General features: G+C 36.3%; 3 protein-coding genes and 1 long non-coding RNA gene across 9 annotated transcripts in view; 2 read left to right on the top strand and 2 right to left on the bottom strand.

The window, feature by feature from the left end:
• Positions 1–1,576, bottom strand: part of LOC140164242 (P2X purinoceptor 4-like) — a 194,108-nt gene extending 192,532 nt beyond the window's left edge. For all 3 annotated transcript variants that reach the window (XM_072187506.1, XM_072187507.1, XM_072187508.1), the window contains exon 1: positions 1,114–1,576. In XM_072187506.1, coding sequence (XP_072043607.1) covers positions 1,114–1,280 — 167 coding nt within the window. In that variant the 5' untranslated portion in view covers positions 1,281–1,576. The remainder of the gene's footprint in view (positions 1–1,113) is intronic.
• Positions 1,577–5,942: 4,366 nt separating this feature from the next.
• LOC140164574 (uncharacterized) lies at positions 5,943–6,314 on the top strand. Its single transcript, XM_072187880.1, has one exon. The coding sequence runs from the start codon at positions 5,943–5,945 to the stop codon at positions 6,312–6,314; it is 372 nt and encodes a 123-aa protein (XP_072043981.1).
• An 11,895-nt stretch (positions 6,315–18,209) lies between these two features.
• On the bottom strand, positions 18,210–52,881 carry LOC140164241 (P2X purinoceptor 4-like). Of its 4 annotated transcripts, none has more exons than XM_072187502.1 (13): positions 52,703–52,881; positions 40,655–40,814; positions 39,378–39,555; positions 38,608–38,679; positions 37,102–37,177; positions 35,490–35,595; positions 33,735–33,821; positions 32,771–32,957; positions 29,612–29,742; positions 28,264–28,420; positions 27,175–27,285; positions 21,423–21,455; positions 18,210–19,060 (listed from the first exon to the last, which is right to left on the bottom strand). In XM_072187502.1, the coding sequence occupies exons 2-13, from the start codon at positions 40,786–40,788 to the stop codon at positions 18,965–18,967; spliced, it is 1,368 nt and encodes a 455-aa protein (XP_072043603.1). In that variant the 5' UTR covers positions 40,789–40,814; positions 52,703–52,881; the 3' UTR covers positions 18,210–18,964. The 4 variants fall into 4 exon arrangements, with proteins under 4 accessions (XP_072043603.1, XP_072043606.1, XP_072043605.1 ...); XM_072187505.1 differs by lacking the exon at positions 21,423–21,455 and adding an exon at positions 24,334–24,400 and having other exon boundaries at positions 18,211–19,060; XM_072187504.1 differs by having other exon boundaries at positions 18,212–19,060; positions 32,816–32,957.
• A 7,987-nt stretch (positions 52,882–60,868) lies between these two features.
• On the top strand, positions 60,869–64,769 carry LOC140163901 (uncharacterized). Its single transcript, XR_011860428.1, has 3 exons — positions 60,869–61,044; positions 62,487–62,586; positions 63,972–64,769. It is a non-coding gene; the product is annotated as an uncharacterized lncRNA (long non-coding RNA).
• Positions 64,770–72,089: the final 7,320 nt, after the last annotated feature.

The following is a 72,089-nucleotide window of genomic DNA, read 5'->3' as shown; positions in this document are numbered from 1 at the left end:
TTGTCACTTTTTTGTGTTATAATGAAATGATTGAAATAATTAAGAATGAAACAAGTCTTTTCCAAAAACATAACCTGAAAATAGTCAAGAAATTAGTCTTTTTGGCCCTTATTTCCAAAAAATTTGCTAAATATTAAAGTTTGACTTTTATTACAAGTTAGGACTAACTAAAGGATTAGGATTTAGCTATGCTTCATTTGGCAAAAACAGGATAATATTTTTAATCCAAACTTGAAAATTAGTGCTGTATTTTTCTGTAATAGGGAGTAGGACTGTCATTTCGTAAGTACCAAAATCGACGGAACCGGTTATGTTTTTATATCGGAGTTATGTTTTTATATAAGAGTTGTTGAACGCGATGATTTAATGAAGGTGTTACCAAAATGCATACCCTGCCCTGCCAACCAATCACAGAAGGTTTTTTTTATCAGGGGTGTAAACGCGATGCATTAAAAAGTTAAAGAATGAAGAATTACTAAAATTCGACACGTTGTCAAACAGTTTGATGAATTATAGTAACACAGTGATATGGATATGGTGTTGCATATTCGGTGGAAGTTAGAAGGTGATAAAAATCATTACTTTAATGTTTGATTTCGTCAGTTAATGTTTGCTTTAAGACGTCAGTAAGGTGATAGAAATCATTATTGGAATAATGGTATTTGATTTCAGTTTTTTTTTGAATAACTTAAATATTAAAGATATTCAAGCGTGTTGCTAAAATGATATATAATTCATTTAAAGATATTTGATGACTTTTATCGTGGAAAATCGGCATCAATTGTGTCACGCTGCATACTAGTATATCACATACCAAGTAATGATACATTGGGATATCAAATCAACCAATAGTTTTATCATTTGCTACTGAAAGTTATCCAATAAGTGAGTCCTCATTAGAATTATGCCAAGATGATTCATGTTACATTCAATAACATACATATACCAAAGTCTGCAGTTAAATGAAGTGGCTAAATATATCCAAAAGAGCAAAATTAGCAAATTGATTTTTGCTTAAAACTATAAAATTTCATTGCATTGACGAAAAATGAAACAAAAAATCGTAGAATATAGAAGAAAATGGAAAAGAATTAATAAATATGGAAGACTTACCCTACAACATAGACGATGATTCCAATTTGAATAACACGATTGATTAATCCAACTTTTTTACTTTTTATTTGCACCATCTTAGGCGTATCATAATCAAAGAAAGTATCCGAGGCTATGCCTATTAATGAACCTATTCGCGATCCCATGGTTGTTCGTCCTGTTGGCATCCTTTGCAATTATATCCTTCAAAAAAATTAATGCTAGGCTTCCAGCATCGGCATCACACACATAAATACATAGAAAATATACACACAAGATCCTTCCTGGTGAGAAAGTTCATCAGCTACATTGATTACCAAGTTTGGTGTTTCGTTTCGTTATACAATCCGTTTTCAAGATATTTTTCCAGTGTTATTTGCTTTAATAGGATGCGCTTACTTTTCCTCCGTTAGTTGACTACTTCAGCGCACTTGGGACTGGTTTTCCTTTTTTCTTCCAAGCAATGAGCGTGCTCATGATAATGAGTGCTACTTAAGTTAGTGAAGATTAAGTCGTGTTATTTGACACGGAGCTGGGGACACCACCTGTGGCGAGGTAAAGAGAAGCTATTATAAACGGAAACGAGGCCCGTTGGGGAGTGTTGAGTCGTGTCCCCGGAATTGAAAGCAACCGAATACGAATAGGGAGTTAGAGCCTGGTCGCCTGGAATAAATGGATGATATGAATTACTGGTAGACGTGGTGTCATGCATTCACGCCCTCTATCGATTATTCTTTCTGTCTGATCCATGACTAGCATTTTGTTCGTCAAAGTGAATTGCTCTGTATGCTCTAGCACTATGCTTATGTTGTTATTTTATTATATTTTGTGCTTTCATGTATTTGAATAGTGAAATAAAAGTGAAATTTACTGTCGTTTTTTTTTAAATACCATTTAAATGTATTAAGGAGTCGGTTTTGTGGGCCCTGAGCACATCAGACACACCAAATTGCATTCTGAATACGAGAAATGTCCTTCTGATATCAAATAATTTTGATATTTTGAAATTCGCGATATAATACAAATGTTATGATGTAAGTAAGTATATGTAGCTGGGAGGAAATGCCGTCCATCATATGGAAAATGTTGACATTTCACATTGAAGATATACATGTTCACCAAACATTATTTGATATCAGAAGGATATTCCTCGTATTCAGAATGCAATTTGGTGTGTCTGATGTGTTCTCAGGTCCCACAAAAATACTGTGCAAACGTCGCTATCCGAAACCTTAAGGCAAAACAAATGCATAATAGAAGCTAATAGAGGAGAACCTCATTTCACATATTTAAGAAAACAGACTTTTAAGTTATAACACTTCTTTTTTTACTTAAGTATCCAGTGATAAATTTCGAAAGGTTTTGTTTTATAATATATATACCGTAAAGAAAATAATGTATGTACTTGGTATAAATCAAGAGGCTGCCAGCCAAAAGGGTGTCTAGGTTTTAAGCGTCGCAAGAAGTGATCCATCTCATTGGCAATCGCTCGTCGCTGGTGAGTGAGCTGTGAAGACCCCATATCATGTAATGAATCATCTGCTTGGCATAATACTGCCTGCTGTAGAAGCGCCCTCCTCAATCGTAATTTTTGTTAGTCAAATGAATGGCGGGCGCCAACAGCTACAACAAGCAGAGGATAAGAATTGGTGCGCTTAAAACCATTCTCCGTTTGGTGATAAAAAAATGAGAAAATTCGATCAAAAGCGTGAATGTTGCCATAAAAATGGAACAGAATGCGCGGGGTACAAAATTAACAACATGCCAGAAAAGACCTTTAAATATATTATTTGTCCATTTGAAACATCTTTCCTACGAAATTGAACACTTTTGGCTATATCAATGGTTGAGAACCAGAAAGCCTTAACTCACAATGGTTTTCATTGTGAGTTAATGCTTTCTGGTTCTCAACCTTCAATATGGTCTCTCTACTGGATCAATCGACGTAAAAACTAACTAAACAACCTACCTTAACACCTTAAAATAACCAAACAAATTGACCCAAATTATAGAATATATAAACAACCAACTAAATCCAACTGACAAACCAATCGGGACCTAAAAACTATTCAAACCACATATACACGTTAAATAACCCTACAAAGTATATAAACAACCAACCAAATCCAATTGACCAACCATTGGACCTAAAAAGTAACCCAGGAACAGTAACCAAACAATCTACCGAACACCTTAAAAGAATCCAAATACCCCAGGAAGGAATACATAATGTTAACAGCAAACCAAACTTCCAACTGATCAACCAATAACCTTAAAAACTAACCAAACAACATACCAAACACTAAAAAATAATCCAACAAAGTATAAATTATATAAACAAGAAACAACCAACTAAATCCAACTGACCAACCAATCGACCTAAAAACTAGGCAAACAACCTACCGATTACCTTAAAATATCACACCAAAAGAATTCATTTATACATTATCATTAAGGGCTGGGATGTCGACGTTTTCACGTATTTTTTGTGGGTCATGAGAGCACATCAGACATATAGATTTTTGGATATTCGTAATATAATACACATTTTATGGGGCAAATGATTAAAAATTTATATTTTTGAAATTTAACAGTCTTCGAAGTAAATTGTGTAAATCTGATAAAATGTACTTAAAGTGTATGCAGTTGGAATGAAAAGCCGCCGATCAACTGAAAATCTTGACCTTTCGTATTGAAGATATAGATTTTTCCCTTTTTGGGAAAGAAATGTATATCTTCAATATGAAATGTCAAAATGTTCAATTTACGCTATGCCATTGTCGAATTTTGAGACATCAAAAATGTGTTATTAATAATAAAGAACGCATTCAGTTGAACTCGAAATTATATAGATGTTTATCACACGTATTCAATAAATAGTCATAAAACGATTTATATTAGTCACAATACAAGTACACATATGTTATCGAAGGTAACATAAATTATCTCGGTATAATTTGTGACATGTGGTTTTGTTACATTTATTAGGCCTTAAATAGCCCTCTCATTGGCACCCTTGATTGAAAAACATTGTTCCTTAGCCTAATTTGCATGTCAATGTACTTCTGCTTTGTGTTCGTTCAACCCTGGGCAGTCACCATCTCACCTCAGAGGAGTCAAGAAGTGAAAAAGTTTACCATATAAAGTATCTGGCCAGGGGTTGTTGCCGCATGTATAAAATAAAGAACACAAAACAGATGTTAACGTAGAATGCTGTGTGCTGTTTTCATCCGTTACATGTTGGCGTAGTTGGCAGGATACATGCAGTGAGTGCACATTAACCCCTGGCTAGTAAGAATACTGCTTGTGGATCCTAGGTGAGAATAAAGTATACCATTTGTGAACATCTTTTGAGAGTTGAAGATCATTGTTATTATTAAATAAAGAAATCATGGCCGAAGTTACAGATCTACAAAAACAACTTGAATAACTGAAACTTAGACTCAGTGAGGAAGAGAAGAAAAGTGAAGAAGCGAAACAAGAGACGGATGAGGCGAAGAAGGAGATGAAGAAGGTAATGGAGGAGGCAAAGAAAACATCCGCACCACCAGAATACGTGTCCCGTGGTCGGCGTCTGGATATTTTCAAGGATAAACCAGCAAAGGCTGGTGATATCACTATCCAGGATTGGTTTGTTCATGTCAGAGGTCATCTGGCTCTGCGGTCCCGAACACCAAAGGAGTCAGCTGCCTTCATAAAGGATTATCTCCTGCGACAGGAGATGGGGAATAACTTCATCACGAAGTCTGCAGAGAACCGCAAATGGGCTCATATCCTTGCACTATACGATGAAGATGATGCATCGGTTAACCAGATGAAAGCTCAAGTAAGAATAGCTGGAGACAAACCAGTCCGAATACCGGCTAGTACCAACAATAAAACCACAGAAAGCTTTTGATGCCATTATCCAGGAGCATCAAACCCACACGCTTCAGAATGGACTCATGTTAACCCCAGTCTTTACCAATGTAACACCAGATGGGATAGTGTCTGCACAGCTGGTTAACTTCAGCAATGGTGACATTTTTGTGCAACCCAGGACACCAATAGGAAGTCTGTATTCAGCAGAAGCAGAACCACAGGTCTTCCTCCATCAAGTCAGCCAAAACGAAGTAGTAGTGGACTCCCAGCCTCCATCAAATACGTCATCTTCAAAGAGCCTAATAGCAAACCTCATTGAGAGGATGACAGTAGCAGAAGTAGTGACTTCGAGTCCAGAGAACCTGAAGGATCTGGAAGATCTTCTGGAAAAGCATTATGATTAGGACGGACGACTTTGATATTGGTTATTGTACTAAGATTCAGCACAAGATCACCCTTACTGATGACTATCCTGTGATAGTTCCCCACCGACGAATTCCACCACATCAATAGGATGAATTGCGAAATTACCTTCAGAAGTCCATTCAAAAGGGCATCTCCCAGCCTTCATCAATTCCTTATGCTTCTGCAGTTGTGCTGGTGCACAAACGTGATTGAAAGCTTCGACTCTGTGTTGATTACAGAGCTATCAACAAGTAAAGTGTCCATGACGCTTATCCTTTGCCCCAAATTGAAGAAGCATTGGATGCACTTAACGGCACACAATACTTCTGCAGCCTTGACTTAGCACATGGGTTCCACCAAATACATGTAGCACCTGAAGACAGAGAGAAGGCCGCATTCAGAGCAGGGACTGGAGGGTTGTATGAATTCATCAGAATGCCATTGGGCTTATGCAATGCTCCTGCGACCTTCATGAGAGTGATGGATCTTGCATTTGGAGATCAGAACTTCCAGAGAGTCCTCATCTATCTGGATGACATACTCGTTTTGGGTCAACTTTCAAAGAGACTCTGGAAAGACTGAATATGGTATTGACAAGGCTAGGAGAATTCAACCTGAAGGTGAAGCCAGAAAAATGTAACCTCTTTCAGAAACAGTTGCGGTTCTTGGGACATCTAGTGTCAGGAGGCGGCATCTTACCAGATCCGGAGAAGATTCGTGCAGTTGAAGAATGGAAGATTCCAACTACTGAGACAGAACTTCGTGGATTTTTAGGTCTGTGTGGATATTACCGACGATTTGTCCCAGGATATGCAAAAGTAGCTGCACCGTTACACTACTTGCTTGGTGGACCTTCAAAGAAAAAGAAGAACAAGCACTCCAACATTGAGCCGAAACCTCCAGTATCAGAAGCCTGGAATGAAGATTGCACTAAGGCAGTACATGAAATCAAATGAAGACTCACCATTGCTCCAGTTCTTGGGTACCCGAACTTAAAGCGACCATTTGTTCTTGAAACTGATGCTAGCTTCTACGGGCTTGGTGCAGTTCTCTCTCGGAAGCAAGAAGATGGCAGACAAGTCGTCATAGCATATGGTAGCAGAGGCTTACGACCAAATGAGAAGAACATGGAGAATTATAGCAGAATGAAACTAGAATTATGCGCACTTCGTTGGGCAGTGACACAGAAATTTCGGGACTATCTCATCGGGTCAGAGTTTGTGGTGTTCACCGATAACAACCCACTTTAATAGTTATATTCGAACTACTGCAAAACTTGGAGCAAAAGAGATGAAATGGCAGGCCGAACTTGCTCAGTTTACAATAAAATACAAGCCTGGCAAGAATAATGGTAATGTGGATGCTCTGAGTAGGAAGACAGATCATGGAGCAGAAGTCCAGCGGCTAGAAGAGCACTCCACCATCACAGGAAAACAGGAAGTGAAGTTTGGTGGAATTACTACTGTGATGCCGGAGACACTTTGCTCCAGGATAGAAGAAGTCTTCAGGCTGGAAGAAATTCAGAACTGTCCCGCAAATCCAGGTAATTCCATCTCTACAAATATCAGACCGTGCAAGCCTGCAGAAGTCAGACCCCATAATTAGAAGGATGATGTATTATTGGAAACAGTGGAAACCAACTGCGAGGCAGATGAGAAAAGAAAAGAAGGACGTAAGAAATCTTCTTCGTCAGTGGCATAAGCTTTCATGTGAAGATGAGGTGCTATATCGTAACATCACGTTGGCTGGAAGACCAGTAAACAGCTTCTACTTCCCAAGGTCTTGAAAGATAGAGTCTTAAAAGCCCTGCATGATGAGGTTGGTCACCAAAGCATAGAGAAGACCACAGCTCTCACTTTCCAGCGTTGCTACTGGCCAAACATGGTGCAAGATATTGCCACCTATTGCAACACTTGTCAGAGATGCCTGCTGGCAAAGGCTGGAAAGAAGTTGCACCCAACCATGGGCTCTTTTACATCCAAAAGGCCTCTAGAAGTAGTAGCCATCGACTTCACTGTCCTAGAGCCAGGAACCAATAATGTAGAGAATGTGTTGGTGATGACTGATGTATTTACCAAATTTATACAGGCCATCCCAACAAAAGACCAAAAGGCGACTTTTGTAGCCAAAGCTCTTGTCGATTATGTACGTTATGGTATACCCAAGCGGATACACAGCGACCAAGGCCGTAATTTTGAAAGTCAGCTTATCAAGGAGTTGTGTGGCATCTATGGCATTCAGAAGAGCAGGACCACACCCTACCACCCAGAAGGTAATGCCCAGTGCGAGCAATTTAACAGAACCATGCATGATCGTCTGCGGACCTTACCCCCAGAGCAGAAGAGGAGATGGCCAGAACACCTGCCAGAGTTGGTGTATGCCTATAACTGTACACCACACTCATCAACTGGGTATGCCCCATACTATCTGTTCTTCGGAAGAGATCCTGTTCTTCCGATTGATCATCTCCTAGGTGTTGAAGAATCTGATGAAATCACAGAAGACTGGACATCAGAGCACCATAGACACCTGAAGATCGCCTTTGACACAGCCAGAGATATAACAGAAAAAGAGGCACTGAGACAAAGGGAGCGTATGAATCAGAAGGCTGAGGACACAGGTCTGCCCATTGGCACCAGAGTTTTTCTCAAGAACAGAGTCCTTGGCAGGAATAAGATTCAAGATGCTTGGGATGGTAATCCTCACAATGTCGTTGCCAAACCAAACCCGCATGGCAATGTCTATGTATTGGAACCACTGGATGGTGATGGACCACAGAAGACATTGCATCGTCGTGATATTTTGGATGGACGAGGACTGACTGTAGATATAACCCTCATCCCCAAAAGGATCAGCCTGCAGAAATCAAGATGTCCATGCCAAGGCCAACCGACTCTGAAGAGGTCTCTGATGACGAAACTTGGGAAGTTCAGGTGTGTGCTCTGGACAAAGCAGGGGATCACACCAACACCAACACTACCGCAACAACTAGCCTCCATCCTCCATCATTAGCCACGGAGACAACCAGTTCAACCTCCATCGCAACCACCTCTGCTGCTTCGACAACCAATGCCACAGACTCTTCGACAACCAATTCCACTGATGACCCCAATTCGAAAACCAATGCCACAGACTCTTCGACAACCAATTCCACTGATGACCCCAATTCGAAAACCAATGCCACAGACTCTTCGACAACCAATTCCACTGATGACCCCAATTCGAAAACCAATGCCACAGACTCTTCGACAACCAATTCCACTGATGACCCCAATTCGAAAACCAATGCCACAGACTCTTCGACAACCAATTCCACTGATGACCCCAATTCGAAAACCAATGCCACAGACTCTTCGACAACCAATTCCACTGATGACCCCAATTCGAAAACCAATGCCACAGACTCTTCGACAACCAATTCCACTGATGACCCCAATTCGAAAACCAATGCCACAGACTCTTCGACAACCAATTCCACTGATGACCCCAATTCGAAAACCAATGCCACAGACTCTTCGACAACCAATTCCACTGATGACCCCAATTCGAAAACCAATGCCACAGACTCTTCGACAACCAATTCCACTGATGACCCCAATTCGAAAACCAATGCCACAGACTCTTCGACAACCAATTCCACTGATGACCCCAATTCGAAAACCAATGCCACAGACTCTTCGACAACCAATTCCACTGATGACCCCAATTCGAAAACCAATGCAACAGACTCTTCGACAACCAATTCCACTGATGACCCAAATTCGAAAACCAATGCCAATGCTAATGACACCACTTCGACAACCATTGCCATAGACCCTACGAAAACCAATGCTAATGACACCACTTCGAAAACCAATTCCACTGATGAACCCACTTCGACAACCAATTCCACTGACGACCCCTCTACGAAAACCAATGCTGGCCCCAAACCCCTTCAACTACCAATTTCTGTGATGATTCCCCTACACAGCCCGATTCCAGTGACGATTTCACCCCGACACCTGAGGCGTCTAGTTCAACTTCCCCAGAGCCCCCTATTCCCCCCACCAAGACGTTCAAGAAGAATACAAGGAAGAGAACCAATTGCAGAAGAGGTTCTTGCAAATGTGAGCAGATCCAACTTTATTGCGGATGCAGATGTTGTCTGTCTCATCATCACTCATTGTAATAATTAAAGATATAAAGGTAAACAGGGATGAGATGCTGATTGTCGAGGACGCCAACATTAAGCAGGGGAGTGTGTGGCATGTGGTTAGGTCACATTTATTAGGCCTTACATCACCCCCTCATTGGCACCCTTGGTTAGAAAACTTTGTTCCTTAGCCGAATTTGCATGTCAATGTACTTCTGCTTTGTGTTCGTTCAACCTGGGCAGTCACCATCTCACCTCAGAGGAGTCAAGATGACCAGGGGTTGTTGCCACATGTATGAAATAAAGAACACAAAACAGATGTTAACGTAGAATGCTGTGTGCTGGTTTCATCCGCTACAAATTATAATGAGGACTCACTTATTTGATAATTCTGATTTGAGATCTATCGGTTTTGCCGCGGAAGCCCAAGTAGAAAATAGACTATGATGATCATTGGATTTTGAGCAGGCACATTGCCCGAGAATTTTGTCCCCAACATTCACATTATTTTTGTCAAATTTATCAACTGTGAACTAGCTATGATCATACACGGCATCTATTTGTTATCAATCCAATCTAACCGCAAGGACAGTTTAACTTTCACGCCAACACAAAAAGTCGCAAATTCCAGAGATAAGTATCTACGCTATAGCTCTGAAATCCAGGTATATTCCCGGGACCGTCAGAAATCGATAAATGGCGCGTATTCTGAGGTTTTAAAAATCATCACAAGATCTGGACTACCAATCACAAGCCAGATCCAGTTTCTGGAATACCTTTTCCATTGACGCCTTAACCCTCTATCAAGTGATACCAAAATAATTACAAATATACACCACATAATGCCGCCATTGCTTCATGTGAGCCTACCATAGTTCTGGCTATGTACAAAATTAATTTTTCGGTTAAAATTTTACGAACACACGAAATGACAATTTCAACCACTACTGCGTAAAAAGTTGATATAGTTGAAATAATTTTATAAGAGCAAATTCAAAAACAGAGATTTTAATGTAAAAACCTATGGTGGGCCTCACCAACCCCTCTCTTATGGTCATTTTTGATGGCCAAACCTATACTACCCCCGGGTAAAGTGCTGGTGTAAAACGTTTGTCACTAAAATGAGCGTAAAGGATGGATCTACGATTACCTCAAGTTGTTTGGGCGTGCGTGAAGACGCGTTTTTGCTATGCCGGATGAACCCCTGAATTACTAGTAAACATTTCAAAAAATCAATGAAAGTAGTCCACTTAGGGAGATAGCAAACAGATGGAGTACGTTCACAGAAAAGATCACATGTGGTAAATAATTATAACAATTGTACACAAATTAATTTTTGTCGATTTGAAAAATTTAAAACACTGTGAATAGCGGAATCCTATTTGCTACCCACCCAAATGTCTCTCTTTTTTATATGTGACCGTCCACCACGAATGAGCCGTAAATGTCCTCAATTGTATTCTGAGTTACAGTGTAAAATGGGCATGAAGGTCATATTCATAGGTATTTCAATTTGGTGCTACGTGTATCTCATTAAATGAGGTACACGTAGCACCAAATTGAGGTACCTATGAATACGACCTTCATGCCCATTTTACACTGTAACTCAGAATACAATTGAGGACATTTACGGCTCATTCGTGGTGGACGGTCACATATATCACTTTTACCTTGGTCCAAAATAATCACGTTCTCCAAAAATGATGCTTTCAGAAAAGGTTGCACTTTTTCAAAATCCTATACATAGGTCTTATGTATAAAAATGTTCTCGATATCAACGTGATCAATGTTTTGATTGATTTAATTGTTTGCTTGTTTTCTTTAATTTTATGTGCCCGATAACTCAGTCACCCGTGCAATCATCGTTCAGTATAAAACGATGACTCATCGACATGAATATGGACATGAATGGGGTTTTCTTAGGAAGTTTTAATTCAGAAAGCATTCCAAAATGAGGAGAAAATAAGGGTTGTAGTGTTATGCTTAGTTCTTTCGTTGGCGGCAAAGAGCTACTAAATTATATTTGTAAACGGGTCAAATGTATGCGTTGAGAACTCATTTCTCTTTCTGTAGTGATTTTAACATTTTGACACAACTGCTGATTAAAAACTTAAAAAAAAAACCCATTCATGTCAAAATTCATTACAGAATCCTCATTCATGTCACAATTCATTTCAACGAATCATTGGTTTTGTACTGAATGTGTGACTGAGGGATCAGACACCAAAAGTTATAGAAAAAATTCAATTAATTCAATCATAATCGAGAACGTTTTTGACATTACATGTTAAAACTTTTTCTGAAAGCATCGTTTTTTTTTTTGTGATTTATTTTTGACCAAAGAAATTGATTTCGGGAATGAAAAATCCACAGATTTTTGAATCTGTCAAATTATGCAAAAAAAAAGTTTGTAATTTTAGGGGGGGGGGTATTTCTTTTGAACCCTGTAGCTAGAGTGTGCTGCACGATGGGTATAAAAACATTGTATATTTGGAAATCCAATTGTTACAGGTTACAAATTTGACATGTTCTAGCTCTAATCAGACCATGTTCTCCATCACCAATTCCATCATGGAGAACTTTTGTCAAATATGGTACACTTGATTTTTTCTTTCAAATTATACTTTTTCTACTTGCACAGGGGCTCACACGTGCACATGGACAAAACTATCCGAACAACATTTCGAGGACTTAGAACCAGAACCACCTATGTCCATTTGTTTTCTCAATTACGTGTTATTCATTTCGGTAACAAATGGACGGTTAATTCTGCCCTCCATAAGAAAATGTAAGTGACTTTGGGGTATATGCATGCATGGTCACTTGCATTTAGCCTATTATGGAGGGCATAATTAACCGCCCATTTGTTGCCGAAATGAGTAACATGTAATTGAGAAAACAGGTGGTTCTGGCTCGATTTGTAACTCGACAAATGAACTTTTCGTTCCGGAAGTGTTTCGATTGACTTTAAATCTGGATTGCCGTGATTCATTATGTCAAATCAAGCAGTAACAGATTGGATATTTACCAGGTGTTGGGGAGCGTGGGGGGCTGGTACCCTAATTCCCCCAAACAAGTACCTCTGAAAAAAGTCATTGTTTCAGCCAAAACAGGGTAAAATGCCAAAGCTTCAAATTAAAAAGAATAATTAACAAAGGGACCGCTAAAAGTTCATTTTAGGAAAATGAAGTCCACTTTTGCATGCAAGCAATTTTTTTTTATGGAAAAAGGTCCATTCAGGAAATTTAATCCCTCAACAGGCCTGTTAATTTGTCACGTACAGCTTCCAAGTCAAACAGAAACACCAAGATTTAATTGTTTGAAAGAATATTTTATTTTCAAAATTTCTCTTATCAAGATTATATATTTCTCAAATTTACAAGAATGAATCATAAATATTTCAGTAATTTAAACAATTATTTCTAGAAATCATCTATACCCAGCAATCATAAAACGTCTTCAGGAACATTTCCAAAAGAGAAAAGGTTGTCAAAAAAACGTTAAATGCTAGCTATAAAATGTTTAAATAACATTTAAAAGCAATTCTAAAATTTGCTGAAAAACATAATGTTAATTCAATGGTGACAAACACATTGACAATAACATTTTCAAATTTTAAAAACGTTTTTGTAGTTTGAAGACGTTTTCATGATCTTTATTATGGGCCGACTTTTAAATGTTATTAAAACGTATTGACCCCCCAAAACAAAGTAAAATACAAAACAAACATTTTAATCACATGTTTTTTGCTAGGTGTGACACCGAATAATACAATAGGAACAGCCACAGTCTACAAAATTACATTATTGATGTCCATAATGATGCTATTTGATCAAAAAGCCAATTATGATTGATGGCTGTTCCTACGGGAACAGATCATTATTCCGAAGGACTGTTATTCCGAAGGGTCATTATTCCAAAGGTAAATTACTCCAAAGGGTCATTACTCCAAATTTACAACAAGGTTTGTTATTACTCAGAAGGCTCATTACTCCTAAGGTTATTATTCCAAAATTCAGAATAACAACCCTTCAGAGTAAATTCCTAGTGATATACAAGCTGTATCAAAATGATTGGTACCCATCAGTACTGATAGTTATTGAAAAGCCTGTTTCTTCCCAATCCAATGTAGGATCTTCTTGAAATGACCATTATTTACATTTATATAACTGTTTATCACATTAATCAACAAATTCTGTGAATCTTACGTTGCATTGTGATGTGGCAGTGATGTTCATATTGTTGAAATTTGATGGGTACCAATCATTTTGATACAGCCTGATTACAGCTATAATCAAGCTACTTAATTGTTTTTTCAAAACACATTTCTATCTTTTTACAGATCAAAATCCAGATCCCTGTCTCTCTGTATAAAAATGTATACTATACAAGGAATGTAAACTGAGAAGTATAAAGGAAATTTCACAATATGGCTTCATTGACATTTTGAAACATATAAACTGCATTTTCTAAGCTGTATCGCAACAGCAACCCAAAACTATCCATACTACACAATAATAGGCATGCTCATACTAATTCATCTAATAAATCGTAGCACACTATCTATCAAATATTCTACAAATCTTATATCAAATTATAAAGTAACATTATATTTTAGTACTGCATTAAGTCATTGCACAATTTATACTTACAAAAAATTTTTATCTAAAATTACAAGGCACAGGGTTTTGGCCAATATTTATTTGTTCATTGGGCTATTCCACTTGAAATCCACACTACCTGTATGGGAAACATGACTTTAATCTCTCACACAAGGGCAGTGGCGTAGCGAGGGAGGGGGTGCCCTGGATGCCACTTCAGGGGGAGGGGTGTGGGGAGCCTAATTGGCCAATTCAGCATCGATTTTACGCCCCTTCAAGCGACAAAAGTCAAATTTTTTGCACGCTTCGCACACGTTTGAGCACAAATAGTCATTTTAAAAATCAAAGCAATTCTCGCTATTCACAATAAGAGCGCCGCCAGCGGTTGCGATGTAATCGTGATGTATCATGGGAAAAGGTTAGACATCAAGTCCATGCATATCTGAATATTACCATGCTATTACATAGGAACACGTGACAATATTTTTAGTTTGTCAATATAATGGTATTACACGCAAATCGATAGAGAAAAAATTAATTGTGCACATTTCAAATCACATTATTAAGTATTATTGAGTATCGATTCGCGTAACACCTTTATTTTGACAAACTAAAAAATATTGTCACGTGTTCCTATGTAATAGCATGGTAATATTCGTATTATGGACTTGATGTCGACCTTTTCCCATGATACATCATGTGTCAGAATTGGGATGGGGGCGCCCAAACCCCAAGCTATGCCACTGCACAAGGGGTATAGATTCAAATGAAGTCACCCATTGAGGTAGCCCAATGTTTGAAATTCACACTCCCTGTGTGGAAGATTAAGGTCATGTCTTCCATAGGGGGAGTATGGATACCAACTGGAATAGCCCATTTAATTGTGACCAGTCATATCAAAAGTGTGCATTTTATGGCAAACGACTTTTCAAGATAAGGATGGAATTATGCATGAAAAAATAAAGCACATTTCAAAGAAACCATGACTTATTTTCACTTATAAAATCTGATTTCCTGGATCAATTTTGACAACATATGTCTAAAAATAAAGCTGATTAAATTCTACTTAACATGAAAGTTGAATCTCAAATTGATTGTTTTCCTCTAAAGTTTACCCATTTGAAAAGACTGGACACATTTTACAACTTAGTACCTATACCATAATTTTGATCCCATCACATAAAAGCATATACTGTATTCGTTCCAATAAGCGCCCAGAGCGCTTAACAAAGTCATTTTGGGTGGGTGCTTATTTTTTACATGGTTTACCTAATTTTTTCCTAAGGCTGAGTTTGATAGAAGTATACTATTCAGGTATACGGTGCACAGTTTGCAGGTGCACATGTACAGCTTAAATCGAGCAAGGTAATTTCATAGTACCGGGTCACATAAGAGGGCACTATTTGAAAAGGTGTATACCTGCGTACCTTTCTAGTAGCTTTTCTGATGCAGAAAATGTATTGCAAGTTTACACAGGACTTCTAATCTCCCAGCTATTTCACAGTATCAACGTCTCACTTCAACATGAATAAAGAATATAAATTTGTACAAAGGTCTGCGGTTGCAGGTGAAATCAAACACATCCAGCTAATAATAAATACCTGTTGTTTGGATTGTAATTGTCTGGAGACACATTTCACCTGTCCTCTATGGAACCCTCAGTGCTTTAGTAACAAACAAAAAGGTTTTATAAAGGCCTAAATCATGGTTCTGACAAACACTTTGTAAGAATCCAAAATGATTAAAGGGTTCTTTCAGAGTTCTTGTCTTGTGAGCTCTATATTGAGGACAAAAAATGTTCTTAGCCTTCATTTCTGAGTACATGTATAAGTTAATATGTTGACTAATGTTGAATACATGATTTTAAGATATCATACATATTGTAGTAATAAACAAGACATGATTCTTTTAGATTTCAGTTTGTCCAGTAAATATACAAGAAAAATCATCCTGAAGTAGTGTAACATTGTATGATTTTGTTCATTGCATGATTTCATTGTAATAACATCTGTAAAATACCAAACTACAATAAGCAATTCATGATTTGTATTGTAACTTTTGAGCATATAAAACAGGCACTTAATTAACATTATTTTTTCTATACACATGTTACAAAGCATATTAACAAATGAAAATATTAAAAAAGAAGCAACAATGAAGGAAATAAACTTTGGCACACTCTGACTACCCATGTTGCACTAGACAACAAATCGGTAGGCCTACACAATGAAAATGGGAGAAATGCATTATGGGAAGTGTAAGATATCTTCTCTGGGATGACAATATCAAAACAAGAAATATCAATATTCATTATTTTCAGATCATGTTCCCAGATCTGATCTTTATGTGACCTGATCCAGTCCACTCAGGCTAAAGTTATATTTTTTCAAAATTGAGTTATTATCAGGTTATAAGAAGTAACAAATGTCCTTTCTGTCTGTCCAAACCCCATGTTTATAACCGATTTGGTTGCAAAATTACCACATTTTACAAGTTCATAATCTACCTGTGACATACTCTAACTCTAACTCTAACCTATTTCTGGCTATATCTCAGTTTCGTACAGGGTGTATCAAAATGATTGGTACCGAAGACTTTACATTTTTTGCTGAATTTTTTTACTATTTTTTTTGCCAGTTTGGGGTTAATTGTTTAAATATTTGTAATTATAGTAGTTTTATCTTCTCTAGAAATTTTAGATCATAAAGATAGCACATTCTATTCAGAAATTACATGATTCTAAAGGAAAGTAGGTGTTTTTACTCTTTTCATCGTAACGCTGCATGGATCAGTTAGCGCACCATTGTCAAAGCTCTATTTTACTGCAAATACCCTCTGAGGATGATATGTTGAAAATCATGGAAATGTTTAATATTTTCCTTGCCTATTTCTTCATTCATAATATATATAAATGTTATAATCAATATTTATTGCTTGAGAATAATATTATTTATTGGCAGAATGGCTATAGACTGTACACAGTGTAGGTTAGTTTAGACCTGGTAAAAGTTATTGGAATGGCTCCACAGTATTCCACACTTCAGTGTGCATTCATAGTTAAGAAACACTGGTCGACACGAAGCTATGGAGAAGTGCAGAGAAGATTTAGGAGACAGTTTCTAAGAGCAAGGTGTATCCCATGCAAACGTGCTATAACTTGCAATGCTTCAAAATTTGATATGGGCAGTTACAGGATGGACCCATCCCAGGTGTTAAGTTCTTTTAAGATAGAGCTTCACCTCACACTGCCAGAGTCGTAAGGCAGGGACTTCAGGAACTATCTTTCTAAAAGCATGTGTAAAGCAATTTTATGTTATGTATACTGAGGTGAGATATTGAAAGCTATTGAAGAGTATGTATGCAATAAATGGTTCAAGCAGAGAACATATTCATCTTGTGTTGTGTAAGTCAAACCATGATTACGTCGATCTTCGTTTAAATGACAATAGCTCCCAGATGCATCAGCCTATCAACTTCAGATTAATAGATCAATAAGTTAACATATGCCCCTTTCTATTTATAGTACAAAAACTATATTAATTAGCAATTTCATATTTTTGATATATTTTTGAAAATGTCACATAGCCCGGTACCAATCATTTTGATACACCCTGTATTTGCTGACATTAGCCTGAGTGGACTTAATTGGGTCACATATAAAATACAAAATATTGATTTGACATTGCATTATTGCTGGTCTCTTTAACCTCATCTATATGAGACAAACGTTCAAAAAATTCCATTTTTTAACATATATCTCAATTGCTAATGAATGTATTTTAGTAAAAGGAATTGTTACTCCAAATAAAACTTTAGTAGGCAACTTTGTGACCACTAGATAGCTGCTCTCTACTGCATTTCTCTAACTTGGTACAGGTTATATAAACTTCTATAAGGGACAGGCATGTATGAATCAATGCCATACCACAAGTTTCCTCAACTTTTTTTATGCACATTAACAATGGTCACCAATTACCCATGCAAATAATAGGTTGGAAACTGCATGCATCTGAATCTGTATAACATTCAAACATGTATATACTTTAGTGTACCTCAATTTTGATAGTGACGGCAGTGCTTTTTTTGATGCACGCTGCAAGCATGATAACACACCAGTCCACATGCATGATTCTAAACTGCATTCTGCAATATATGCATCTATACATTTTTTGAGGTGAACCAAAGTTTAGTGGAGACAGACACACAGGGTGAAGTATGCGCAATCAGATGTATGTCAGTGGCTTCGGAAAATGTTCATGATGGGGGAGGGGCTGACAAAAACATTTTGGCCCAAAATAGGTCAACAAAATTTCTGGTATCTGATCACAGCTTTTTTACTTCACCTGGAATTATTAGCAAGGCTGAAGGGTATTCGAGCCGCTGCATCCATTTTATTGGGGAAGGGGGAGCAAACTCCCACTAGACCCCAGTTCTGAAGCCTTTGTAAGTTTTGTTGCATGTTGGGGACAAATGCTGATCAATATTTGGAGTAGTTATGCACAGAATATCCCTGCATGCCCCCTTTTCATAATCAAGATCTCATGACTGTACGGAAATAGAGAAACCCAATATTTTACAGAGCAAAACTTATTGCTTATATTATTGGTGTAGATTATTCTTGCCTCAGTTCCAGTTGCAATTAAGGGAGTGGTCATTATTTACACCAAGGGGGAACAGGGATTTTGGGGTGGATTGCAAAATCCAAAATTTTTGGCAGAAAAGAGGGGGGAAATGTGAAATCTTAAAATGAACAAATTCATAAAATAAGGGGGAACACAGAATTTTTATATTTTGAATTTTTCGTCAAAAATAAAAACAACAAACATTGAAATCACCCATTTTCCCCCGATGTAAATTGTGACCAGCCCCTAAATCAGGCATCTGATTGGTGATGACTTTCTTGTTGATGTTCTTGTACTGTGCTTGGTACTTGTTTACTTGCCCCTCTGTCTGAATGTCCACCAAACTCCTATAAAACACACAGAAGAAACAGACAAAGATTAGGAAACAAAGTTTATTCATCAGGTATGGTGATGGACACGTTTGTTCTTACAAGACCAGTATTCGCCCATCCCACGGTCATCTCAAGACGAGGTTCTACACGCAAAGTGCATGCTGTGTGTGCATACGCCTGTCAAACGCATGTTTTAATTACTGCATTATGCTTTGCAAATGCCTTCTGATGTGTTGCTAGCACAAAAGCATGCGTTTGCAGGGAGAACCTTATTTTGGTAGCATGATGGCATATCTGTGCAAAGGGCGAAAATGATCGTTAGATGATACACTCATGGTTCTCTTGTCTTGAGCAGGCAGGTTTCTTTGTTGCTGTGATTATCTGCCAAAAGCAATGACTTAAAATGGAGAACTCTGCTATGTTTCCGTTTCATGCTGGCAACAACCTCCATACTGTTTTGCCACAAACAAAATGGATGGGTATTTATTTGTACAATAAATGCTTTATTGATATTTCAAATGTTAGGTCAGTTGGATATGCACAAAAATAATCAATCTTTACTCTCCCCGTACATATTTTTGTTGTAATTCAGCATAGTTTTGGCTGTCATAGGTCTGAGCAGCATGCTATTTTAAGTGTTTAATTTAATTTGTTTGTATGAACAAAAAATAAGATAAAATAAAAGAAGAATTAAAAACTTCATATGAAAAGCTTCCTGCAAAACCTATAAAACATGCTGCATGTCAATGAATTCTCAGTTTAAGATACATGTTAATGTTTCAAGTTAGTACAATATTAAGGCCTAAAATGAAGTTTGTATTGCCCTTTAGAACAAATAGGTATTTTTCCCTCTTCATATTTGAATTTTTATTTCTTTGGTATAAAAATTTGCAAAATATTTGTAATATAAATTTATACCGCTAAACTCTGATATATTGAATAAACAAGCCTTACAAACCTTGCTTGCCATATTTTGTGATGAACTTGAATTTAAAAAAAATTGTAAGTGGAAAAATATTTAAAAAAGTAACTGACTGACCAACCCTGACTTTACAGCTTTAATGGCAATACAAACTTCATTTTGTCGACCTCAGGAAAAGACAAATGGCAAGTAAGATTCTATGCAAACAAATATCATCCCAAACCCTTGATAAAAAGAACCTCATGCCCCATAGAATACTACTAATTTGACATTATTACAGATATTTATGAGTATATATGACAAAGTTATGGGTTAAAATATCTGTTTATTCATACAATGACAAATGTTAAATTATTTTGTTCAACTACTTGGTGGACATGTTTGTGACACCGGCGATGAATAGTGGAATATTGGCGATGGCAGCTACATGTACTGAGAGACTAGACTTAATCAAGTTCTGTGCTATTGGAAGTAAGGTTTCTTATTACATCAATTCTCCAAAATGTCAAGTATATGCAATCACTTTTCTCTTCCTCAATTTGTTATTTTATTTTTATGTAAAGATCCTACACTACCCTAGAGATGAACACCTACTTCTAATTTAAATGAACAAAAGTAGATCCCCTAGCCAATGAAAAAATGACAGTTATCTGATGAAAGAGCAAGCCATATAGACACTGACAAATAGCTCGTTTTAGACATGAACATACCAGAAAAGCGTAATGGTAATGATGTTGATTCATTATGAGAGAGGGCCAAATACTTTGTCTATAGGGTATGATAGCATTCATTGGGCTATTCCAGTTGAGATCCATACACCCCCGATGGAAAACACAACCTTAATCTCCCACACAGAGAGTGTAGATAATGGTGTCACCCATTCAGGTAACTTTATTTGAATTTCATGCTCACTGTGTGGAAGATTAGGAGGTGTATGATTTCAACTGGAATGGCCAATTACTTATTACTATCACTTTCAGGTAGACAAAGCATATCCACAATTATTATGGAATATTCATGATATATTTTCACTCAAGATAAAGTCAGCATGCATTGTACAAACCTGCATTGATTGATTTAGATATTTGCACTCCTGTGTAGGCTTATTCTGTTAAGCCTAACTCCTCATTCTATTAGGCACAATATACAGGTCATTGTAAAAATTGAAAAACAAACCACAAAAACATAAATAAATGTATATGATGCTATCAAATAAATTATATCTTTCGATACAATTAGTTGTGTTTTGGAACAAAAATTATCATATTCACAAATAAAAGTGGTGTTATAGCACACTATGCTATTTTTGGTATATCATGTAAAATAAAACGATGTAACTAAAATGCATGGACAAAACAAAAAAAAGCATGGGACAACACATGACATAATTGTTATGCTTAGCAACAGTGCAAAGCAATAGCTTTTTTTCTTGGAGAATTACATAGAATATTTTACCTTTGCAGATTCCCAGCTGTTAACAGTAAAATCCTGAATATGAAATAGAGGCCATTTTACTAAACTGGTTGAGTGGTATACAGAATAATTTGAAATGTTTAGCATCTTTTTGGGTTAGGTTAACCCCATGGGCACTACCAGCTGAAGCTCTTAAGCTTAAATTTGTGAAGAGATCTAAAATCTGTTTGATTTTCCAGCTACCAAAGTTATCTCACAGCAAATTTTTGCCAGGATTGTAGATGACATACAATTCAAAACTCTGCTCTATGTTTATAAGTCACTGAATGGACTCTGTCTACAGTACCTAAATGACAGTGTACATGTGGTTATGAAAGGATCTCAGAAACCACCCAATCTGATCATGGCCTTAACCTTGTCGTACCCAGGATACATAAATGTGCTGGGGACAGGCCCTTTTCAGTGACTGTTCAAAGGTAGTTGTGAAAAACCCTTTTAATCCGTATTCTCAATGATACCAATGTAGAAAGTTTTTTTCTCAAGACATGTTTGTTTCAATGTGTTGTTGTTTGTTTTTAGCTTGCATTATGTTTTTCCGATTTTTTCTTTTCCTCTCTCTCTCATAGTGCTTTATAACTATTAGCAAAGCTGCTATATATGATTGTTGTTTTATGTTAATGATAAAAGTTGTATAGTTTTGATTGGATACTGAAATAATTATATAATGTTATTAACCAATCAGAGGCACTGTAACAAAGGCAGCAGTGTCCATTAACCAATCAGAGACACTGTAACAAAGGCAGCAGTGTTCATTAACCAATCAGATACAATTTAACAAAGGCAGTAATGTTCATTAACCAATCAGAGGCACTGTAACAAATGCAGTAGTAGTCAATGGGTTATTATGAGTGAGAGTATAGAAATATGTGAAATCTGAAAGGTTGAGAAAGCAATTACTATTAGGTTAAAGATAAATATGATGGTACAAAGGAAGGTATAGCAAGCTATTAAAACATAATGTAAAATCTTTTTAATGAATTTGGTAATTTCTTTTCATACCTGATTTTTGGCATATCTAACAACACACACTTAAAGCCATATTGTAACATTTGCTGAGGCTGATGCCCTCAATATTTTTCAAAATTATGAAATGTACTTTATGTTACAATATGGCTTTAATTGGAATCCACCAAATTTGTTGTGTTTGTAGGTCAACAAAGCCAATTTTGAATAAATGTTCTTATCAAATCCCCCATATGGCTGCACAGTTAAGCGGCCACTATAGTAAGCAGTGTGTTTTTCCCCTTTACCTCATCTTTGGCTTAAAATGGAATTAAAACCTTCCTTAAAGTTGTTACTGATATTATTTCATAATTTTGGGCAAAAAATAACAAAATTAAGATTTGATAAAAATTGTTTAGTATGGCTTTAAAAGCTGCAAATAGTGATCCTCTTACACTTACCTTGTTTGGGGTGTTAAGTAGAAAGAATTATATAAGATATTTAACAAATGGACTGCCATCCCAACAAACACAAAAATGTAGTAGAAACGTTTTAAACAAGTTATATTTTGGGTTTTGGTTTAGGTAAAAACGTTTTAATAACATTAAAATGTTGGGTTATATATTATAAAAGGTCATGAAAACGTTTTACAACGTTTTGTATAAAAACACACTACAACAATATTTTTTAAATGTTTTAAAAATGTTATTGTAAAAATGTTTATTGCAAACATTTTTGGCCAAATATTTTGTCAACACTTAAATAACATAATGTTAAAATATTTGCAGTAGCTTATCAAAAAATGATTTTGAATGTAATGAAAACGTTTTATACCCTTTATATAACCCGACATTTAAACGTTTTCTGACAACCTTTTACGAATTATGTCGAAAACAATTTGTGTTAGCTGGGATATTATGCCCACCAAACAAAAGAGCATGTACACAAAGTACCATAAAGGCATTATAAATCGTAATTTCTTGGGCTTGCATCTTTTTATTTTTGATCCTCCCATATATATTTATTGTGTCTCTCATTGTCTTACGCACTGCTATATAGTGAGGGAAGTATCACTTCTTCATCATTGAATACTATTGGCTGTTATGACACAGTGAGAGAGTGCACAATCATGACTAGTTGAGATTACCCAAGTACCAGGCCAAGTACCAGCTGTGAACTCAGGTAGTATAGTGGTATAAGATGTTAAACCATACTCTAGTAACCGGGGTTCAATCCCCGCTGAGTCCTGATTTTTCAGTTCTCTCAATTTATTATATGTTAATTTGCCCAAGCTTTTTAAGTCATTTAAAGCTTATAATTGACATGTTTAATAAACTCAAATATCACTGTAATTATTTACCATATTAGGGTTAATTAACCTTTAATTCCAATATAAATAGTTTGTTTGATTAAATGAATATACCAAAACTTGAATTTCAAGTACTGTATAGTAATGGGCAGACAGTTGGCTAGCTAAGACCCTGATTTTGTGTTTAATAACTTTTAATAAACTACTGGAAAGAGATTGTGAAATGATATGTGTACCAATCATTAATTTTCACATTGCAATAATTGTATTCTAATTAAAAAAGATTTTGTAAAAATTAACTTAGGCTTACTGAATAGTGAATAGTATGCTGAACTGTTTACACTTTAACTGGACTATTCCAGTTGAAATCCATATACTCCCTATGGAAGACACACCCTAAATATTCCACACAGCTATTGTAAATTTCAAATAGGGTTACTCCATTTGAAATCTACACATCTGTGTGGGAGATTAAGATCATATCTTCCATAGGGAGCATAAGGATTTCAACTAGAATGGCCAAATGCTGCAAGTTGGCCGGTTATTTAATCAAACAAAACATTTCTTGAGATGAAGCTGGATGAGTTTGGCAGTTATTTAATTGGCAGACAAATGTATGGAAACTGTATGGAACAGACAAACCTGAGAGTGTTGCCTATATGCAGCAATTCCAAAGTTCAGCAAATCAAAGAAGTGAACCTTCTTCACCCTATATAATATGAATGAGAGACCCACACATATGAAATCACATTCCATAATCCAAACATCTTTGTGAAACTGAATAATTGTGATGGTATCTTTAGATTAAATTGTTATTTTTAGAGCTTTCTTAAAGGCTAGTGGTACGATCATAACACATGGTGTTTTCTACTTCACATTGAGACCACCCAGACATTCTTATTCCCAGTTTCGAGTTAAATTTCCCCAGTAGTTTGGATTCTAAAAAGAAAAATATGTATCTAGAAATATACATGACTTCCAGGGTGGTAACGACCAAGATACCATGATTTTGTTCATACAGACTAAAAAACATTACAAGCCTAAAATTTCACTGGGGATATGAGAAAAATTTGAGCTTTCATCAGATTACATTATAACCTATGCCCTTTGACCGACATAATAACCCCTCCATCATTGACATTATCTACCATGAAGGTACTTCTTGTACTTGTTGACAATAGTCACAGTTTTGATCAAAATGTTTCAGAGAAACCATTAATTCTTCTTTAATCGTTATCAGCATTACACTAACAAATGTGAGTATAGGCGACCATTTTGAAATTCGCATTTGATGGCGAAATTATTTTGGAATGAGATTTAAAAAACAAATGGGAAAAAATTGCATGGGTATGTCAATTAGAAGCATATATATAAATGGATGGATGTCCAAAACCTTAATGGAAAAGGCAAGTACCCATTCATACATTAATCTTGGACTTGTTGTTTGGAGATGCCTATTATTGTGTCTGTTGTGTACAATGAGGTCACCCAAAGAAAAAAAAACTCCGCCATGTTTGGGTGTTCCTCATCACGGAGGGCAAAATAGTCTACCTCCTGATTATTTTGAGTTTTTTTATGTTCTGTGCGTAACATATTGTGCCAAAAACTTTCACTTAAAGGGGAAGCCCCACCAGAGCAGTTCTTCTGGGGTAAACCAAACCTACATGGGTGCTTACCTTTATAAGCTGATATAAATCACTTGTTTGATTTATAGAAGAATATTCATGCCCCCAAATGCATGGGGGGGGGGGGGCATAAATGCATGGAGGGGCATAAATAATAAGTTTTAAGGTATACCCAAAACATTTTGTATCTCTATCGCAGTACATTTTTCATTGTATGATGCATATTGTTGCACAGTACACAAAATGTCATTTTTGCAAGGGACACAAAAACTGCGTAACTGTTCAAAGATGTTTTTTATTAGTTATATAGTGAATAAAGATGCCGCCTATATGATTCACCCTAGCAGAGCATAAGATAACACAAGACAAATAGTGTAGTGGTTAGACTCTGGACAGGTAATCCAGTGACCGGGGTTCAATCCCTGCTGAGTCCTGTTTTTTTCTCTTTTAAAATTGTTCATATGTCAGTTTGTTTTATTTAATCTGTATTTGTTTAATTCATAGGGATTATACCCAAAGAGTCCCAACTCAGATTTGCCCTGTGCATAAATAACACTATAGTAAAGGAGGGGTAAGGACTATTTGAGTCCAATCTCTTTGGTTTCATTGTTGTACTGTAAATCATGGGTTACCGAAAGCCTTAACTCCACCACAATGATAACCATTGTGAGTTAACGCTTTCTGGTTCTCAACCCTCATTATATCAATGTTGGAAACAGGTCTGTGCACCAATTATTCACTAACATGGTTAAGTAATTGAATAATCAAAAAAGTTAAAAACAAATATGTATAATTTACTACCTGTTCATGCATTGAATTGTTCTTATACCAAACTTCATAATGTCACAATTTGGACCCTTATGTAATCAAACAAATGATTTCTTCAGATGAAGCTGGATGAGTTTTTGGCACTTATGTAATTGACATGAAACTTCAGACAAACCTGAGAGTGTTGCCTAATTACGCAGCAATTCCAAATGATGCAAATCAACCAAGAATCATGTGTCCTTCACCCTAATACAAGCAAGAGACCCAGAAATGTGAATTTACATTCTCTAACAGAAGCATCCAAAATATGAATGATGTGCTATCACAAGAAATAGTTTAGTTATGGTGGAAGGAGGTTTAAACTGCTGATTATGTTTCTCCTATATATATTGATGTTTTTCACGCAATTCTGGTTTTGTTATATCAAGAACGTTTTGCACATTACATGACTGTATGGAAAAGTGTAGTGGCATGTTCGGGGGAGGGGTGCTTTGGGGGCTGAGGGCCCCACACTTTGTTATAAATCATGTAAAATCAGACATTTTTTGGCAATTTTAGCCATTAAGCCCCGCATAACTCTGAAAGCCCTCTTAGCCCCCCAGCCCCCACACTTTGTTATAAATCATGGACAGCCGTTTTTTGGCGATTTTAGCCATTAAGCCCCCCACATAACTCTGAAAGCCCCTCTGAGCCCCCCTCCCCCACAGGAACAGATCCTGGACACGCAGGTGAAGTGTAACTTGATCTATCTGGAAGCATCATTTTGGAAATTGTGATTATTTTTGACCAAAGAAATTTGTTATGCAATAATGCAAAGAAATATTGTGTAATTTTAGGAGAAGATATTGTTTTAAACCTGTATATAACAAAGAATTGCATGATTAACATATTTTGCTGCCTAAACAGACCCCTCATTTATTATGTCAAAATATTTAATGTTTGAAAGGATATTTGCCCTTCCATATAAAATTAAGTGAATGTGAAATGAGAAACATACTCAAATCTAAAGCCTGAATTTGTGACATGTCATCTAATCATATACAATAGACAATTCACATTACAACTTATGACAATATGACCTTTGACCTACCTCATAACCACCTCCTCCATCAACGTCATCTACCATGAGATATTTCTTGTTCTTGTAGTAATGTCGTTTCTTGAGTACATATAAAACTACCATGTCACACACTATGGTTGCCTGTAATGAATAGGAACACAAGGAAACAATAATGTTGTTATCAAAATTTTCACAATTCTCGCATATAAATACTTGCTCAATGCTCTTAAAATTAACCTTATACCTTTTGATTTCATTTGATTTGTTCGGATTTGACAACCCTGGATAACCCAAGAAAGCCTCTATTGAAGCTTATTTCCATTGGGGTCCATTTTGAACACTGGGATGGGTTGGGAACAGTCGGGGGTTAACACCCTATTCTTTTCGAAACTGGCTGTGAAATACATGTACAGGTATGGCTCTCTGCACATGTGACCGATGGCTTAACGTCCCCTCCGAAGGACAGTACTTTCATGATTCATTTACCCAATTCTAAATGAACCATGGGGAGAGTGGAAGTCTGAATTTAATCTACAGAAGTTGCCAATTAATTTCAGACTTTTTTTTCCACGTCAATATCCCAGCAAATCGTCACAGCCGGGAATTGAACCCGGGACCTCATGCACTAAAGGCAAGTACCCTAACCATTGCACCACGCTCTCCCTACCCATAACCGCCTGGTTGGTACCCCAAATTAAAGAAATACGCAACTGTTTGGTATGCCTGGTAACGCTCAAATTTTCTAATGGATGATAAAGTCGAGTAAAATTTTCTTCACATGAAATCATAATCGGGCTTGCAATATTACCATTTACTTGCCTATATGAGAAAATGTGAAAGTGAATACAGTACTTTGGGTTCCAGGCTTTGGGCTATTAAAGCTAGGCAACAGGACTATGACATCAGTCATATTGATGACAGGCTGCAATTTTGATTTGATTTTGATACATGCTGAAGTAAATGGCTGTTTTCAATTTGTACAAGATATGAGCCTTTGTGAGTTTATCTGGTATACATATCAAAATCAGCATACATGATTGTACAATTGTACAGTCCTATATCCAGGGCTAGAATACTTTAGTTAATTGTTCCATTTATTTTCACTTCCTATAAGCTTACCAGAGATAGTAAAGCTAATCCAGCTCCTATATTTAGAAACAGTGGTATGATGTCAAATTTGCCAGCTTCTCCTGTCACAATGATTTGGAAGAGAATACCGTAGGCTTTTAATAATTTCCTTGTCTCGATGCTATCATCTTTGAAATAGTGTGCATATCTAGAGTCAAATTGAAAAAAAAAATGAAAATACAACTATTAATATCTTCACTCTTAACACTTGGAGCAGCAGAGCCAGTTATTCCTATAATTGCCATCAGATCAACTCGGAATGTTGCGCCTGATGTCAGAGCAGAGATTGGTTGCTGACCTGTGCAGTGTAGCACATTTCATCTGATGATGCCAGATGCAACATTCTAAGTTTAGTAAACTTATTACCTGTGCTGGTGATATAGGAAGACAGCTGTCCATATAACCACATATGCAATACCAGCTGAATTATCAGCCTCTAAGAACTATTTTGATTGGTTACAAAGAGAGCTATAATCATGTATTAAGCCAATCAGAGATATGGTAAGAACAGCCAGAAGGATAAAAAAAGGGGATTATAAGCTTAAGTGCTAAGAGATCTAAAAGCTCTATTTTATTGGTTACTAATAGACGACTATATCTTGTAATTGACCAATCAGAGACACTGTAAGAAAGGCAGTAGTTTAACATAATTAAAATAGCTATTTCACAGAGTGGCAATAAATACATTGCTTTATCAGTGATACACTAAATCAGAAAGTCTAAAGAAAATCATTGAAATTCAGATTCCTGCATTTTTGCAAAGTATTATAACATACCCTACCCTTAAGCATGATCTAGTAACTTGTACAGATACTAACAATTGAATGGAGAGTCATATTTATCAGCCCCGCATTTTCTTATTTTTTGCCTGATGAAAAAATATCTAATGACAAAGTTATTGACTAAATGAAGAACTTGTTTCCAAACCATGTTAAGTCCACAAACACATGTTTCTGATTTACCTGTGCGATATTGCAATGGGTTGTGATGCTATAGGTATAGTAATTTCAGTTGGATGCACCATTACAAAGCAAAAAGTGGATGGATGCACAGTAACAATACTGTGTGAGGCCTTTGGTTCCCAAATGCAAACAATAGTCTTCATATTGTTAAGCAGCATTGTTGTGGTAAATAATGGCTTGTTGATGGTACAACTCATTGTTGCTAATTGTCAAAATTGTCAAAGTAATTGTGATTGTAACACACAGGTAAATGAGAAACATGTGGTTGTAGAATATGGTTTGGAAACAAGCTCTTCAAATATATATCCTTCCATTTGAAACCATAAAAAATATTTTTTGCTCCTTTGCGGGGATCACAGACAGTGCCTTTAACTTACCTAAAATTGTATCCCTTTGCAATTTTAGCGTTTTTATTGTCCAATCTTCTGAAGCTGTATTTTGGTACACATTGATCCCAGCTGTGATCTAAATTACAATCCCATTTGATGAAGATGCCCATAACTCCTCCCTGTATAATGAGAAAATGTGATGGATCAGTGGTACAAAGACGTATATCCATTAGCTGCTGTGATGATTGTCTGTGACATACATGGGTTCAATCATGTACATGCATACCCTTTATATATGAGTATAGGTGCATGTACTAAATGTTCAAAAAAACCCATGGGGGCACTCACACAATATGTTGTCATCCTCGAGCAGAAATTCATGGGAAATGGTATGGATTTTGCCCCACATCTTGGACTGTACGGACCACGTTCAGTGTCCAAATTTCAGGTTCCTTTTGCTATAAGTGGTAGTCTAATGATATCGACCTGTCAGACACCGTTTAGGTTAGGAATATCAATGGTATGTCTAGCTATATTAAGCTGTTTTCCTGAGCTAGCCATTTTCTTGAATTACACACCCACAGACCAAAAAAAAATCTTTATCCAAAACAGTGATCAGTGAAAAGGGTCCCCTTTTCAAGAAGGTTTCAAGGAAGGTTAGTGATTTGGGTTGGTATTTTCAAATATAGAAGTTGGCCCCACCCTGGAACTCATGCATGTCACAAGCAATCATAATGTGTACAGCAACTATAGTGGAGAGATATTTTTCTGTCAGATCAAATTTACATCAGATAATTTGCTATCAAAGTATTACAGCTTGTAAATATCTGTATGTCAACTGGCTTATGATTTTGAGTCCTGAACCAAGATCAAAATGATCACTACACAAAATCTACCGTGTGTACTTTCATTTCAAAAGGAAATCCATTTACCAAGGGACTATACATTAGTTTGCTTCAAGTTCGAGTTTGGTAGTGACGTCAATGCTTTTTCGCGGTTGCACCGCAAGCGTGCTGACAAATCAACCTTGTATGCATGTATGTACGCTTTGCGTGATTAACTTTACGTGCATGATTTAATACTGCGCCCAGTGAAATACACATACGTCACTACTATACTTGAGGTGAACCAAATTATAACCTCTACGCATGTGTATATGCCCCGCAGAATTAAGTTAGCACGCTTGATTTGAATCTGCCACTGCAAAATCCAACATTGTGTTACTCTCCACTTGAGACAAGACACACTATAGATGAATGAAAATTTATCTCACGTATATAGGGACAACACAGGTGTAGATCAAGGTTGACCATAGTAGTCTTCTACCCAATATTTTAGATTACTTGCCATAAATTGTAGAACTGAACCATGCAAAAAAAGGCAGAGATGGATCCAGGTTTTTGAAACAGGCAGGGGGTGGGTGGGGGGCTCATGAAATTTTTTCAGACTTGCTTCACTCACCCACATTTTATGGTAAATGTGAACCTATTGGCAAAGACTGCATGAGGCCCCTCGGACTCAGAACTTTTTACCACAAATTTAGTCAAAATCATCTACAATATTGTCAAAATATTTGTGTCCGCTTTTTAGGAGGCCTCCTGGATCCACCCTTGTAAAGAGGGACCATGGGCATAAGGACCCAGTTAACCAACAATAATTATGCAAATTACATTAAACAGGAGCAGCCATACTTCATACTATAGCTATTAAACAGTTTTTAGAAATGGAAATTAACCCAGTAGGGGTAACCGAAGAAATACATCATGCAGCAACTTACTTTTACTAGTATATCCTGTCAATTATGAAATAAATAATGCAATAAATAAGTGCATAACTTATTGATAATTTTAATATCTAAAATTAATAATATTAGTCATTTGTTAAACTAAACACCTTAAAATAGCATAAAAAGTCTGATTTTGCATTTTTGGAACAAGCATAGGTAAGCTACTGAACCAAATCAAATGGCAAAGGTGAAAGCAACCTGATAAAGATAAGAGCTGCAGGTGTGTTGTCAAATGTGCATGAGACACCTACGATAGAGTGAGTGACAATATGTTTATGATAATATATACATAATATGATCAAATTGGCTTGATGATAATTGGTTGGGGAGCAGCTACACAAAACATTTTGAACAGAAAATAAATTATCTGATGATGACTTTAAGATGAGCTGGATGAAATAAATATTGAAAGCAAACAAACAACCACAAAAAGCCAAATAGATAAAAAGGGGGAAAATAAAATATTAAACAAATAAAATAAAACTTTGTTTGTCATGATATGACATGGCTGCTATATTGCTTGCACTGCACAAAAGAAAACGTTGCTGTTACCTGCTTTGTACTTTGATGATGGTGCATGATGATGATCAAGCAGCTGCGTACTTTCTGCAGTCTGTGCAATGTCAAGAACAGCGGAACACTGGGGTCACTCTCACATACAAGTACTACCCACCCACATCTGAAATAGGTTATTCCAGTTATAATCTATACACCCCTATATGGAAGACATAACCTTAATCTTCCATACAGGGAGTGTGAATTTCAAATAGGGCAACCTGAATGGGTGACTCCATTTGACATTGACACTCCATGTGTGGAAGATTAAGGTCATGTCTTCCATAGGGGGTATATGGATTTCAACTGGAACAGCCCAATACTTAAAATCATTGAATGGTGTTGTTGCACAAAGCAAACTTTGCACTCTCTAAATGGCATAATACAATCAATACAAAAAGCTACCTTTAATGGAGTTAAGATTGAAACATTTGATACATCTAGGGCGGACTTCACCAACATTTACAGCACATTATTCCCATTGTAAGTCCAAAACCCATCATAACTGGTAACATACAAATGCTAGAGAAGAGTAATATCATTTGGGTTTGGACTTACGATGGGTTTAAGACTAATAACGATGTGCTGTAAATGTTAGAGAAATCCGCTCCAGGCCATATGAGCAACGATAATTGCCAATGAAAATTGGGACAAAAAAGGCAGAGAAAGCATACTGTAAAAGCAAATTGTATCTCCCCATTCAGGTATCTCTAACTTGTGATGCCTTTGAAAAAAAAACAGCTTTTCAATAAAGACCTTGCCACACTATATGGTGATCAAACCACCCATTATCAGAGCTTTTATTTTTCAGATGCAGGTGTGTATCAAGTTGTTTGGAGAGCAACCCCCAAGGAAAACAGCCTTACCAAAAATGCAAAATTTTCAAAATCCTGATCTCCCGTATCCCTTACCAAATATGCCAGACTTTCAAAGTCTTCTTCAGTTTCTGAAATAATGTCCCCCAGTTTAAATATTGGACAGAATTTATCTGTTTTCTTGTTGTAGGTGCAACCCTTGAGGTAGTCTGCATCCGATGTCTCCAAAATATTTCTCCTGGAGAAAAGACAAAAACAACCAATAATCATATTCAAACTTTTTATTTTTGTTGGTTAGAATTAACCCTAAGGCTGAGTTCACATAGAAGTATACTATAAACGGGATACGGTATTCGCTACACGCTATTCGATCAGGCATATATAGGTCAAGTTTGCCCATTTTAAAACTGAACCTTCGTCTAATCAAATGCTTGTATTACTTCTAGAGCTCACATTGCATTCAATGAGGTGTCATAATGTACAGAATTAGTGCATCTATTAAAAAAATAATTTTACCCACATTATGGTTAATTTTAAAATTAGGACGGTATACGCTGCAAAATCGAACGTGCATGATTCCCACTAAGCTATACACAGGTATACAGCCTTTTCGAATAGTGCCCTCTTATGTGACCCAGTATTATGAAATTGCCTTGCTCGATTTAAGCTATATGTGTGCACCTGCAAAACGTCCAGTATACCTGAATAGTATACTTCTATGTGAACTCAGCCTAATAAGAGCTCATCCATGTTCGCTTTTGTAGGTTTTCTCCAGGATTAGTTGGTTTGTTATAAAAAAACTTCCTGCAGGCAATGGAGTTTGGGGAGCTGCACAGATAATTGGCGGATGTTACAATCTAAATGTGGATAAGTTTGCGCTGGGTTCAGTTGCAACTGGCCTAATTGATGTGATCTGATTCTGATAATTCACCAGTGGCAGCGAAAACTCTGGACAAATGTGCTATACAAATCTTATTATTATCATTAATATTTTCTACTTAATTTCAATACTTACTTGCTGAAATTGAATTTAGTGAATTGAGCAGTGTTTTTGATTAGTACTGTAAAGTTAACGATGTCCCTCAACACAGCTGATCCATTCCTGTAATAGGAAACCATATAATAAACTTTAGTATTTCACATTTATGATCTTGGTATTTTAGCTCTATCTCTTATATTAAAGCTATGATACATGTAAGGCCTATGCACTGCCTACTCTGACATCAATTTATTGTACAGCCAATTTTATACTTATAACATTTGATGTTTGACCCTTACACTCGATCCGATGTTACCAGCCATATAGTCTCCTCTGCAGCCAGTTTGGTTCTGCTCTCTCCACATGATGAGCAGAACCAAACAGACTGTGGAAGAGTCTATCAGCAATGAGGTAAACTATAAATAGCAACCCAACATTCAAAGTCCCAGTGCTTTGTATGCAATGAGAATGGGGGCCTTAATTGTGATTGTTCTATTGCCCATGTCTAACAAAACATGGTATTGATGTCAAGACAGTGTTTTGAAAAATATGCGGTAACAGTAGCAGCGTGCATCATAATTTCAACTCTTACACTTCATGGAACAGATGATGCTGGACTTTGCCTATTGATTCACCATCTGTTTCTTATTAGTCTGTAATGTTATCAGCATATGTGACACAATCCAGATAAATACTGATAATGTTGACATAGTTGTTTTTGAGTTATGAGCTGATATATGTCTTGCATTGTTTTATACAATTGTATCAAAATGGTTGGAACTGACAACTTGTTATTTTTGCAGATTTTCCCCCTATATGTTATGTACCAGTCTAGGCTCAATGTTTTACAGATTTAAAATTATAGTAGTTTTATCTCCTCTAATAATTTTTAGCCTCAATTCTAGGCATTAAATCACTGGATAGTTTCTCGATTTATTTTTGTGTTCTGATCTCTGTAAGTCTACTCCACATACCTCTGCTGTAAATATATCGATTATTAGCTGTCTTACAGGCGATCCTGCTGACTAGGTTATCATGGTTTAGAAAAGCAGGGATATGAGAGAGAAGTAACCAAAGAACTTGGTTGATACCAATTTTTATTACATAACAGCTCTCAACAACTACCGTAAAAACTTGATGGTTAGCATATGTGCTTACTATCAAGCGCTTTTGAAAACATCAAATTGTACCAAAGTCTGGCGCTTTACCAACTGAGCTAATGGGGTTGACACATATTTGCAGGTTACTTGTTCGTATATAACTAGATGTGTATCGATGATTTGATCAAAACACTTTACACTTTCGTGGATGAGGCTCTTCATATTTGTATGTTTTAAAAGCGCTCGATAGTAAGCACATATACTAACTATCAAGTTTATACTGTATAAGTTCAGTTATAGTGATCTTTCTTGTGGCAGATAGAAAGATCACTTTACTGATAAATTGAGAACTTGTAGTTGTTGCTTAATCTGGCCACATATATGTCCAAGCCAAAGGGATTATACCCAAAGAGGACTGACTCAAATTACTCTGTGTATATTAGACGCTATGGTATATCTACCATGTTGATTTGCTGCTCAATAGTGTTTCCTCATTACAAAGGAGTGTGTACTCAGCGCTTAGTGCAGATTGTTGGCATACCATGTTACATGCAAAATGCAAACAACAACACACTTTGAATCTAGGTTTGCCAGGCCCATAGCAAAATTATCCAGCGGTACGGCGACACACAAACATGGCATAGTTGATTTTCTTTGGTTCTATCTCACTGCAAAAGAAGCTACAACTTACAGAGGTGTCTGATCGTACTCCACAGGACACCATGCATGGATTTCACATGTCTTGGTCGTGTTACCATCAGGGTATGTGTAGGTGGTACAGTTACCAGTTCTAACTCCTGTGTAAGAGATAAATGTATAAAAGACACATTTATTTCATGGAAGTGGTACATTTCTGGGAAAGTACTGGCTTACCAAACAAAATGATTATTAGCCTGATTTTTAATTACTGAAACCGATCTAAAACTGTTGTCCTTGACATTAATTGGCAAGTTCTTTCAAATTTGAAGCAATCCAAGAGTCATTTTATTACAGCCAGGGGTTTAGGTGGAGTTCTACATAATACCCTTTTTCAGTATTTTGTGCAAGATCTTCTCATCCAAGAAACATTTTAAAGGATGTCTCCAGCAATCACAACATTATGCCTTATATGACAGAAAATTAATTATCAAGCAGGAATCGCATGGTTTTAATTGAAACAAACTCATATTAACCATAAAAACGAATTAATACGGCCGTCTCTCAACACGTGATATTCAAAATTTCAAGGCCCCGAAATTGTCCAGTGCAATGACGTCACAGTAATACAATGAAGGCTGACAACAACTGAGAACAAGTAACCATGACGTCATTGCACTAAACAATTTCGGTAGAATTTTGAATATCACATGTTCAGGGCGGCTGTTTTTATTTGTTTTATGGTCAATATGAGTTTGTTTTAAATAAAACCATGTGATTTGTGCTTGATAATTATTTTTCTACCATTTATGGCATAATGTTGTGATTACCGGAGACTCCCTTTAAAGGAGATCAGGATCTTCTGCTCTTCGCAGCCGACTCATTAGCTCAGTTGGCAGAGTTGGACCAGTCAACTAAAGGTCATAGGTTCAAATCTTGGATGGTCAGTGGAATTTTTTCATTGGCTATCATTCATGTTATGTGGTGAAAATTTCCAATATTATGAAAGTTACAAGCCCATTTAATCCACTATTCTTTGAAATAAAAGCACCACTAGTATTGGGGTCCATTAGAAGCTCCAAGCAAGGGAACACAAAGCACAATTACAAACCTGTGAATTCGCTAACCACCATATGTTATAATTTGCTTTTTGTACCCAATCAGATTTTCATCATTTATTTCCGAACTTTTTCAGTAGTTCTTTAACATTCACAATAAGTTGAATAACGTATCAAAAGTAGGCCTATACAGGCACAAATGGCTATTCCAGTTGAAATCCATATCCCCTATGGAAGACAAGACCTTAATCTTTGGAATGTGAATTTAAAATTAAGTTACCTGAATGGATGACTATGTTTGAATATAACACTCCCTGTGTGGGAGTTTAAGATCTTGTCTTACATGGGGTGTATGGATTTCAACTGGAACAGCCCAATATTAGAAATTACAATTAATGATCAATCACTAGGATCCACAACATGCTCATCTATCAGGGCACAGTTCTATAACCCCAATACATTTGCACATACATTGACCTTTGAAAAATTGGGTACAAAAATTCATACTCTGCAACTTGAGGTCAAATTTTACACTATGATTGTTTCATTGAGGTTATTGAACTGTGCCATTGGGATGAGGCCATTGTGGTCTATAGTGAAGGTATTTACCATTTCCATTGACAACTGGTACTCCTGCAGGACAGTCATCATTGGTGGTACAACTAACATTCAGCATACCAGGATCCTGCAGTATACATGGTGAAAAATAATTTAAATTTTTTTAAATTATACTTAAAAGGGCATTTTGTGATCCAGAGCATCATCTCCATCTACATCTCCCCCACTTTTCCAAAAAAAGTTGAGATTTTTATACCACTGGAAACCTCTGGCTACATAATGTTAATGTACTAAAAAATTCTTGCAGATTAATTTTTTCAGCAAAAATATTGTGAAAATTGAATTACGTTCTGGTATACCAGAACAAAATTACAACACATTGTCTATGGAGCAGGCCTAATACACGTAATCATGCATAACTCGCAAATGTAAAATCGGAATCAACTTAAATTTTGGGTATAAGCTTTTTTCGTGAATATCTACTGAAAAATGTCATAATAGAGGATGATAGGATCACAAAATACTCCTTTAATTGCCACAAATATTGTAATGTATGTAAATTTGTTTTTCTGAGGAGACAAAAGCCTGGTCATTAAGTCATTTTGATTGAATTCCTAAAAATGTATAATCATGTAGTCCTTTCCTGGTAATCCTCCCTCCTTTTTACCAAAGCCTCTTTGGCTTGTGCACAATGCCCTCCTACCATTTTGATTTCAATTATTTATCCGTATTTATTTTGAACAAAATGTGTGCTATATATATATATATACAATAATAACTTTGCACCATCTGTATTGAGGTCATTGCGGTAAATTGGAGCAGTTTGTTTTGGGGCAAGACAGAGTTGTAGACTCGAGTCGTGTGACTTGGACTCGAGTCACAAGTTGGACTTGGACTTGACGAAAATGACTTCTTACCAACGCAATTAGGTTACTTTCCTGTAAACTGAAATTCATGGATGTACGTAGAATTTCACATCATGAACTATTCGCTGGCGGGCCTTATGTCTGGCATAACCTGAACTGGGGAGTGGCAAGACTTCTCAATGGGGGGTAGCTTCTCCCTTTCCCCTTGGCTACGCCACTGGTAATGTTTCTATCACTTTTATATAAATATGAAACCTATAACATCAAACATAACTCATCTTCTTTGACATAAGGTTCATTCAGTGATTTGCTCATCCGGACGATCATAAAAATCATCAAAATTCAGATTTTGGTACCTTTGTCATTGTCATAGATGTGCTAACATAGCCTGCCAGGGGTTTAGACGAAATAATCGTATTAAAGACAAATTCAAACATTTTACATGAATCTGTGATTTATATACTGACAGGGATATATAAATTAGCTACATGTGTTTGAATGGGGTGCAACTTCGTTAATACTGCTGTTTTCTTTGTTTTTCACCAAATTTTTCATTTCAAAAATACCAAATGATAATTTTAATGACTTATCCTTCACTTTTAAGCAATTTCTAAACAATTTCAATTTTGATACACTTTCGCTGCGATCACTGAATGGGACTTTAAGCGATATTATTAGGCTGTGTACTTACTTCAGCACATGTTGACATCTGCTGGTCTTGTGTGATGATCATGTTACTCATTACAAAGAATGCATCTGTTTGCTGCATGGAGTCAAAATGTCAAATAACAGTAACAATGAATAAATCATGATTGTTTCACTTGTATCAAACAACAAAGGCCCTGAAAGTGTCACTTATTCCACAAGTGTTACACCCACATCTGACTACAAATATTGTAACCCTACAAGTGCACCCCAGGGGGTCACACCCTCACAGAAGTAAATGCACCACCAGGGGATCATAACCTCAGAGAGGTAAGTGCTACCCATGCTCATCCACAAATAGATCAAAAAAGGTTCCATTTTTATCATATGCCATCTAAACATTTTTTTAGGCATTTTTGTGATCAACCTTTTACTTAGGATCAACCTTCCATGTTTAGAGTCAAATCTGCATGTGTTTTCCCTGGTAAACACTGACCTGGCATGTAGATTCTTGTATGAAACTTACTTTAATCTGAATCAATTTGTAAGTGTGCTCTGCATGTCTGATGGCATTTACGCCTAACCCTGATACACCACTGAACATGCATGTATTAAAATACTTGGACATCCCCCAAAGGATTTTTACAAAGACCACACTGCTTTTAAACCCACTGTAAGTCATTTTAATCCTAGGTATGAACAGGTTACAATGGGTATAGGACTTACGACAGGTTTATTGATTTTCAATGCATAATACAAGTGTCAGTGAAATGCCTCATAGATCTTAATGATAAGTTTTAACCGGCCCCCACTTACCTCAGGAGGAACAACATAGTCAGCCGGGTCCCATATTCTGTTGTACGGTGTTGGATCCTTCACCAATCTCAATGGGTTATTAGTGATATCTGTATAGCTGACACCTTTTAATTTGGTTGTGATTGCACTGACTACTTCATCTGTACTCTGATAGCCTTTCTCATATATTAATACCCACCTGCAACAATAAATACACAGAAATTAGTGTGAATCCATTTAAGAGTCTGCATCCCTCCCCCTGTGGAAGATTTTGAAAATATGTTCCACAGGGAGTATGAATTTCAAATGGAATTACCACATTAACCAATTCTTGGCTTGGAATTGAATTTTAATTCAATTTTGGTTTTGCCATTTTTTTTATTGCATTTCTTTTCAAGTTTGTGCTTAAAATAAATAATGCAATTGACTTGCTTTTCATTTATATAAAGTCAAGGCCTGACTTATACTTGTGCCAAGTCTGTGAATTTAGTGGCAGCTTTTGTCAGAAAACTTTCAAAATAAGGGATTGGCCCTTCCCCCCAAAAAAGATTGAATATGGAATTGTAACTTTTATTGCCAGATAGGTGAAACTGAAGGATTAGGATTCAACAAGCTACGTTTCATCATTTGGCATAAATTAATCATTGTCACTGGAAATTTAATTTGGGCGAGCGGTGGCAAGCGAGAGCGAGCACTTGCCTCCAACGGCAAGGCCTGACTTATAATACTTGTGCCATGTCTGTGAATTTAGTGGCAGCTTTTGTCAGAAAACTTTCAAAATAAGGGATTTGGCCCTTCCCCCCTACCACAAACACACACACAAATTGATTGAATATGGAATTGTAACTTTTATTGCCAGATAGGTCAAACTCACAGCAGCTGAACGGAGTATCCCATTATGCTTTGCAGTACCATAATAGAACTGAATGTGCCATAGAAAATGTACACAAAATCCCTCACTTCAACTTTCAATTACTCGCATAAATCAGGGGAGCTTCGACTTTTGTTTGAAAAAATATCACCCTTAGAGTATTGTGAATCTATCAATAGCTCTCAATATCTAAGCAGCTCTTGTTTATATTTTGTACATTTGCTATATATGGAGCAAGCAGATATACTGCAATGCATGATGGGATACTCCTTTCAGCTGCTGTGGGTCAATGAAGGATTAGGATTCAACAAGGTATGTTTCATCATTTGGCATAAATTAATATAATTTTAATTAAAAAAACAAACAAATTGTGCTGTTTTTATTCTGGAATCAGAGTAGTTGGTCTACAAGTATACAGACGACTCACCCTATGATGTAGCCAATAATACCCAGCTGTATCACCCTGTTGATGAGGCCTACTTTCTTACTCTTGATATGTACTATCTTCTCTGTATCATATTCAAGGAATACGTCTACTGCTGTTTTCATATACTTGGACATGCTGAATTCTACTTCTAGTGTCTATCCTAGAGGGTTTGGAATCAAAAGAAACATAAAGAAGATATTTCAAAGAAAACACAGGGGTGGGGGTGGCGGACTCGATGTTTTACTATCTCAAGCAGACCCCTTACATTTCCAGCATAAAACACTTAAAGACTTACCTCAGGCTCAGAGCTTTTTTCTTGTTACCCAAATTTTGTAAGAAAAATCTGGCACGACCGACAGCATAATACGATCGAATGCTATTACTTTCAAAAACATATCAGTGGCACTTTTCATTAATCTACCGTTAACAGGGACCCTTTGTATATTAAGAGAAAATCCCAGGGGGATGGGGGGATGAATCCCCTAATATTTTGATCAAGGGGGATGGACCAGCATTCAATCACCTCTCCTATGTCGATGACTGTGGGTTTCTGACCTTGAATTAACTACATTAGCCTAAAAAAAGAGTACCGTATTCCATCCTTCAAGTGAATTTGTTCCACTTTTGCACCATATTTCAGCCTTAAACCATAAACTTATTTTGCTGCCAATAGGTGCTGGATTCACTCCATTCACTAATAGTAATTTATACTTCCAGGAACTTTTCCCACCACATATAGCTAGAAATTGAGGGTTGCCCATCATTTGAATAAAATTGCCTGTCCTAATTTGACTTTTAAAACATTAACCAGACTTATAGCCCATTGGGGGCTCAAAGAGTTCAATTACATGTATGAGCTGCTATGGCCTTGTTTTGCAAATGTGGCACACTAACCATCATATTTGACAAATATGAGACTTGACAACATCCTTCAGGTGGTAACTACACCCCTATATAATTTTTGAGAAAAATACAAAAATAGGCTGTTTTGCCAGGGGTCTAGTACCACCCACTAACGGTTGTCATTACAGCCATAAATCAGTCTCTCTCTCTCTCTCTGACGAGAATAGGGCTGATGTACAATTTTCGTACAATTTTAATTGTTTTATAAAGCGGTCGGACACCCAGCAGTAGCGTAGCCGGCGGGGTGGTGGGGGGGGGGGGTGCAGACTGCCCCCTCGGACACCTAAAATGGGGACGAAGAAGTGGGAAAATGGGGACGAGAAGAAGGGGAGAAAGAGAGAACGAAGGGGGAGGAGAGGGAGAAATTGCGAAGAGAAAGGGTGAGGAGAGGGAGAAAAAGAAGGGAAAGGGCCTGGCTGGGATATAGAAGGGGAAGGGGAGGGAAACAGAAAAGGGAAAGGGAGGCATAGGGCCTGCACTTTGGCTCGTTTTTTGCAGGTTTACATGGTCCAATAATCACAAGATGACTGACATGTGGTAACAAAGGAAGCAGTCACTGCAATTTGATTATGTCCCATATGATTGGCCATTCAAGACACCCCTGTGAATATACTATAGCGGCCTTTTCAAAATATAATACCTGTTTGCTTGACTGCATTGACAATACCCGGGAACAATACACACAGTATGTGCATTGGACAAACTTTTTACAATAAGCATGATAAGTGAGGATGTGACCTCCAGATTTATACATCGTTCGTCTAGCACACTGACGACATTTGATTGAATGGACTGCGCCGTGATTACGGTGAAGGACCCCGGTTCAATCCTTTGTTTGGAGCCAATCGATAAAAGCATGCAGGGCCTCTATACCCTATACCCATGTACAGTTTATCCCTTACATAACGCTGGCAAAGTTAATCGGATTAATACTATATAGCAGTAGGTAAAAACAAGTTTTGAATAATCCGCGCTACAAAGTCCCATTCAGTGATCCCAGCGAAAGTGGAAAAAAAAATCAAATTGTTACGTGTATAAATTTTTTAATGAAAAACAAATGGCAAAAAAAAACAAAACAGGAAAAGCGACAGTATTAGCCACTTGCAGTTCATAGCCATTATGCACTATATGCGGGGAGAGCCTCGAACTGGCAGCATCCATGAAAGGAAGAATTACGTAACCTTACACAGAATGTTATGACTGGTTCAATTCCCATTCATGTATGCTGCCAGTTCGAGGCTCTCCCCGCATATAGTGCATAATGGCGAACTGCAAGTGGCGAATTGACGAGTTGAAGCCCCATTCAAATACATGTAGCTAATTTATATACTGTCAGTACCGGTGTCCTTGACAGGTTCGACTATGCTTCAGTGGTCATGAAATAATTCAAAAGATAACCTCTGCCCCAATAATCCCAGGCAATTATCTGAAACTGCTCCTCGGATCATAAGAACTCAGTCCTCAAATGATAGTCATAATAATGTCCAAAATATAAAAATTACTGACTATCATTGAAGACTGAGTTCCGCAGTCTAGTATCCAAAATCTGAATTTTGATGATTTTTACGATCGTCGGAATGAAAAAAAAAATCAAAAAATCACTGAATGGGCCTTTAGTTCCCTACTCTCCTTACCCTGGCAATATAAATCAAAGAAAAATAAAGAAAAAATAAAGAAAACAAGAAAAGAAAAAAAAAAGACAAAGAAAAAGCGCATTCTGAATACTGAAGAATGTCTTTCTGATATCAAATAAATTTCATTGTTTGGAATTCACGATATAATACAAATTTTATGACAAATTATTAAAATTTGATATTTTTCACATTTTTGATATATAACAGTCCTCAAGTAAATATCATAAATCTAATGATATATTCTTAAACAGTCCCTGGCATACCATACATGTATAGGCCTATGTATAGTACATTAGTCTGCTTTATCTGTTTTGTGCTGTTTAAGCAAATTTAAACATAATTTCCATAAAATGTAAGCTTTTACTGTCAGATATGTCCCTTTTAATTTTGAGCAGAACAAGTGAGGTAAAGCAAAGAAAATTGGAATTTACTACTACTAGCGCCAATGAATGTTATACTGATTGTAAAGCGGTACGATCCTCTGGGTGTGTGTGTGTGGGGGGTGCGTATGTGTGTCCTGCACGCGTATTTTTCTGCAACTATAACAGCTTAGAACGGGACGCAATACGATACCGGTATGTTATAAGAACCAAACTTACAAGAAAGATGGCTCTTGTCAAATCCTACAATTCTGTCAGAGAAAATATGCATATTTGCATTAAATTTTTTATTAATTGACATAATTGATTAATTAATAAATATTTTATTTAATGATTTACCATAATTCCAAACATGTCAAACAATATGTCAAATTAAAGCTAATGAAATGCTTTATAAATTGGTAAGAGCACATTTTGCAGAATGCATTTAGTATTTTAGTTACATGATTCCAAACATTCTATTCCAATTTTTTGCTACACACGCATAGGAGCTGTACTTTTAGAATCCGCGCATAATCAATAATAATAGTCTTTCACTCCATTGTCAAAGTACTGTGCTCCTGTAGCATTATAGTGACCAGGTCGCGATATTTTTTCCTAGTCAACATTTGCATCACATAATACATTTACATGATATAGGCCTATATGAGGCTGGATTGAGCTGTGTTCAGTTTTATACGGCGGATTTATTGCCATAATTATTACCTCTTACTTAAGGGATCCAAAATGAGCGTTTATTATGCGTTTCGACAGTATTTTTGTGGGACATGAGAGCACCTCAGACCTATCGAATTGCATTCTGAATACTGAAGCATGTCTTTCTGATATCAAATAATTTTCATTTTTAAAAATCACAATATAATAAAAATTTTATGACAAATTATAAAAATTTGATATTTTTCAAATTGTTGATATATAACAGTCCTCGAAGTAAATTATATAAATCTAATGATATATTCTTAAAGTGTATGTAGCAGGATGAAAAGCCGACGGTCAATTGAAAATTTTGACCTTTCATATTGAAGATATGGATTTTTTTCCCAAAAAGACCTAATTTTTTTGGTGTTTTGGGAAAAAATCCATATCTTCAATACGAAAGGTCAAAATTTTCAATTGATCGTCGGCTTTTCATCCCACCTACATACACTTTAAGTATAAATCATCAGATTTATAAAGTTTACTTCAAGTACTGTTAAATATCAAAATATCAATTTTAATGATTTGCCATAAAATGTGCATTAAATTGCAATTTCAAAAATTAAAATTATTTCATATCAGAATGACATTCTTCGTATTCAGAATGCAATCGATATGTCTGATGTGCTCTAATGTCCCAAAATAAAAAATCATACCCCAGCCCCTAACAAAAGAAAAACAAATTTATTCCAATTAAAATTCTACCAGGGTTCGAACCCACAACCTTTTATTTAACAGTCGAGATCGAATACCACTACGCTGTGAGTGCTTCTGCCAGAAATGCGTTTGTTCATCATACTTATTGATTACGGAATAAATCGCCAACACACGATATATATATATTACTTGTCTATTAGTAATAAATACGTATATAATCTCCAATCAATAATGAACCTTGCCTCCGACTATGCGGTTCCTATGCAAATGTTGACTAGTAAATTAATATAGGCGACCAGGTCCTAGAGTGTTATGGTTTTGTAGCAGATGACAGTGCTCATTCAAGCCTGTCAAGGTCAGTTAGTAGCCACTTGCTGAATGGATGGCCATTATCAGCTATCAAAGAGATGCCTTGTGCAGCTGCCAATCACAGTAGAGGTTTGATAACATTTTGTTAAAACCCAAATGTGATATAAGGACAAAGCTGTGCATGTTGGTACTTAATTGTTTGGATTCTTATGTTGAAATTCCCTTGTATTAGTATTTTTATGTGTAGTGTATATTGTTCATAAATTATATAGCTTTTAAATTTTGGGCATTTTTGCTCTGTTGCACTGTACCATTATGGAATTTGAGCAAATCAATTACCGACACAAGCAGGTATACAGTGTATTATTTTATTTTTTATGTCGTATCTCAGGAGCACAGCTCACTTGGTAAGCGTCAGAATTTGGTACACGGCGCTTGAACTTTAAATCGGAAGGTGGTGAGTTCGCGCCTCATCACGGTCACATTAATTTTATAAACCAAATATTGTTCGAACTTTTCATATTTGTTTTTCTTTTATTGTTTCTTTTTCTTTGTCTTTTTTTTTCTTGTTTTATTTAATTTTTTCTTTATTTTTCTTTCATTCATATTGCCAGGGTAAGGAGTGGAGGGAACTAACGGCCCATTCAGTGATTTTTTCATCTGGACGATCGTAAAAATCATCAAAATTCAGATTTTGTACAATGATATAGTCAGTAATAATCTTTTGATCATTATATGACTATCATCATCCGAAGAGCAGTTTCAGACAATTGCTGGGGATTGTTGGGGCAGAGGTTATCTTTTGAATTCTTTCATGACCGCTGAAGCAGAGTCAAACCTGTCAAGGACACTCGGCGTGAATTGAACTGATTTAATTTATATACTGACAGTATATATAAATTAGCTACATGTAGGCCTATTTGAATGGGGCTTCAACTTCGTCGATACTGCCGTTTTCTTGGGTTTTGCCATTTTTTTCATTAAAATTTTTTATAAAAGTAACAATTTGATTTTTTTTTCACTTTTGCTGGGATCACTGAATGGGGCTTTGCAACGCGATATATTCAAAACTTGTATTCACCTACTGTTATAGCATTAATCCGATTATTACACAACTTCGCCAGCGTATTCAAGACATCCAATGCAAATAATCACCTAGATTATGACGTTCATACCGTAAATATGGCGGAGTACTCAAATTCATTCAACAAAAGCATGATTACAAGCTATTGCAATCTACCGCGACAGCTCGTCTCACACACATAACAAATGCACTATAGGATCAAATAGGTTGACGACAACGTTTGATTGAATGCACTGAATTGCGCCATGATTACGGTGAAGGACACCGGTTCAAATCCTTTGTATGGAGCTAATCAATAATTTCACGCACATCCTCTATTATTGCCCAATTATTGCCCGGGATGATTGCACACTGTAAAAGAGCTATTGTTATAATGTTTGATGAAATTGTGTTTAACTATTTGCTTAAGAAAGGCACAATACAGATAAAGCAGACAGATTTACTACATGTGGTACATGTATATACATATAGGGAATGTGTTCGAGTATTACCTAATTATAATAGTGGCGTATCCAAAAATGAATTCACACCCCTTTCAAATGTCGAGCCAAAGTGCAGGCCCTATGAGAGGGAGAGTAAAAATAGGGACAATATTTACGTTTTCCACCCCGGACTGACAATGCTGGCTACGCGCCTGACACCCAGTTTACCCAGCACATTGCATACACCAAATTACTGAATAATGAGGAATTCTTCTGATATCAAATAATTCGCGATATAATACAAATTTTACGGCAAATTATTAAAATTTACATTTTTGACATTTTAACCTTGAATTTTAAAGTAAACTTTATATCTAGTGATGTACTTTTAAAATTAAATATGTACTGCGGGAGGAAAAGCTGACCATCATATGATGAAAATTTTGACCTTTGCAGGAATTTATAGTTTCCCAAAAGACCTAAATTTTTTTAGATCTTTTAAGACTGTCAGATTAAAAAAAAAGGAACCACAGACGGTCTACATGTCATGCATGTAGTTCTCTGTAGTACATGTACATGTAAATATGTAGTCCTACACAGTGGTGCTATAATATGGTACAGGCCTAGAGTAGCACTAATTTTTAGTACACTAAAAATGACTAAACACTAGCATGTTTTTAAGTAGGTATGCCAGGCAAACCTTAGTTAACACATTTGCTAGTCAGCCAAATTCACCGACAATGTCAATGCATATTTACATAGAAATTTAAAACAACTGGCCGAAGAAGGAAACCTACATTATGTTTTCTATGTACTTCACTTGACCCAAATATATCTACCAAAAAACGTTTCAAAAAGCGTAAAAAGGGGCCAAGTTTAAAAATCTTTCCTGTGTGGCTTTTCACCCTTTTTAAACTTGGTCCCATTCAGTAAAAATAGTACCGTAATAACATGAAGAATGAGTCCTAATTTCTACATGCAACAATTAGGTTTAAGACTGTTCGAAAGCGGTGCAATATGACGTAGGCTATGTATTATCAAAAACATTTGAAGGTTTATGTTTTATTATATTGCATGTTCATAAAGAGTAGTAGAGTATTATATGGTCATGTTTTTTGAGGTGGGACCCAATTAATGTGTCACATCTTGCTATTGGTCAAAAATCAACTCCTTTTTTGTATTTCTGATTATATTTCAAAAAGTTTTCACCCAAACTAGTAAAAGTATACATTTTTAGAAAGCATATATATTGTCATGATTGCAAATCTGTAAAGTTTGAGTGGATATACAGGGTGTACCAAAAAATATACAGGGTGATTCCATTGAAAAATACTGAAAAATTAAATTCCTTTACCACTCCAATATTTCTACATAGTATATTAGTATATTAAATTGGAAAATGAATTTGATATTTGGAATGTACACAGTTAGTCCTTTCATTAAATATATAGTTTGTACTATATTTAGTAAGCCCATTGTGTTATACAGGGTGTGAAAAAAGTTGTAAATTAAAATTTTTAATTTATGTAAAATTTCCCAAAGTGTCATTAAATTTGGAAAATATATTCAAAATAGTTTACAGAATTGCTATAATATCAAATTCAAATATCCAATTCCTATATTGGGTGTTCCAAAAATCAATATACAGTGAATAATTAGTAACAAAGGTACATGTACATGAGGCGTATACATGCACACTTAGCCTATATCAATAAACTATTTAACAATAACCAAAGATCAATATGTCATCAGAATAAATCCTTTGACTGTAATAATCTCCTTTGAGAAGATTTATTTTATATTTCAAAGATAAAACAATATTGAAATTTATTTCATATGCATGCATGCAAAATTACAGCCCATTGTATTGTATGACACACATTCCACTGCATTAATTAAAAGCTTGTTAAATCCTTAATTACTAGGTTTATTAAGATTAACTAGGCAATTATAATTATAGAAAGTTAAAAAATAAGATTAACATTATGCAAATGCATTTTTACTTCTCCTAGGCAACCAAGTGCATAAATTTTATTAATGAACATCAACTTCCCATTGGAATTACACAGAGCTCCTCCGCTTCCGGCTCCTCCACTTCCGGCACCACCCCTGACTAATTAACTTAATTAAGCTGTTGTAATTAATTAATACATTTGTTTAATTGTATTTGTTATTAATTCATTAGATTAATCATTTATCTTCAAAATAAGACCAAAACCATTTGTTCATGATGAATTTTAGCAAAAATATAGGAATAAGTAGACAAAATGATTTAGCAAAATGTGACAGCACCACCTTTTTTAGGGTCCCAGTATAAAAAACATGACCATATATACTTAGCAAATTGACTGTCTGTCAACCTGTTACATTATAGGCCCTACATCTGTACATAAGGCGCAGAATCGCACAAGACGATGAAGAATTTAACAAAGTGAGTATTTGCTACTTTTGCTTAAATCAAAATACATTATAACGCTTTACGGAAAAACTTCAATCAAGCACGAACATTAATTAATTTACTCTACAAAATGAACACTGACAACTAAGAAAACAAACAAGTAGCCTAAAGATGACTTCGTATGGGTCTTTAGAAACTTTCATAAATGGGACCAAGTTTAAAAAAGGGTGAAAAGCCACACAGGAAAGATTTTTTAAACTTGGCCCCTTTTTACGTTTTGAAACGTTTTTTGGTAGATCTATATTAATTCTTTTTTTGAGGTAAAAAGATATTGCGCGGTAAGTGGTTCTTTGTAGCCATGCGAGGCGAAGCAGTTGGATATCCATATTTCGCGGTTAATGGTTCTTTGTAGCCCTGTGGGGCAACTAGTTGGATATCCATATTTCGCGATGAATGGTTTTTGAAGCTTCGAGGGCAAACTAGTTGGATATCCATATTTCATGGTTAGCAGTTCTTTGTAGCCATGCGGGGCAAACTTGTTGGATATCCATATTTCGCGGTTTGTGGTTCTTTGCAGCCCTGCGGGGCAAACTAGTTAGATATCCATATTTCGGGATGAGTGGTTTTTTACAGCTTCGAGGGGTAAACTAGTTGGATATCCATATTTCGCGGTTAGCAGTTTTTTGAAGCCCTGCGGGGCCTATGTTCGATATCCTCATTTCGCGGTTAGTGGTTTTAACGACCCGTAACCACCCCGATCAGCTGCATGGGGTAAAAGAATTATTTAAAAAAATAATAGCTAAACCCAATAGTTCAGCCAGGGACTGGCAACAACATATTGATGACTATATATAGTGTATTAAAAAAACCCAAGCGGAACGAGAGCTGCTAAGTAACCGCTATCCGAACCATAAACACATGCATGATCAGACAACGAGTGTTCAATTTCCTCATAGTTTCTCACGTTGTACACACGTCAGTCGTATTTGGCGGTGTTGGTTTGTTAGCCCTCCAAGTTATAACATCGTTCACTTTGTGTCGAACATTGTATGTGGGCCGCACTGTAAAAACATAAAGATCAGTCTGATCAGTGTGATGATATCATTTCAAGAGGTCACTTCCCGATTAACATGATAAACAGTGGCCAAGCACGAAAGGTTTCTTGTTATCTCTTCAAGTATTTTTACCTTAGGTCTATAATCATAATGCAGGCCTAAATCCCGGGCCTAAATTAAGTGTACTGTTCGAGTAGGAGGATTTGTTTGATATTATTCTTGATTTTGAATAATATTATAGTACCTGTTTGTTTCCTTAGCATATATCGGTTATTAAAATTACAATTAAGCCACATACACATTCCAGTTTAAGAGAGGTTTATAATGAATAAATGAATAGGTGTTATTATTTCTGAATTATAATTATTTAGGGAGAGTGTTTTAGGATTTTGTTAGAAAGGGATGATTGTTGATCATGTTTATTTTATTGTTGTATGTATTTTCCTGTCATTTCCTGCAAACCTAATAAAGATATTTTAATAATTGAAAATAGTCTGTATCATAAATCGTAGAGGTTGAAAGAGTCAACAAGCGTCAGAAATTATAATTTGCCATGGAACTTCGGTCATATTTTATTTGAAATATAACTGGATGTTAGGGTCTGCATGCATGGTATGCATAGTACGATGATATACAGACACTGACCTTTCCCTAAAACTATTAAGCAGCAAGTTGTGTACGACACCCATCATGGGTTCGAACCCCTTTATTGTATTTTATTGTTAAACCTGAATAGCGTGATTACTTTTGAATGAGCGGCAGCACACATATTTTGTTTGAGGATAGCTGGATCTATCTCCTTTTCCTCACATCTCTCTGTAGTACAAAGCTGTCTTTTTATCTAGTGTTTAGACAATGTTTACTCAACCACTGCTATCAATGGATGTTGCCATTTTTGACAACTATTGATAAGCCCAAAATGAATCAATAAAACCGTGTATAAGATATTTGCGGGGATATTTGGGCGCGATTACAAAAAATTAGAAAATAAATGGGCACTTCTGGGTTGGGTATCTATAGAGGCCCTGCATGAAATTATTGATTGGCTCTAAACAAAGGATTTGAACCGGTGTCCTTCACCGTAGTTATGGCGGAGTACAGTCCATTCAATCAAATGTTGTCATCAACCTATTTGATCGTAGTGCAGGGTTATGTGTGTGAGACGAACTGTCACGGTAGATTGCAATCATGCTTTTGTTGAATGCATTTGAGTAGTCTGCCATATTTACGGGATGATACGTCACATGCAATGCCTCTATAGATTCTATAGAATTTAAGTATGATATATTTTCGATGGTAATATATTTTCACTTTCAAAGTTTGTAGTTTTCATAATTGCAATTTCTGAATATTATATAAAAAGCACGAATAAGTCTATAAATGTAAGAGTATCGGATCATTTTGAATGTCAATAAATGCGAAACGCCGGCGGTAGACACCTGCGATATCAGGAATTGCCGCGATTCTTGCAGTAGCTTTTATGAATAGAATATAGCGGATACAATAGCGGAACAATAGAGCTCTCTTACGGGCAAATAAACCTCGTCGCGTTTTGCTAAATTTCACTTCTTCTTTTTCATGAACTAACCGTTATTTCATTAAGTAACCGTTATTTTTAGAACTTGGCAAAACCTCGACGCAAGGTTTTTAATGATTTTTTATGGTGATAAGACAATCGCACATGGAATTTTTGAGGGATTTTGATAGCAGTTCCATTAAAAAAAGCTGCTATCATAATGAGACTAAGATCTAGAAACACCCCCGAAATGCCGTTTTGGGGAATTTTGCTAGCTGAATCTTTTTGGGGATGAAAGTCAATCTTTGACAAGATGTAACTTTGCTGTACGGAAAGTGCTATGAAAAAAAGGTTTTCAGTTTTGGCTTTGTTTACTCAAGGGCTTTAATTTGATATATAAAATGATGCAGTTTGATGGCAAATTTGAATTCACCTGGCATACCTATTTTAAGCTTAATAGTACACTATCACTAGTTCAGATTTATAGGTAACCCAGGCAAACCTTAGTTAACACATTTGCTAGTCAGTCAAATTCGCCGACAATGTCAATGCATTTTTACATAGAAATTTAAAACAAGTGCCCGAAGAAAGAAACCTACATAAATATGTTTTCTATACTTCACTTGACCCAAATATATGATTTTTTATGGTGATAAGTCACCCGCACATGGAATTTTAGAGGGATTTGGATAGCATTTCCATTAAAAAAAGCTGCTATCATAATGAGACTAAGATCTAGAAACACCCCCGAAATGCCGTTTTGGGGAATTTTGCTAGCTGAAACTTTTTGATGAAAGTCAATCTTTGACAAGATGTAACTTTGCTACGGAAAGTGCTATGAAAAAATGGTTTTCAGTTGTGGCTTTGTTTACTCAAGGGCTTTAATTTGATATATAAAATGATGCAGTTTGATGGCAAATTTAAATTCACCTACATTGTAGCATACCTACAGATTATAGTTCATGAGTTATACGGTGTAATAATTTTGGCCTACCTTTATCGTTTCTGTAATTCACAGTGATTACAAAACTAAACAGCTTGCACAGTTCCCCCACAAGCTAGCCGAGACATACAATAATGTTATTTCATACGTTATTTACCGATCAATCATTTCACACGATCACGAGCAAACACCAGCATGACACGAGTTGCCTTGCTTTTGTTTACCTTTTAGTAGGGATGGGCGGTTATATGTGCAATTTACTTCCGGGTTCCGAGTTGCAGTGCGCCCAGGAAAAGCTAGGAAACTTACCTTGGCTAAAAGCTGCTAAAAACAGAAAAACTCTGTTGCGATTTGGTGAGGTAGTTTTATCTTTGGGAATGGTAGTGCAATAAGTGCATGAGCTTTGGGAAAAATTGCATTGATCATTTCATTGCAAGTGTGTAGAAGAACTTTTGCAAAACATTTCAATGTTTTAAACTGTTACTTTTCAGTATTGATTTAGATTGAAAATGGCATTTCACATGATTTACTGAACACTAGTAATGTTTACTTTAGGGAGCGATCGTTATTTATGGCAGGGGGGGAATGGGTAAATTTAGGGGAACACGAATTTTTTTGTGGTCTTGAGGGGGAACCTGAAATTTTTAGTTGAACCAGGAGGGGGGATTGTTAAATTTTAAATGGAGAAAATTGGGAAAACAAGGGGGAACGCGAAAATTTTGAGCGGACGCGAGGGGGAACGCGAAATTTTTGTCGATATTTTGCCAAAACACCCATTCCCCCTGGCGTAAATAACGATCGGTCCCTTAGACCCATCATATGTTTAGGATCTATGATTTATGAGGTAAACATTCTATTATTCATCTGAATTTGGTCCCCGATTTCAACTCTGAACCTTTACAAAACAAAATCCACATTTGTGACAATTTGAGCTCATGATTTGCACACATTTTGCAGAAAGTTATTTCTCACTGTCAAATTGACGCACTTTTAGTCAGTGGTCCCACAGCACACCACCGTACGACTCGGCCCCATTTTCTTCGGACCCCAAAATGCCCGCCAAAATGACTATAGACTTCTCCGTAGTCCATTTGCCAATTGTGCACACTCTGGCTATTAGACTATATTTAATCTTAAAACTTTTCAGTCCTTAATCGCGAATAGCGTATTTTCAAATCCTACGGTGTTGCTACAAGCTTCAGACCGCACAATACGCTGAGAAAACTATTTGTCTCAGGCACCTAAGGATCCCACTCCAACTGAGAAAAAATCAGGTGTGGTCTACGTCTACGAGATTCCCTGCGGCGAATGTACAAGTTCATAGGCCTACATCGGCCAGACAGGTAGACAACTCGGAGATAGACTGAAGGAACACAAGTCAACTGCCCCCAGCCGCAAACCCTCTGCTGTTGCAGAGCACAAAACAGAGTCTCACCACAACATTGACTGGGAATCCACAAAGGTGTTAGCTAAGGATGATAGAGAGTACCCCCGTTTAGTGCGGGAGGCCCTCCAGATCAAGAAGAAATCGCCAGAACTAAATCGCGATCAAGGGAAAAGGGGTATAATCCTTTTTGTCTTCCATGAGCAACCGCGTCATATCGAGTATAATCTTTCTTCCAGGAGCAACCACTGTGAATGATTGACGGGCTATTCCATTGCTCGTAATATGGTAGTTTATTTTAGTGGGGCAATGCTGGATGGTGCACGCGCGGGTGTACGATGTACAAGGTAGACTTGCTAGACTGGTGTAGTTGTGTGTGTGTGTGGGGGGGGGCGTGTTGTCTGAGATGTTAGGGATTATTTAATAGGCCTAATAGTTTTTAATATTGGAAGAACGTTTTAAACTTTAATTTAAGGCATCATTTTATACTATTTTAGATTTTCAATAACAAAATAATAAAATAGCATTTAAATGTTATATTAATAGGCCTAGGCCTATTTAAACTATACAGGAACGGGTTATGATATCATGATATGGCATTCGAGATCTGACTTAATAGTGTTTGGTGGCCATGGGAGTTAAAATATGTTATTTAGGTGGTCACTTTTAAGTGTCTAATCTGTAAAAAAATGTGAGATTTTGTTCATTTTAGGGCTGAAATTTTTAAAAAGATTAGCAAAAAATTTAAAATGAGTTTTTGTTAACATGTTAACTTAGGCCCTAACCATCACTTTTTTCCCAATGTTTCTCTATTTATGACAGCGATCGCACGCCATGGAAAAAAATGGCACACTTTCCGATAAAAATTTGGGGAAAAAAATAAATAAAAACAATCTTTCTTTCATGAAATTGAGGGCCATCAATAAACCAAAATTGACCCCGAATCTGTCGCACATCCCGTAGTAGGCCTACCCTCCTTTCCACCCCCTCCCCCCGGTCGCCCTAAACTAGACGTGTACCGGTATGTAACCGCCACGAGTATTTGTTTACCTGTATAGGCAAGCTCACCCCTACAGTCGCAATAGTTCTAGCCCAGATAGCTTAAAACTCACGCCTACTAATAACGTACTTTCATCAAGTGATGGCGCTATAAGGTTTACCACGGAAGCTGTTTGGTTTACCGTGGAAGAAGATTATACCCCATAAGGAGTGGAATTGCCCCTGGGAATTGCCAACCTTATACAATTACGCCCTCATTCGACCAAAAGTTGCCAATGAACAACAAAAGGGCAAGTCCATCACAACATCTTAGGACTTCTTCTGATGAGGATGTGTGTCACACATCGAAAATTCAAGGTTAATTAGTGAATTTCTGTGCTGAAAGTCAGTTTAAACTTTTGGAAATCGTTAATGATCTTGCTTCTTCAACCCAGGGACAGATGCTTTTCATACTTGGGATCTGAACCGTTAATGATCTTGCTTCTTCAACCCAGGGACAGATGCTTTTCATACTTGGGATCTGAACCGTTACTGAACTTGATTCTTCAACCCAGGGACAGATGCTTTTCATACTTGGGATCTGAACCGTTACTGAACTTGATTCTTCAACCCAGGGACAGATGCTTTTCATACTTGGGATCTGAACCGGTAATGATCTTGATTCTTCAACCCAGGGACAGATGCTTTTCATACTTGGGATCTGAACCGTTAATGATCTTGATTCTTCACCCAGGGACAGATGCTTTTCATACTTGGGATCTGAACCGTTACTGAACTTGATTCTTCAACCCAGGGACAGATGCTTTTCATACTTGGGATCTGAACCGTTACTGAACTTGATTCTTCAACCCAGGGACAGATGCTTTTCATACTTGGGATCTGAACCGGTAATGATCTTGATTCTTCAACCCAGGGACAGATGCTTTTCATACTTGGGATCTGAACCGTTAATGATCTTGCTTCTTCACCCAGGGACAGATGCTTTTCATACTTGGGATCTGAACTGTTAATGATCTTGATTCTTCAACCCAGGGACAGATGCTTTTCATACTTGGGATCTGAACCGTTAATGATCTTGCTTCTTCACCCAGGGACAGATGCTTTTCATACTTGGGATCTGAACCGGTAATGATCTTGCTTCTTCAACCCAGGGACAGATGCTTTTCATACTTGGGATCTGAACCGTTAATGATCTTGCTTCTTCACCCAGGGACAGATGCTTTTCATACTTGGGATCTGAACCGTTAATGATCTTGATTCTTCAACCCAGGGACAGATGCTTTTCATACTTGGGATCTGAACCGTTAATGATCTTGCTTCTCAACCCAGGGACAGATGCTTTTCATACTTGGGATCTGAACCGTTAATGATCTTGATTCTTCAACCCAGGGACAGATGCTTTTCATACTTGGGATCTGAACCGGTAATGATCTTGCTTCTTCAACCCAGGGACAGATGCTTTTCATAATTGGGATCTGAACCGTTACTGAACTTGATTCTTCAACCCAGGGACAGATGCTTTTCATACTTGGGATCTGAACCGTTAATGATCTTGATTCTTCAACCCAGGGACAGATGCTTTTCATACTTGGGATCTGAACCGTTAATAATCTTGCTTCTTCACCCAAGGACAGATGCTTTTCATACTTGGGATCTGAACCGTTAATGATCTTCCTTCTTCACCCAGGGACAGATGCTTTTCATACATGGGATCTGAACCGTTATATGATCTTGCTTCTTCACCCAGGGACAGATGCTTTTCATACTTGGGATCTGAACCGTTAATGATCTTGATTCTTCAACCCAGGGACAGATGCTTTTCATATTTGGGATCTGAACCGTTAATGAACTTGATTCTTCAACCCAGGGACAGATGCTTTTCATACTTGGATCTGAACCGTTACTGAACTTGATTCTTCACCCAGGGACAGATGTGTTTCGTCATTGGTATCTATCACCATGACAACGAGATCAGCTGTAGCCCACGGCCGGCGACTATAGACTGCTTGTGAAATCAAAAGTTTGTGCACTTGACCGTCAGTTTAAGAATTCCAGAAGCAAAAAAAATTAATTTTCAAGCAAAACTGATGACAACATTTTTCAAAATATTTTGTTTAGCGTTAGCATGGTGAGCATCACTAAATATCCCCAATAAATATCAACTTCTTATGCGCTGATAAAATTTTTGTGATTTTAGGCTTTTGCTAGACTCTTAAAAATGAATTAGGCGTAAATAAAACACCACACTTTGCATATACTCAATCCATGTCCTCCCATGCAGCTCCTCTCGCTATACACTGTAAATGTAGGTTTGTCAAAAAAGTCAAATTCGACTAATTTTTGACTAACTAAAATTAGTCATACAGAAAGAATAAGAAATTGCATGAGTAATGACGGATTTATGACGTATCGTGATTTAATCAGTAATTGTACGTGCATTGCTAATTGATTGCTATTGAATGACTTATTAAATGACTAATAATTTATCAAAAATCTCATTTTCGATAATATAATTTTTTGTAATTTGCGGAAGAATGGACCAATTTTGCATGTTTTCTTATAATTGCAGTCACAAAATTCAAAGACTTGGAACAAGCCTAAGCATTTAATATGATGAGATAATAAGCTATGAGTTTTTCTCGTAATTTTAACTTGTTTTATGTTAATTTTGATAATTGGTTATAAAAGATATTAAAAACGTGTTTTCCAAAAATTAGAATGCATAGCCGGAAATTAGTCTAGTACAAGTATTTGGGCTTGATTGTCACAGCATTAAAAAAAATCAACAACAACAAAAAAACAAAACAAAAACAAAAACAAAAACAAAACAAATAATTGCCGTCCAAATTGTGATAATCCTGTTGTCATGAAAACTTTTGAACGCGTAATCCATATAGTTGTAATTTTGTAATTTTATCCTATTTTGGCCCAAAACACGGGTGTTTTTGGACAAAAAAGAAAGTTGCACAGGACAATTATTGCTTTATTTTTTTGATCTAGACCTATTAAGGGTAGACAAGATATTGTTGGTCGAAGCAACCTAAAATCGATTTTCATTATCTAAATCAATATATTATTGAAAAATAACATTTTGATGTTTTGCAAAAGTGCATTCTACAAATCGTATACTTTGCAAACTTGCTTAATTTATTGTTGTTTTATTTATTTATTTATTAACCATATTTAAACAGGGTAACCTACTCAACAAATATTACAAAGTTGATTTTCAGTAGGGCCCTGAGACAGACATATAAAAGCATTGAATACACGTAGATTATACATTATTAAAAACCATTAAAAATTGAGCTTACATAAATATTACACAGCATTAAAATACATTATAAAAATATTATACAGCATGAAAATCAAGATTTTGTAATTAAAAATAATTGAAAGAGAAACACGAAGTATTTAAAACATTTGACATGTATGAGCTGCAAAATTAGTTGTGCTACAATTTCAGGTCTTCTTTGAGTTTCTTTTTGAATTGCATTAGTGAGTTGACTTGACGAATATCTTTCGAAATAACATTCCATAATACGCTACCTTTGTATTGGAAAGAGCTTTTACCATAATTTGTATTGCACTTTGGAACATATAAATCGCCATTTACACTACCTCTAGTGTTAACAGAATGAATGATATTAACTGGACGAAACAAATCATTGAGGTAGGAGGGTGCAATTTCATTTTTAACTTTAAACATCATACATCCAGTTAAGAAATATACGGTCTCTTATATTCATGAAGCCTAAGGTACGTAACATGTCGTTTATATGAGTTCTGTATGGTACACTTAGTATAATTCGCATTGCCGTGTTTTGGAGTTTTTGAAGCTTATTTAAGTTTATTACACTGCAGCTACTCCAAATTCTAATTGCATAATCAAAATGTGGTAAAACCATAGTGTTGTAAATAGTAATCGGTGAACTTCTTGGAACAAACGGCTTAATTCTTCTCATGACTGCAAGACTTGTACACACTTTACGACAAATATTGTTGATCTGCTCTTTCCATTTCAAGTTAACATCAATTTGAACACCAAGATATTTGATACATGTGACATTTCCAATCTCAACATTATTCATATACACTTTGACGTGATCAATTTTACTAGTTTTAACAGGTGTACCAAGTAACATAACTTTTGTTTTCTTCACATTTGCTTTCATAAGATTATTATCAAACCATTTACAGAGTGTATTAAGATCTTCATTTAGGTTATTCTCTATTTGCTTAACATCTTTGCTACAAACATAAATTAAGGTATCGTCGGCATACATGTCAACAACTGAATGTTTTAGATCATTTGGCATGTCATTAATAAATAAAAGAAATAAGAGTGGCCCAAGGATGGAGCCTTGAGGAACTCCTGATGATATAACATGAGGCATAGAAATGGAATTATTAATAGAGACATATTGGGTACGTTTGGTGAGATATGTTTCAAACCATTTTCGTTCATTATCTTTAACACCCAATGCGTGCATCTTTTGAACAAGCAGTTTATGATTTACCATGTCAAAGGCTTTACTTAAATCTACAAAGACTGCTCCAACATAATTACCATTATCTATATCTGTACTCCATTTATCAATCGTTTTAAGGAGAGCTGTAACAGGTGGAGTGTTGTTTACGAAAACCAGATTGACCTTTGTACAAAATATTGTTGTCGGTGACATAATTATATAACTGACTATGAACAATCTTTTCCAGTAGCTTAGAGCACCCAGTAGTTAATGAGTTATGTACGTTTTACAAAAGTGTTGTTGTTTCAGCCCTCTTACAACGTAACTCAAGAACCGCAGCACCTATAAAAGTATATCTGTGATATTTTAATTCTTCTACACACTCGCTATGAATTGAGCAATGCAGTTTTTGCCAAAGCTCACTACCATTCGTAAGATGCTGTGAACTACCAAATCACAACATTTAGGGGGGACGTTGCCGACCCCGTTTCCATATAGGTCTAACATTTGTTGTTTTTATAATACTTGGATATTGTATAGGGCCTGTGCAATTTAAAAGAAGGGGCAAGCGTTTTTTGGCAGGTCAAAAAGGGGGAGACATCAAATCCTTCAAGTTAACACGCAAAGATGCTTTAAATCAAACGAATTATTTATTGAAAGTATAAAATGATTGTGTAATGCTCTTGTAAATAATACATGAATTACTCTTAAATCAAAATTAGTATTATGACCATCTTTATATACAATGGATGCTTAAAAAATAGTCTTGTTCTTGTCCGGGGTTCTTGTTCTTGCAACTGAAACAACCTTGATCGTAACATTTACTGAGGAGGACACCCTATAAAGTTTTGTCCAGAAGTCTGATTTTTACGTGATTGTGTTAAGAGACCAGGGGTCCATTTCACTAAACTTTACGAAGCTTCGCAAGTCTCGAAATCGTTCGTAACTTACGACGAGTCCTAAGTATCATTTCATTAAACTCACGAACGGCACCCTTCATAAGTAATAGGGATTTTCTACAGGGGCCGGGACCCTTCGGAAAGTTACGTCTACTATACACTGAAAACTTAAACTAGTCAATTGCAGGCTGGACTAGCTTTAAACTAGTCAAACTGGTTAGTCAAGCCTGTTTGACTAGCTTAAGCTAGTATTTCAACCTAGTCAAGCCTGCTGGACTAGTTTTCAGCCAGCTGGACTAGTTTTTGATTAGTCCAGCTGGCTTGACTAACGTGATTTGTCCTGCTTGACTAGTTTTGAGGATTGACTAGCTTATGGTTAGTCAAGCAGGAAGGAAGATGGTCTGGCTTGACTAGCTTAAGTTAGTCAATTTGCCAGTACTCTGTGGTATGTGACCTCTGACCCAACTGAAATCTAAGCAGGTCTTCTAGCGGGCAAACATAGATTTTGCAACTGTCAACTGCTGAGGTCAACTGCATACTCACTTCAATGGTTCACTACAGAGCAACGCTCTCAAGTTTTTGCCACAAAATGTCCTGGAATTAATTCATCAAGATTTTGTATAACATGTCATTCAATTCTAGGTAAGTCTTGCTTTGTGTTGATATATGTAAGGTTGCAATTTGTTATACATCAGAAAGGCACAAATAATATCAGCTCAGAGGCCTATGCACCGCATACAGTAAACAGTACAATACATCATGCACTAATTTTGTTGTTTATAGCAATCATGTGTACACTATATATGATATTCTACAATGTACTTGTATTTGGGCCTTGGTCATCAATTTAAGTAAAAGTAGGCCTACATGCCTTGGCACCTTTATAATGATATAAAGGTATTGGTAAGCTAGCTGATGAGCCCAGATCCTCCAAGACCAAGTTAAATTAATAGGGACTGCTTCTGTGTACAGTGTGTAATATTATAAGCCGCGGGGGATGGGGGTTAAGTTGTGTACTGTTTTTGATACTTTATTGTTTGTTGCTATAATTTATTCTAAATGTAAAGTACAATTCATGGTTCAAGGACCACAATGGAATTAGAATAAACTATACTTGGAATAAAGTGAAATTAAATTGGGAGGGGGGACTTTTTGGCTAGCCGAAAGGGGGGGCAATTTTGGTACACATTCAGGGGCACCTTTTAAATAAAATGATCTTAAAAGGCTTAGGAAACAGTACGGAAATGCTATGTAAATTTTCCTACTCGCAATATAGACCATGGTTGCAAAATGGGATCCCAAAATTTGGCACTATAGGGGACCTACAAGGGGTGGATTTTGGGTAGGCCTAGAGGTAGGGGCAAGCATTTTTGGGTATGCCGTTTGCAAATTCCTCCAGGGGCTCTCAACAATTACAAAGCCCCAGTTATAAATTAATCAAAGGCAACACATGATGATGAAGATTGTCTGTAAATTCAAAGCGACCCATGATTGAGCCAAATTTCAAGAACATTTTGAGCAATTTTAACCCCTATTTTGTTCTAAAACGAGTATTATTTTTATTTGGATTGAAAAACTACCACTATTTTTCATAATTTCGACTTTCGAGAACATTCCGATATTAAGAAACCTTAATTTTGGTAAACTAGTAAAGTGATCGAATTTGAAATACATATTAATTAAAATATTACCCAACATGTAAACAGAATACAGAGCGTGTTGACGTGTGGTGTGCTGGTGGTATACATTTATGTGCCATGCTTAGGCTAATTAAACTTAGCAGAAATCATTAATTAAAGCTGGATGGATGCTTTTTTGTTCATAAATACTATATATTAATAGACCAACTAGAAATTTTAAAACATTTTTTTTTTCACTATTTTTAAGAAATTTAAAGTCAAACTTAAAACCAATTTCAAATATGACTCATTTAAATAGTAATAACTTGCTAAAAATGCTATGTACATGGTCTGCAAAATTATTAATTATCACTTTTTAGAATAATAACCACGACCCAAACAAAATCTACAGTCGACAGTTTGTCAAATTATACCATTTTAATGTCATGTATTTTTTTCATTTAGGTTCTGTTCCTTTTCTGACGAGATGCAACCGTGAAGCTTGAAAGACCCAAAGCCATCATATACACTATACAGTCTGGAGGATTTCACTCAAATACCAAAGGTAATTGAAAATTGTATGACCAGATGACAGCCTCATCCCCTACTGTTACAAATATCTGATCAAAAGGAAGATTTTTTTGGCATCAGAAGAAAGCTCATATATTATAACCCCAAGTGAAATTTTATGCCTGAAATACGTTACGTTTTAGCATGTTTAAATGTTATAAACTGTGATTACCACACAATGGTTCTCAGTGGCGGCACCAAGATTTTGGGTGGGTGTGGGGGATGGGGAGTAAATTTCAGGGGGGGCAAAATCAACAAATGTTGGGTTAAATTGCTGCAAAAAGTGAAAATTTGAGTTAAAAGTGGGGCCAAGAAAAATATGGGGAAGCAAATGCCCCATGTATTGCCTCAACTATTGGTTCTAGGCCATTTTAAAACACATTTTTGCTTCTAAATGTTAAAACTGCTACTAAGGCAATTTAACTCGAAAGTCATATCACCAAGAAATCAGAAATTAGTGTGATGCCGGCCTCAATGTGAGGTATCTTCAAAACACAACAGAATGTCAGAATCTGACCATGCCCTTTACGACAGTACGCTATATTTGTAAACACCGTCCCTGGTAAATACTGTCCCAAAAAATGATGTGGAAATACATGACCAACCAAAATTTTGGAGGTGTAAGAACTTCCTTAAATTTTGGTGATTTAATTGGTGGGACTATTAGGCCTATGGAACCCCCGAAGTGACATGGAAGAAAAATAACTTGGGGCCCAAGATAGGAACTTGGGGCCCCGACATCGTAACTTGGGGTCCGAGTTAGTAACTCGGGCCCCGAAATACTATCTCGGACTCCCGGCTTAGTAAGTTGGGGCCGAGTTACTAATTCAGGGCCCTGAGTTACTATCTCGGCCCTGTTACTATCTCAGGGCCTGAGTTACTATCATCCCAGACCCGAGTTACTAATGCGAGGCCACAGGTACTATCTCGTGCCCCAAGTTACTATCTCAGACCCTGAGTTACTAAGTCGGGGCCCCAAGTTACTATCTCGGGGCCCGAGTTACTATTTCGGGCCCTGAGTTACTACCTCGGGCCATGATGTACTATGTCGGACCCCGAGTTACTATGACGGGACCCCGAGTTTCTATGTCGGGACCCCAAGTTACTATCTCGGGACCCTGAGTTACTATCTCAGGGCCCCGAGTTACTATCTCGGGGCCCTGAGTTACCATCTCTGGGCCGCGAGTTACTAAGTCAGACTCCGTTTTTTTCTTCCATATCACTTTGGGGCTCCGTAGACTATACATGTATTAAACTGTAAATAAAGTTCTTGCTGACACAAAATATTTTTTCAGAAAACTGCCAGATGTGAAAGCAGGAATATTCATTTTGCCTATTAAAGTTTAACTAATAGTTACTTTTTGTATAATTTGCTTTCAGGTTCTGCTGAAATGTAACCCAACTGTGGTAGAAATGGACTTCCAACAATTGCAACTCATCAAGAAGAAAATGCTGTACATCAGCCGTGCAAAATAACGAGTTAAAGACGTTACACAAACAAGCAGTGTGAAAAAAGAACCTTGCACTAATTTTGCCTGATGTCAAAGATGGATTTATCTGAATCATGCACATGAAACTTGCCTGATTCATGATTTGATACGCATTCAAAATGATTTCATCAAAACTTTTGATTGTGGTGACTTCATTATTGTGAATATGAGTGACAAAATTTAATGACTATTTTTCTCCCAATCAGGCATTAATAAAAAATTATATAATGCCCTTTCCGACCAGCGGTGGTCTGCTATCTCTAAGGACCACAATCTCTAAGGTTCGCTTTCTCTAAGGTTCGCAAATATGAATTGTAGATTTAAAAAAAGGAACATCATGAGTTTGTTTGCTGGATGACTATGCAATGACGTCACTGCCATATCAGGGTGAAAATGGTATTATACCTATCCATGATGCTTATTTTGTATGTTAATTTGTATGATATCTGGATAGACTCTATACTGTGAATTGTAATCAACATGATCAATATTAATGTTTTTAATCTGTCAAAACCAAGCTGTTTTTAACAAAAAACAGTTACGGTTTTGACAGATTAAATACATTTATAATTAGTTATTTATTTACTAAATTTCATAAACAGAAATCTTTGTAATTTATGTTTAAGGCTTTTATAATAATATTATGAAGAGTTAGGTATCATAATGTTTTGTTGGATGCAAGATAAGAATGTCATAAAGTTTTTCTAATGATATTTTGGACTTTGAATTGTTTCTTATTTCAGAATCTATTGTCTCCAAAAGAGGATAGGATACAGTCTGTGGTGGGTACTACTAGGTAGCCAGATGAAATGAGACAACATGGTCAGAAGAGAAAATCAAAATCCTCGCCAACATGCAGGTCTAGTTCTGTACTAATTATTGGTGCTTGCTTTTGCTTCATATTTCACTATTTATGCTGCATGATTCAAGATTATCTATGGAATAATTCTTGTAAATTCATGCAGGGAAGCAATAAGCAAACATTAATATATCTAGACTAAATCCACATGTGGCTCATTTACTTTCCAATTGTATAACCCTTATCAGACTGTATCCAATCTGCAACTGCATGTATGGTTTGCATTAGGTTTGTTCGGCTGGCTGGACTAGCTTGAGGTTAGTCGAGCATGTTAGTCAAGCCAGCTGGACTAATGTTACATTAGTCCAGCTGGCTTGACTAGAAACTATGTTAGTCCAGATGGGCACCAGTTGGACTAACTTAAAGCTAGTCAATAACTAGTCGAGCGACTAACTTTAACTAGTCCAGCATGCTGGACTAACATCAAGCTAGTCAAGAAACTAGTCAAGCGACTAACCTGAACTAGTCCAGCGTGCTGGACTAACATCAAGCTAGTCAAGCGACTAACCAAAAGCTAGTCAAGCGACTAACTAAAAGCTAGTCCAGCATGCTGGACTAAGATAAGTTAGTCAACCTTGTTAGTCCAGCAAAACTGACTAGCTTAAAGCTAGTCCAGGTGGGCACCATCTGGACTAGCTTTAAGTTAGTCCAGCTGACCAATTTAGGTTTTCAGTGTAGTATTGGGTATTCGTAACTTTACGAACGGTTAGTGGAGTTACGAAGGGTTAAAAGTTAAGTGAAATGGACCCCAGACATGGGCCGTGTTATTGGTAATGTGATTTCATTGTTCTTGGAATCACTATATTATTGACAAATTAGGACCAAAAGTTTAGTGTCATGAATTAATGATAACTAACTAAGCGACACCAGGGAAGTGAGACTTCCCTGGCGACACTAACACTCTGGGTGGACATAGGCTGCTAGTGCCCACCACTGCATTATCATGATAATGGCTATTATAAGATCAGTTCAAACAACAAGTCGTGATTCTCCATTTTTTGGAACAAGAGGTAGTCAGACCTCCCAAAACATCCATAGAAAATAGGCCCATAATCCTGATGATATGTTTACCAACATTGATCTCAACATGCTCAAGTGATATGTATCATAGTGATGAGAAAATAATAATTATTCTTTAGAAATCTAGTATGACGCAGAGAGTTGGGGCTGCATGCCTTTAGAGAGATTGAGAAGATCTGCTTGACAGTCGATCTCTGATCTCATATCTATACACACATACTCCATCGAGCCTGAATACTAACTACGAATATAACTCTTTATACCTTTTCATTTATTGGACTCAAGAAAGAAACAACCAGACAAGTTATGGTCACACAATAAACAGCACCTTTGAAAATAATACTGCACCAAAAAGTATCCTGGCACTTTGAAAAAAATCCCAATTTTAAAACTAAACCATATTGGGATTTTTTTTTAAATAGATGCACTATCTATTCTTAACTTGCATGTGACCTCAAGAAGTAAAGTTAACCAGCATTTGATTTGACGAAGGTCCAGTTTTAAAAGTGACAAACAGTCCTATACAAAGCACAAAGTTTCCAACAAGCACAATAAAGAGACAACACAGTTTCTTCAGTCAAGCTTTATTTAAAACAGTAAGTTTAATTTATTTTTTTCTTCTCTGTACTTGTCAGGACTTTTATTTTATTTTTCAGTTCTTTTGTTTCAGTTTTCTCTAGTGCCTTTTGTTCAAGTTCTTTTAATCCCATCAATATCTTGTGTGCATTGTGCATCGTCGTTGACATTGCATACTCTAGAAGCGTGTACAGGCCCAGAGCCAGTAAATTTGTCACGTCTAATGTAACTTTAATTCTTGAGGTCACATTGGATTCAATGGGGTGTCATAATGTGCAGGATTAGTGCATCTATTATAAAAAATAAATTGACCCAAATATTTTTGAGTTTTAAAATTAGGATTTTTATTCCAAGTGTAAGGATACTTTTTTTGTTTTTAGTTTGTATACAAATAACCATTGTCCAACAACACCGAAAATTCGGTTTTATTTTTGCTATGCAAATAAATTAATATTATGTGGTTTGACACCAACTATTTCTCGTGGACTTTATTAGTGATAATTTTTCACACCTACGCAGCCACTACTTTTTTTTATTGTGGGACATTAGAGCACATCAGACATATCGAATTGCATTCTGAATACGAAGAATGTCCTTCTGATATCAAATAATTTTGATTTTTTGAAATTCGAAATGTAATACACATTTATGGCAAATGATTAAAAATTTATATTTTTGATATTTAACAGTACTCGAAGTAAACTTTATAAATCTGATGATTTATACTTAAAGTGTATGTAGGTGGGATGAAAAGCCGATGATCAATTAAAAATTTTGACCTTTCGTATTGAAGATATGGATTTTTGTCCCAAAACACAAAAAAAAATTGGTCTTTTTGGGAAAAAAATCCATATCTGTACAATTTGAACATTTATATCAATACGGAAATACCAGTTATATCCTTGTTTTTATTTATCATTGAAGCTAATATTTCTACTTGTAAAGCAAATACATGCGGCGAGAGAGGGTCACCTTGGCTATAGCTACGCTGAATTTGGAAATAGTTCGATTATATTCCCATTTCTAATTACAGACGAAAAAGGGTTCTTAAACAAACCATCTGCAAAATGTAAGTTCAGACAATATAAAATCATGTGAGATCAAACGGTGTTTCTAAATATATTAGTAAAAGCATCATAGGTTACAAAAGTACACAATTTCAAATGACAATTAATGTTTAATAATTTGCATCTCTTTACAAGCAACTAAGCAACACAAGCAACGTTGATCACGTTCTACTTTCTTATTAATGTACAGTATAGTTGTATATTGAAAAGTGTCACAATTTAAGATGGGATTAACGGAGTATATCGCAGGAGGATCGAAAGGAAAAGGAATGAAATCAAAAGAATTATAAATTACCTTCTTTACAAGTATGCAGATATCCCAGTAGTAGAATCACGTTTTCCGCTTGCAATATGTTTCTGGAACAGGTTCTATGTCAATTATACATTATGTACAACATTAAGAAAATAAAGGCAAAGAAGAAGAGAACAACCCGAAAAAAAGCAACCATATGAGCGTTGTAGCATGCCGTACATTTCTCCATCCAGTCCAGTTTCTTTCCTAAAGTGCTAATATATATTGGTATAACAGTCTTAAAATGCTAATATTCGGCATTTTAGTTCAGCGATAACGCAAGGTTTTGTCAAGTTAAAAATACATTAAGGTAACGCAAGATTTTGTCCAGTTAAAAATGGCAATGGCTGAGGAAAGGCGCACACCTCCAAATCATTCCGTTCGCGATGTAATGTGGATGAGTTCCGGTAAAAAACAAAATCTTTTTAGTGGTATTTTGGGCCTTTCTGTGGACTTGTAAGGAAAGAGAGAAGCATGTTATAGCTTAAATAAAATTTGAGACCTATACATGAACTTGGATTGCCCAAATGGCGAAAAATGGTGATGGCGCTGTTTCAACGCACATATTTCGAAATATAATCGAAAGAATACCAGTACATTGAAACATATATTCATTTTCATCGATTTGCAATCGATTGGTAGTATTTGTATATTCAATTTGTTGCCCAAAACGTCTGAAATCGCGTGTCTTTCCATGGGACGCTGTATTGGTGGTGTGCGCCCGAAATCTACAGCGACGAACGCGGAGACGCACGGTCCACAGTAAAGACATGCTTGTTATATGGGTCCGATGTAGGAGGGCCTCTCAGGGCTAGTAAATCAACTTACTGAGTAGCGCCTAATATTAAGACTTTAAATAATTAATAGAGAGAATGGGTTTCTTCATCAGCAACAGAGCAGTCTCAACGCAGGACAACAGATTCTTTTGTTCTGCAAGGCTCACTCAGTCATTTAATGAGGCAATACAAACGATCGAATTTGGTATTCAAATGAACAAAATTTTGAGTTACACCTTTTCAGTGTAAAATTTTTTTCTCGGCCAAATGAAGAGCAATAATTTTAATTTTTTCAGTAAATGTCAGGAAAAACTGTGATGCTTGATACTGTATTTTTTTTCAAATCCTAGTGTTAAACTTAGGCGTGAAATTCAATCATTTAGTGTAAGATTTTCGACTTTGATAGGTTTCAACTCTGCCCGCGAGCCTTTTTTTTGGATCAACCTTTTAGCTTTTCAAAGTAATATAGTTGGCTTATGAAGGATTTTTCCCAACTTTCTAACGCACATCACCGTGAGCGATATATCATAGTTTTGTCAGAATTTCCGTTTTGATTTCACCATTTTTTACTGCCGGCTGAAAATTTTTCAAAATCAACGCGTGAAATCTGAGGCATTGTAAATCGATATCCCTGGGTGCAATCTAAAGACCGGCCTGGCTACAGTGTTGCCAGAACTTCAATATAGCAAAGAAATTCCCAGACCTAGCGCTCCTATGACACTGTTCATGTTAAGCATGATGAGGATCTTTCATCACGTGAGTGATTAATCATTTGATTTCATCATCACCGTGATCATCGGACCAATGTGTTGAAATTTGCTTCTCCTCAAAACAACTTTGCCTAACATTTGGTAAAAAAAATCAACAATCTTACATGCAATTGGGCAATATTTTAAACAAAACTTTCATTTACAAAACATAAATATTACGCTGTATGTTTTATCAAGCAAACGGTTTGGAACACACTTCCAAATAACTTTCGTAACATCCCCAGACTTTCGTTACCGTATTTAAACGCCAGCTCAAAACCAATTTTTGTAAATTGATTGTTTTTATGTTCGTTTGTCAATTTCGTGCTTTACGCGCTTTGAGTTCCTCATCGGAAGAGATTGTGCCTTATAAGAACCATTCATTATCATTGTTAACTTAAACAGGTTTTTGTTTTTAAACAAAAACCTGTTCAAGCAATTTAACAGTGCTTGCCTAAAAACAGAATAACTTAGATGTTAATACTTGACCAAGTGTTTCAATTGTCATGAAGATGACTGGGTATGGTGCCTTTTGTTTGTGTTTGTTTGAAACTGCTTTTGGATAAAAATTCCCTTTAAAAGGGAAAGCCAGCCTCAATGTAGAAGAGGTCTTGTAATTAGTTTTGGTCAATGTGAAAGGCATTTTTAGGATCACGCTTACATCTACATGACAGTCCACCAAACCATCAACGATGAGAACATGCACACTGAAACAGCAGAAAACATTAATTCCTAATCTCATGTCAACTCTTTTAATTCATTACATGTACTCCAAATTGTTCTGGTCTGTTTGTTTTGTTGTTGTTGTTGTTGTTGTTGTCGTTGGTTTTTTTGTCTTTTCAGCTTTTTACCCACGATATCTCAATTTCCAATTTTGTAATACCAGAACTTACGAACTCAATATCTTCGCTTAGGAATGTCCGATTTCACTGCTTTCGATATATACACTGCCGGTTTGAGTTAACTTACATGTACATTTTATTTTAAAATAACTTAATTAATTCGCAATGTATAGTTTAAGCCTACTATATTATAATAGATAGTGGCCAGCACATTTATAAAGGACTGGTTACTCACTACAATCTTCACTCTTAAACTGTGTTTTTCTGAATGTGCTGATCATGTTGATTGCTAGTCGGAAACTCCTGCGAAGCTATGGACATGGCATCTTACATACTCCATTCTATAACAGTCTGCCTAGTGCCTTGTGTGTTTTCTCTTCAATCATTTTGTTGAATGTAATTTTATGAATCAAATAGTTATGTGTCATTTTATTTATAATAAAGAAGTTATTAAATTAATAAAGTAAGACAATTTATTTATCTATAAGTGCATGTCAAATGGGGTACATTGTTCAATACTATATGCATAAATTATGCCCATATTATAGCTAGGCCCTAAAACTTTATTTTTTGCATCGGATTTTTCCTGTTGAAAAGACAAAACTGATGTTTATGATAGCAACCATTTCATCAATAACATTTTGAGTCATTTTTATCCATAAAACGACACAGGATATGATAGATAACTACTTTCACATCAATATGGTCCATATGATCACAGATTGTTGAGAATCTGTGATATGATCCGGGGATATCATGAAGATTTTGATTCTATAGATCTGTTATATCAACATGATATCACGCTGTTCAGTGGTCAAGGAGTAAGGACCCCCGGTCAAGGACACTGATATGACATCATAGGTGATGTCAGATTTTCTTCTGCTGACCATATGATGCTATATATATTAACTATTATTGTTACATTTAGGCCTTTAAACTTTTAAAGTCATAATTAATTAGTTCAAACATAACTTTGGTAATACTCACTCGTTTTCGTTCGTTGAAACGGCAAAACATACTTACTTTTCCTAACAAATCGAATTGAAATATTTAAAAAAAAATTTAACCACAAAAAGTAAAAAAAAAAAAATCATTCCAATACCACTAAAATATAATCTCTTGAGTAAACTGACCCCAAACCTGAAACAGGTACCAGCCCCGAATGGGCTGGCGAAAACCAGCGAAAGTCATAAGAAAGCAGCCAAAACAATACAAGGTTAAACATGGAAGTTTATAAAAAAACGTATTAAATAACCTAAAGGAAAAAAACCTCACATTTGTGGCAACAATGAGCCTTGCATTGAAAGTCATATTTAAAATGTGTTGAGTACCACCCAAAGTTTCCCTACATACACCCCCTACTACCCACCTCACACACCTCTGCACCCATCCACCCCACCCCATAGGCCTATATACATAATATTACATACCGGTATAATAATATTTATATAGCACGTTATAGCTATACATTTAGAAAGTATACACGCTATTAAGTATTATGACAAATAGGCCTACATGTCATATTAAAAACAAACCAGAACACAAGTCTGAAGGGTGTAATGAAAATGCAAACCCACGATGGGGGGGGTCATACAAAATTCACCTGGAGAGAGGATGGACAGAAAATTAAAATCCCTATAAATAACACACTAATTTTTCTAGGTTTGGACAGTGGATTTTCCCATGGACCTCAAACATGCGTCTTTTAATACGGACTAACCTAGGTAAACAAACCAACAGACAAATTTTGGTCGACGTACATAATCATGCAAACCATAATTTGCTATTGCAGGCTATCACCATGATCACGGAAGCAAATATCCAACA

Source organism: Amphiura filiformis, chromosome 11 (assembly GCF_039555335.1).
Source record: "Amphiura filiformis chromosome 11, Afil_fr2py, whole genome shotgun sequence".
NCBI classification, from domain to species: domain Eukaryota; kingdom Metazoa; phylum Echinodermata; class Ophiuroidea; order Amphilepidida; family Amphiuridae; genus Amphiura; species Amphiura filiformis.
This window is presented reverse-complemented; position numbering and strand designations above follow the sequence as displayed.

Excerpts from the sequence above, each read along its gene's own strand:
- LOC140164574 (XM_072187880.1), top strand. The coding sequence starts at position 5,943 with ATGGTATTGACAAGGCTAGGAGAATTCAACCTGAAGGTGAAGCCAGAA.
- LOC140164241 (XM_072187502.1), bottom strand. The coding sequence starts at position 40,788 with ATGTCCAAGTATATGAAAACAGCAGTAGACGTATTCCTTGAATATGAT. Across the intron at positions 29,743-32,770 it reads TTGAAAATTTTGCATTTTTG|GGAGGAGTTATGGGCATCTT; the intron begins GTAAGGCTGTTT and ends CTCATTATACAG. Across the intron at positions 28,421-29,611 it reads GCAAAGGGATACAATTTTAG|ATATGCACACTATTTCAAAG; the intron begins GTAAGTTAAAGG and ends ATTTGACTCTAG.